Source organism: Argopecten irradians, chromosome 8 (assembly GCF_041381155.1).
Source record: "Argopecten irradians isolate NY chromosome 8, Ai_NY, whole genome shotgun sequence".
In the NCBI taxonomy this organism is placed as follows: Eukaryota; Metazoa; Mollusca; class Bivalvia; order Pectinida; family Pectinidae; genus Argopecten; species Argopecten irradians.
In genome coordinates this window covers 33,033,193-33,105,281 of record NC_091141.1, presented here as the reverse complement: position 1 = coordinate 33,105,281, position 72,089 = coordinate 33,033,193, and the positions used below count along the sequence as shown (strand labels likewise).

The 72,089-nt window shown below is 34.5% G+C and overlaps 4 protein-coding genes across 4 annotated transcripts; all 4 read left to right on the top strand.

The window, feature by feature from the left end:
* The first annotated feature begins 15,070 nt into the window (after positions 1-15,070).
* Positions 15,071-20,715, top strand: LOC138329848 (uncharacterized). Its single transcript, XM_069277136.1, has 7 exons — positions 15,071-15,121; positions 16,128-16,148; positions 16,538-16,766; positions 17,247-17,404; positions 17,675-17,702; positions 19,538-19,727; positions 19,963-20,715. Exons 1-7 carry the CDS (start codon positions 15,071-15,073, stop codon positions 20,300-20,302), a joined length of 1,017 nt encoding a protein of 338 aa, XP_069133237.1. The 3' UTR covers positions 20,303-20,715.
* Positions 20,716-24,995: 4,280 nt separating this feature from the next.
* On the top strand, positions 24,996-31,534 carry LOC138329847 (uncharacterized). Its single transcript, XM_069277135.1, has 3 exons — positions 24,996-25,132; positions 29,675-30,065; positions 30,785-31,534. Exons 2-3 carry the CDS (start codon positions 29,721-29,723, stop codon positions 31,532-31,534), a joined length of 1,095 nt encoding a protein of 364 aa, XP_069133236.1. The 5' UTR covers positions 24,996-25,132; positions 29,675-29,720.
* A 527-nt stretch (positions 31,535-32,061) lies between these two features.
* On the top strand, positions 32,062-34,790 carry LOC138328918 (uncharacterized). Its single transcript, XM_069275631.1, has 2 exons — positions 32,062-32,883; positions 33,308-34,790. Exons 1-2 carry the CDS (start codon positions 32,088-32,090, stop codon positions 33,799-33,801), a joined length of 1,290 nt encoding a protein of 429 aa, XP_069131732.1. The 5' UTR covers positions 32,062-32,087; the 3' UTR covers positions 33,802-34,790.
* A 16,518-nt stretch (positions 34,791-51,308) lies between these two features.
* On the top strand, positions 51,309-55,440 carry LOC138328917 (acid-sensing ion channel 3-like). The gene is made up of 7 exons (XM_069275630.1): positions 51,309-51,867; positions 52,242-52,337; positions 52,738-52,918; positions 53,202-53,261; positions 53,391-53,541; positions 53,784-53,875; positions 54,262-55,440. Exons 1-7 carry the CDS (start codon positions 51,331-51,333, stop codon positions 54,387-54,389), a joined length of 1,245 nt encoding a protein of 414 aa, XP_069131731.1. The 5' UTR covers positions 51,309-51,330; the 3' UTR covers positions 54,390-55,440.
* The last annotated feature ends 16,649 nt before the right edge of the window (positions 55,441-72,089 follow it).

Genomic DNA, 72,089 nt, shown 5'->3' with positions numbered 1-72,089 from the left:
TAGATAATTAATGTAACAACAGAGACATAGATATTTAATGTAACATCAGTGACTTAGATAATTAATGTAACATCAGTAACTTCGATATTTAATGTAACATCAGTGACATAGATATTTAATGTAACATCAGTGATATAGATATTCAATGTAACATCAGTGACATAATGCAGTACTACATACAATGCAGATTGCCGAGTATGAATTTTCAGGTTATTAAGATGAGAACAGCAAAGTTTATTTAGGGTATTCAATTCAGCATAATACCATCATTTCATTTTTACAACAAATGTATCAATTTCTATTAAATATAGTGATATATAATGTATATATGCATCATGAAATTAAAATCAACCTATAGCTTAATTGATGAATTCTTCTCCTAACTGATCATTCTGGGTTGAGGATTAGACCGATCATGTCCAATCTATGCCAAAAAAAATAACGGTTCATAGATCTGTATTATCTGGGTCATCGTGTAGTCTGTTATACATTCATACAGAAACATATATTCAAGAACGTTTGCATTCACTTATATAATAAATGTTCTCATTATTTATCAATTAATCCACACATTTAATTAACTAACATAAAAGGAACTCGGATACATATGAATGTTGTCATTTAATAGTGTCCATTTTTAGCCCATCATCAGATGGTGGGCTATTCAAATCGCTTTTTGTCCGTGGTCCGTCGTCCGCCCGTCCGTCCGTTAACAATTTTTGTTATCTCTATTTCTCAGAAAATACTGAAGGGATCTGTCTCACATTTCATATGTAGGTTCCCCTAGGGCCCTAGTTGTGCATATTGCATTTTGGGACCAATCGGTAAACAAGATGGCCGCCAGGCAGCCATCTTGGATTTTGATAGTTAAAGTTTGTTATCGCTATTTCTCAGAAAGTACTGAAGGGATCTGTCTCACATTTCATATGTAGGTTCCCCTAGAGCCCTAGTTGTGCATATTGCATTTTGGGACCAATCGGTAAACAAGATGGCCGCCAGGCAGCCATCTTGGATTTTGATAGTTAAAGTTTGTTATCGCTATTTCTCAGAAAGTACTGAAGGGATCTGTCTCAAATTTCATATGTAGGTTCCTCTAGGGCTCTAGTTGTGCATAATGCGTTTTTTGATCGATCTGTCAACAAAAGGGCCGCCAGGCTGCCATCTTGGATTTTGATAGTTAAAGATTGTTATCGCTATTTCTCAGAAAGTATTGAATGAATCTGTCTCAAATTTCATATATAGGCTCCCCTAGGGCCCTAGTTGTGCATATTTTGATTTGGGACCGATCAATCAACAAGATGGCCGCCAAAGAGCCATCTTGGATTTTGATAGTTGAAGTTTATTACTGCTGTTTCTCAGAAAGTACTGAAGTGATCTGTCTCAAATTTTATATGTAGTATGTTTGCACAAGTTTGAAAAGCAGAGAAAAGATTCCTCTTTCCATTATCAGACATAGATCATTCTTTGGTGGGCGCCAAGATCCCTCTGGGATCTCTTGTCCATTCAGATTTTTCATATGAAATAATTATTGGAATTCACATGTTTATTAACGTGTTATTACATCTGATTTTAAAGTCAGTATAGAAAAAACGAATTGTGGAAATAAACAAATAAATTACTAAATGTTGTCTCTTGGTTATTGCCTTGAATACATGACGCTGGGTGACTATGTAATGCTGACCGCTCCCCTCATCAGGTACAATAATGTAGTATGCGCTTTCCACGACGTCCGTCAGGGCTGCGCTGACTGGCTTCAATTTAATTCTTTCATTGACTGGATCAATGGCCCCCTCACTGCAAAATTAGAAATATATTTTGTGATAAAAAATTATAATAGAATTACAAAAAAAGTAGTTAATTTATTTTAAATTAGTAGAGAAAAAGAGTCGTCAGATTACTAAATCGTGAACAAATATCAATTTACCTTCATGACTACTTGCGTTATAATTATCTATCGGTTTTAACTTACAGGTGATGTGCCCATTCACAGGATTGAAATCCAAATACAAATATGTTACATAGCGGTATACGGATACAGGAAGAATTATAATTATAACCAAGCCCAACAAGGGATAAGTAGGCTATCCCTTCCGCTTGGTGTTACTGCGGGTAGTTATCGTCTGCCTGTATTGCCTCCATTCGTCACTTTGTGACTAGCACTGCTGCTGGTGACCAAACCACTTTTCTTCTGATCCAACTGGAAGCAACCTCAGCAGCTATCATGGTCAGTTCCCTCCAGATCCGGTCTACTCCAACTATATTTTAACCCCTGATAGGCACATAGCCCTGCATTTTGATTGACCTGGGAAATCTCATCCTCGGAAACCCAGTGTCTAAACTCCACTCCGCTCCGGGATTCGTGTGTAGACCATAGGCTGATTATAGTGTTAACTGACGATGGGGGAACCCCTACATTCGACCTTTATAGGAAGGCACCATGCATATGTCTTCCATCCTTGCTGTTGACATTCCTTCACTAGTCCGCTAGACCTGGTTATATTATAAGGTTTTTTCCCAAATATGTAAGAAAGACTTAAAATAATAAACAGGTTTAGCGAACTATTCCTCTACCCACAATTTAAATTATATCTCCCGATATGACCTCATCTTGTTAAGCTTTTTTAATATCTGGGATTTTGGGTGTCTGGCAACTGTCTCCCTGCAACAGTTAACAAAGCCTCCTTAACTACTAATCAAAAGTTAACCAAATTTGTCATACAGAATTCTTTTCGCACAGGAATTCAATATAACACTAAGAGTTGGGCTGATCTCCCGGAGTTTGAAAACTGAGGCCAAAGAGGTTGATATGGCTGAGTATGTGAAAAATTCTGTAGAATTACAAAACAATTTATGTTACTCATTTATATCGCCTGAATGCCATGTTAAATTTACCATGCTTTGCCAATTGTAACGGGGGAGAGAATGTTACTTTTAGACATTTTACAATCATTTGATGTGAACATTCCGAATTTTTACACCATTCCGATTATTTCAATTGTTCATGTTTATTCGTGTGTGGTAACCTTTTCAAAATCAATTTTGCGTTCATTCATACATACATTTTAATATCAATCTCGAAAAAATATATATCATTTTTGTTTTATTTTCATAATTTTATGAAGTATCGTTAACGAAACAAAAAATCTAATTCATCAATTTTGTTTCTTCTGAATTAGAATTGTAATCGCAATACCAGGAAAGACAAGACAATACTATGTGTATTTGGTGGATTAGAACAGTAGACAATGAATCAAATAAAAGTACTTATAGTGCTTTGTTTACTTAGTAGATACCAGGTGTGTTAATCCCAGTAGTACCTTAATTAGATACCAGGTGTGCTAATTAGTCCAGGTAAGGGATAGCTAGACGTCAAAGGACTGTACTAATTACATATAATAATTGGTGTCAGAGACAGAAAGATAGTATGGTTCCTTACGATTAGTCACATACGGTCGTGTTGACCCCATACCGGTGTGCGTGACCTTCAGTTTCCCTGTAGCCTCCACTAACCCCGAATTCTGTAGCCTAAGACACATGTCACCTCAAATGAATATCACATCCTCAATCATCTTCATGGTACGGCGTCGGCGACTACTACCAAATGACAATTATAGTTTGGTATAGTATAAAGAATGCCCTTCCATAAAACATCTTAAAAGTACTTCTCTCTTGTAAATTTTTCGGTTGATATATGGTTTTTTCTTATATTCTATTGTGTTTTCGATGAAGTTAACATTGTTACCGATTTCTATTGTAAACTTTTCGGTTGATATATTTTTTTCTTCAAATATTCTATAATTGTGCTTTCAAAGAGTTAAACTTGTTACCGATATTTTTGTTGTAAAGTTTTTTTCGTGGAATAAGCAATTTATTAAATTGATATATAGTTAAGATTCCCCTAACTCTTTTTAGGGCATCTGACCCGAAGGGTCAGGGTGACCTATAGTCATCGTGCTTCGTCATGCGCCGTGCCTCGTGCGTAAATTTTGCATTTAAAACGCTACTACTCCTAAACTGCAAAGCAAACATTTTTGTAAAGATTTTTGGTATTCCAAGATGGCCGCTGGCCCACTTCCTGTTTTCAGGTTTCGGTCTTCGATCTCAACAAAAATTGCTGAAAACTTCCTGTTTTTATGTTTAGGTTTCTAATTTCAATGGGAATTGGTAATGTATAAAGGAGTATCAAGGGATGGTGATCAGTGTGATAAAAAAAATGAAAAATTGTCGCTGGGCCAACCTCCTGTTTTCAATTTCTTGTATGCAATTCATTGAATATAAAAGTACCTCAAAATTTCTTTCAAGATGTTCATACATTGTGCAGCTGCATTCTTGATTTGGGGATGATGGGGAGGGGGAGTGAGAGGGTCGTTTGGAGAATATGTATTGGTGTCCATTACAATGAGTACTTGTTCTAGCTTTGAAATCCTACTCCTCTTTGAATTGATTTCATTCATATTTTGTGTAAAACATCGTAGGGGAAGGACTGCCATATTTGATATAAACAAGCTAGGTCCGACCGCTTGGGACAGAGGAGCGGGGCCCAGAAGGGGGAACTTTGATGAAATTTGACTTTAAAAGCCTACTCCTCCTTAACCCTTGAGGGGATTAATGCATCCATTTTGTGTGAAACGTACATCACTGGGGAAGGAAAATGTATTTAATATAAACGAGTTAGGTCCGACCCTTGGGGACAGAGGGGCGGGGCTCAGAAGGGGAAACTTTAAGTGAGGACAAACATGTTTTATAAAGGATAAGGTAAGACCCATGGGGATAGAACGGCGGGGGTCCAAAATGGGAGATTTGCTAAATTTTGGCTTTAAAATCTTATTCTTCCTTCATCCTTGAATGGGTTACAATCATATACCAATGAAGGGCTACCAAGTTTGTTCAACAAATGACCTTTACCTATTTCAGAAACTTACATATTCAACAAAGGAGTTCCTTTTATTGCTTATATTAAATGTTAACCACTACTTTATACTGTGATTTTGTAGTTTTGTGTCATGTGTCAGATGACCGTTAAGGCCCATGGGCCTCTTGTTTTATCATCACTTTTACATGAATTGGTTGATGCATCAGCAAAATAATTTGAATGAGATAAGCTTCCGAAGCTAAAAGGTCTAGAGAATGTGATGAAGTAATTCGGTAGCAGCACGCCCTTTCTTCCGGAGCACATGGGTCGGCAGTAGGTCAATGTTATAGCAATGGGCATTGAACTAACAATTCAAACATACCCTAATTGTCAATGTTTCTCGTCGGAAGCCTTCCTTAGAGAGACAGAGGCTTAACTAAAGGCCAAATGAGAGCAGTTACAAGAAAAACAAGAATGACTTCTAAGAAGAATAGAACAAAACTCATTTGTATTTGCCTGGATATAGCCGCAATCGTTCCTAAATATTACTGCATGTTTTACCGTATGTATAGAAGCCGGTGAAACTTTATTCATCCAAATTCATTCTGTAGGTTTCGCGATATCTCATTGACGATACGCTTAGCGTATGGTTCATTGCATCAAAATTACAAAATTACAGCTACAAAATGTATAAATGATTAATAATCAATTCGTATGTAAATAGAAACAGAGTACAGATGAGCTAATCAAATTTGGCAGGTAAGAACATTAAGAAGCGGTTCTTTATTTAAATGCCAATTCGCACGTGTATATCTACATAAAGTTTATGAGATTGAGCTCGGATTGCTGATTTGTAGTAAAATCCTTTTGACTAGTAGATAAAAATAACATATTGGTTGTTATATTCCAATTGGATTCATAGCATAAATAAGTAAAATCCTTTTGACTCGTAGATAGAAGTAGCAAATTGAATGTAATATTCCAAATATATTCATATCATAAACCGTGCATGGATTACATTTACAAAATATATATAGTTGTTTTCGATTTTTAAATAATGAGTAAGTGATATCGGTGCCTGGAGATCTATCCCAGATTTTAATCCATTATAGGTGAGAAAAAGAGAGACGCTGTGTTAGAATGGGCGAGGCTGATACCTCTTCATTATACTATCAGAGTAGTACGGCTCCTGGAAGGACAAAGGCAGGATCATTTGGAAATGCATATTGGCTTCAACACATTCGGTTAGACATTCAATAACTTTTAGAAATGGTCGCGACTGCACTTATACAAATATATATGGAATTCATTCTTGTTCATAATATTTCCAACAACTCTCTTTTGACTTTTAGTTGAACGTTCGCCTCTTTAAGGAAGACTTTCAGGTGTGTAGTGGGACGACTGGTTAGCTTGTTTTCAATATAAAATGACAAGATGGGGTGTGCTGTTCGGTGTCTTTGGTAAATGTAGCATGTTTACCAAGTGATATATTGCATGCCTATAGATCGCTTGTTTGATTGCATCATGACTAGCCATACGTTATACTATTAATATGTAATTTATATATTTCGACATAATAATAGAAACAAACAATTAAATACACAAATATGGTATAATGAATGATATTTACCTATACAATGATATATATATAAATATTAAGGATATTGTTTTTCAGAAAAGAAAGAGTCTTAGATTTAACCCTTAATCTGTTATAGACACCACTGAGCATTATGGAAATATTATATATGTTCTAACAGTTAAATTTGAACGAGATGAAATTTATCTCATAGATTTTCGCATATTGTGACAAAATGTACAAACAGTTCAACAAATTATGAAAAAAACAGAAAGATATTTGCTATACCATGATGTTACAACGATGTTATAGCAATAACTTCCATTTAGCTCCATTTTAATGCAATCGTCATTTTAATGTATTCGGTCTTACAAAGGGAACTGCTGGTGAAGCAAAGAAAAAGCCTATGGGCCAGCATGTTATCTTTATTTATTATAAGGCTCTTTCATATGTGGATATGAAGGATAGGGATATTCTACCCGAGGGTCACAAAATGTAGTTAAAACCGAGGCGTTTATTTTGAAATAAATTCGAAGAAATCCACGGTTCAAAGTCAATTTTTCATATATAAAAAATTACGTGATATTTTCAACAAAAATTCTGTTGTTTGCATCTTTTATAGTAAAACCAGTCAAGTTTGTGAAAAAAATGTTGAAATTTTACCGAGGAAATAGAAATTTGTTGACGCCGTGACGTCACGAGGCTTTATTGCATGGGTAGCCATGCAATACAGCCTCAGGCGGTATGAGTGTATTGCCCTAGACCAGCCAGTATTACACCCGTAGGTATGAAAGAATAAATGTTATACTATTTTAAGATTAAGAATTAAAACTGGTAGCATTTACTTTGGCATAAATTCACTTTTGTTGTTTGGTTAGTAACAAACCCGTACGGAATATCTTAATTATTTATTTTAAATAAGCGTGGTAATTGATTTGTTGTCCTTTAATAATATGCCCGTGCCATTCTAATTCATTACAATTGTATTGGTTACTTGAATCGTCTACAAGCGATAGAAATGGTATGATTGATTACCTATATCGAGCTGCCCTCTTTCTTCCGTGTTTAATGTTTAGTATACTATTGTATTTGACACTTACTTCACCTCAAATGTATATTATATATATTGTTGTAACCTTTGTCATTTTCAACCAACTAAATTGGTACAGATAAAGTTTTATTAGGTGTGGAAAAATCATGATCAATGTATTTTAATGTACGCTAAAAGCCTAACATATTAGATACGCGGCTTCTAAGAACACGCTTGTTTAATAGGTTCTAACGTCAAAGGCAACAAATGGAATGTGATGTATTTATAAACAGAAAAGTAAATTGCTGAGTGAATTTCGCAAATTCTTGCTGAGTGAATTTCGCATCACTCAGCAATTTTTCTTTGACAGGATAATTTACATTGAAAAAATAATGTGTTTATAATAGCATAAAATCAGAGTACTCTCATCATAAACCTCTTCGCGGTTTAGCTAATAATAATTTTCTCGATTTCGCGGGACATGGCTTTGGAAGGTATATTTATATACATGTACCCTGAAAGCCAGGTAACGATTTAAAACCGTGTAAATTTCATTTTCTCGTTTTCAGTTTAAATCGCGACAAAAATACTTGAGTAAATATCCGGCAATACGATACTCAGATTTTTTAGATTTACATTTGAACATAAATCAACCTTTCTTACCTGCGATTTACTTTCTATTACCATCTATAACATATTTATTCATAAATTTTTCAATCTGCAAATGTTTATCGTTGCGAATTTGTCTTAAAATGAAAATCGCGAAACTTAACATCCGCGAAAGAAAGTTGGTTAACAGTGTAGCGTAATAAAATATCAGAGCTAATCCTTCAGTGAGAAGTTTACGATAGGTATATTTTGGATTACAAAAGATATGTAAATATAGTGATCTTATTCTATTTATACTACTCCGCGGAGATAATTAATTTAGTGGTGTCAGAGTATAACGATGCTCACTGAAGCGTGTGACGTCCAGAATAAAGTGTCATCATAGCGTAATAAACATCCAAAACGCAATCCGCTTTCTTACTGTTTATATGAAATGCGTATCTCATAACTACATAACTCGGTTGATTAAGTTTGTAATCATGGTTTGTAGATCGTACAATAAAATAAGAAAATGTTTAATATACAGGAACGAAATAAAATTTGCCACGCGGAAATATAAATTGTTTTCTAGAACAGCGAATCCCTTTAATGTCACGTCATCGCCAAATAGATAGATTCTTAGCTATGAACCTCACCTACGATAATACATGATGTGGAACTCATACAATATTCGCCAACTTTTCCTTAATTTTACCAATATGTTAAAGGGGATATAAAGTTTTCACCATATGTTACTGCTATCAGTGTCCGTAAAAGTCCTAACATTCATTTGTTTAATTTACTTTAACTTTAGAAAACGTATCGTGTGGCATTCCTTGTGTTTAATGTAAGAATAACATCTGATAAATCTTTGCTTGAGAACAAACATAGTCCACGTATAATTCACGTAAATCAAAACTTTAAAGAAAAACTTCGACAGCAGTTGTGTCATTCTGCTGTATTATGCTGTCGTATTAAATTGTTTAATTACATATGCGGACTTCACTAACATTGCCCAGGTGTACGCTGCATATATAGCCTTGTCAGAACAACCGGTGTATTTAAACATGCACATAGAAGACCTCCTCTGACTAAATTTTCTCTGATACATTTAGTTACATGATTACGTTGTTTAGATAATAGTTAAAGAGAAAGTTGACATTCTACTGAGGAAATACGTCATAGTTGGACACCTAAACCGAAAAACATTTGGCAGATGTCGGTTTATATTTTCAATGATACACACGAGCTTCCTTGTTACACATACATATATGTGGTATGCGTCTTATACAGTGAGCCCTTTTATGCTATTTTTGATGGCATGAGACTTTAACTCTGCTTATGCAAAGTTATGAGCAGTTTTGAAGGTTGTCAATGACAGACGATATAACACGAAGGAAAAAAAATATCACATACTTTAAGGTACACTGCCAAGGTAAACGGAAAACTTCAGAGATAAAGGGAATGCTATAGCTATGGAATACTTATAGAATAATTATTTGATTCTGACTGTTGAGCCAGAGCAACACGGAAAGGAAAAAACGTACAACTAAAGGTAACATATTAAAATAAAAAGAAAGCTCCAAAGAAAAGATAATGTTTTAAAGTAGAGGAAAACTTTTTATTAAAAACAAAGTCTTTGAGAGAAAGGGGTATTTCGTCTTTAATGACGGCGACCGTTCATTAAGATACTGACCAAAGTGTAGTTAAAAGTTACCGACACACGACCCTCAATTTTCTAGGAACATTTTTTTGTGGATACGAAAAAATGAATATCGTTTGTTGTGCATCATTTTACTACAATGAAGCAATATCATGGTTAAGAAGATAACAAATTCTCTATTTTTTTCTCCATTTAAACAAAACATAAATACTATTTAAAATATCTTTCAATGAAATTGATGCATTTCCAAGTATTCATGATAAAATTGCTTGAAAATTTTAATGCATGATCAAAAAGTAGGTCATCACAACCTAGTTTTGAAATTGCCCGGTGTCCTTGTAAGTTGTGAGCTGATATTCAGTCGATTTATGCCGTTATGCCGTTATTCCTAAAGAAAAATGCATTTACGCATGTTTAAATCAAACGTTTGGTACAGAAAATCACAAAATATCCATACATTTGTTCTAATTTTTGTTTTCTTTAAACATTTTTTATATTGCTTTTTTTATCAGGATGTTTTGATACAAAATGTCACCTTATCCTAGTTCTCAAGTTTAGATTGACAACTTTAGTACTGTATATCATTCGTGCATTTCAGTTTCATTCTATTACCTGTCAAAGCTGTTTAGATTGATTTGATTTGAATTGCCAAAATATCGCATAACTTTGATCTAGTGTTCTGCTATGGAAAATGGAAGATTCATGCTAATTTTGTCAACAGTTTAATCACCATCATAAATCAATGGCGGAGGTTTATTATAACGCCCCGTATTATCCTTTGTATTTAGAAACTAGATGCATGAACTTAACAATACCTGACGGAATAAAAAACAAATACAATGATATATTGAAATAATTCGTGCCAGCCTTGCAAGTATCAAGGTAATGTCACAGTTATCCTCGATACTCCAGGGGTTACTATCATTATCGTGATATCCATCTCTGGACTATGTCATAGTGAAAGTGGAGTCGGTTCAGTAGAAAGCATCTGACCAATCACAGGCCTGCAGAGATTTCCTTTGATGATTTTAGAGAAACGACTGCACAATTTCAAACCCATATAGTGTACCGTTATTCGATCCTGTTGATGCACATTAAAGGCCTACAGTACCTCTCTCATCTGTATCATTTTTATGGCATAGGGCAGGAGTGGATATAACGACTGTGATAGTAACCCCTTAATATCAAGTCAAGGGTGTGCCACCATGAGCAATAAAGTAATTCTCATTATTATCATTTCTATAAACATCGCCATTAAATATATCTTGTATTTACTGTTATAACATTACGACAATTACCTTCATTACGTTTTTCATTCCTTTTTTTGTTATAATTACAATACGTGGTCATTATAGTCATTAAACATTTGCATGAGGCTCATGTGCAGTTAGAATCATTGTTCGTCGTGTTTTCATTAATAAAAAATCAATTGTTTCTGTCAAAGTTAAATTATTCATCAAATCCCATAAAATTATTTAATTAAAATGTTTACATCAAATTCTACTTTTAAGCTTCGCCTAAAGATCATGCATTATGCATGCTAGGAAAGGATTATATTAACACAATGCATTATGTATATTACATAATGAAAACGTCGGAATCTTAATAGTAAGATATATGTGTATATCAACTAACCCCAAACTACAGGTGTTGTGTCCAGTGTCAAAACCGAATCACATAATGGTTTATTTATTATATACACTCTGTGTTCTATGAGATAACTAATGAGGAGAAACATAAAAATGTAATGAGGACGATGTATATAAATATGTATTTTTTATCTAAGAGTAAATATTACACTACATCTAGAATAACAATAAACATAGGAATACATACATATTTATTAAGGTCTCGAGACTGTAACAATTAATTATTATATTCGAAACATTTCCTACCACTTAAGACACGAAATCAACATTGTTTAATGCAGGCAACTGATAATAAATTTCAGTATTTGTCGAAATTTTCAGAAAATAAAAACCGAAAGAAGAAACAAAAACCACCTGATTTATGTACAATTGAAACGGGCTTTCTGATTGGTCTATTCCTTTCCATATATTTTCATGATGAGTCATCATTTTATAGTTACCGCCACATGGTAATTGGGTCAATGAAAGATTTTTTAAATGACAGTAAAATATATCCAACTATCTCTCTAAATACTAGTAGCTTCATCTCAAAACTCCATATTAGCAATAAATTTCATTTTTGATATGCAAATTATTTTCAGTTCAGTATTATAGGCGATAAAATGACATAAAAATTCTGATGACCTACTTGAAATAAATATGTGTTTAAAAGCAATGATTTATAAAAATGTCAAAATGAAACGGTCATATGCCTCTTCCGTCATTTCCTTGACTTTACCTCATTTTCTGATTTTATTACCAATTCTTATCTCTAATCGGCCCACTTACCTCGCGCGAAACTTTGTCGATTTAATTTAAAGATTGACTTGAACACGACATCTGCGGTAAATTTCGAGGGCATGCTCATTGGGGATAAAACAATACTTAGAAATGGTCAACATGTTACTTTATATGCAAATGAAGGATTTTCATTATGGCATTTCGGTGATTATGGCCGATACAGCTTGTCATCAATACATTGCGATTTAGTGGCCATGGTATGAAATATAATTGGCGAATTCGAGAGATCAAATATTCGTGAAATGTAAATGATTTAAAGTAGGTAGAAAACAAAACACATATCATACAAAAAAATTATGAAACCCGGAGAAAAATAAATGTCTCAAATAGTACCATTAAATTCAATCTTGATACTATTACTGTCAGTGTAGTTTTATTTGCAAGCGTTTTATTTCGCGACTTACATTTTAAAACATTTTGCGATGTTATAATTTTTTGATTTGCTAACTCTATTGAAGCAAAGTATTATATACATATGAATACACCAAATATTACTAGTGGGGGGGAGTTGCGCTAGAATTGCTTTGCGTAATTCGCGTTAATTCCCTCCTCGCGTAAATATCCATGTTGACAGTATCTTAGCTGCTATATCGCCATTTTTTTGTAAAACATGGCATGCTTTCTGATAATTGTATTAATGCTTATAAATATTTTGAGGCACAAACCATGAACTTTCTTTGGCGCGAATGTTTGTTATGGAATTAGTTCATCTGACTTGTTTTCTTTCCGGGAATAGGGATGAAAGACTTTGAAACAATATCGTATCTGTAGTTTTGTAATTTAAAAAAAAAACCAATACATTTGACTTTCTACCATCGGAAATTGCCTTGTCACAATTCGAAATGGTCCGTGATCTTACATTTTGTTCATGTCAATTAATATCAAACTAACTCAAAATATCCAAAATACAAATTATATCGTTATTAGCAAGGGATTCCGTATGGTATTCCGTCTTTTGATCAATTAAGCGTTTATCATTCGTTTAAACTCTTGTGTTTCATGCCTTAGAGCAAGAAAATAATACACTTCCTTGATTTTCTTATAAATGAAATTCATGAGATATAATCTAAATATGTTGTTTAAAAATCTTGCATAACATGTCATGAAATCAGTCTCACCCATTTGTTCACAAGAGGATGTTACTAAGCCGTCTTCGTTTTATAAAAACTATCATTATCGTTATTTAAACCGATGTAAATATTAGTTTTTAGACAGTTTCATAAAAAATATGACGTCACAATCGCTGAAAGGTGGCGTTGATTAAGCGTTAAACTATCTTCCTATGGAATCTATGGTTTATAAAGATGCCAAGGCTTTGCCGACAATAGCCATTGCGTATTATTAATTATATAGACCACAGATTCCATAGGAAGATAGTTTAACACTTATATTTACATTATAAATTCATTTTGGTGGTCTTTGCATTAATATTGTTTAAGATAGATCATGAAAACCCTTTTATCAACGACGTTTTAATCCACAAGATGGAATAGCCATTTTGACGGTGATCAGTTGACGATACCATGTTAACATTAGTGACGTCATAATGGTCACGCTTGTGATAATAGTCATAATGGTTAACCCTCGTATTGACAACACTCACAAAGCAATACTATCGATATACATTTCTTGTCAAATCAATGAAAAATTATGTCGCTCGTAAAAATTGTTTCACAGCGTCCATTGCGATTTCTTAGACATGATCATTTCTAGTCCATGACTGTGTATGAGTTACATGTTACATCCGTGACTACAGGCATGTATGAAAATCCAAGCTCGTGTAATCAAATTGATCATGCATAAAAACTTTAACAATACACACCAGGTTAGCAAGGGTCGAATTGTCTATCCATTCGATACATGAAATGTAAGGTTTTATAAGGAAACGAATCGCACTTCTTGTGTCTAGTTTCTATATATATTTACATTTTGCACTTACTAGTCTACCATTTTTAAATGAAAGCTTGCATTTATCAAAAACGGTATTATTATCATGCTGACATTTTCGTGTTTTGCTTGACTCATTTTAAACGAAATACATCTGTTTCTTTTAAAACGAACTATCTTGCCAGCTTATAATATATATCACTAACAAAGAAAAATGCATTAAGAATTGCTGGCGCTCCAACTAGTTAACCTTCCATTTGATCCTTGCATAAACGAAATATGAAGCTTTCAAGAACACACAATTTATCTTAAGTTTCATTTAGATATATGATTGTACAAAATAAAAATGCGAAATTAATTAATAAATGCAACACCGTGTGGAGTCAAATATGTACCATATAGCTGTCTTCGCTCTTGAACAAATGACCTATGACCCCTGGAGTTAAATCTGTACCATATAGCTGTCTTTGCTCTTGAACAAATGACCTATGACCCCTGGAGTCAAATCTGTACCATATCGCTGTCTTCGATCTTGAACAAATGACCTATGACCCCTGGAGTCAAATCTGTACCATATAGCTGTCTTCGATCTTGAACAAATGATATATGACCCCTGGAGTCAACCATATAGCTGTCTTCGCTCATGAACAAATGACCTATGACCCCTAGGATTTATTAAAATCATGAATTATATTTAAGCTACTTAAGGATGTATTCTTCACCTAACAGAATACGTCAAACCTTTGGAAAGGTGAAAAGGAAAATTCACGGATTTTACAACATAGAAGGTGAAATTCGATAAGGTCATTTAGGCCAAACTACAAGTCATGCATTAATATCATATAGAAAGTTCAGGTAAGAAAAAGCAAGTAAGTACTAAAAACACAGAGTTGTAAAACCGTTTATTTGATAAAAGGAGTTTTTGCATGGGGATAAAAAAAATTTGAAGCCCTCACGCTTCAAAGCTTGCCAGGTATAGACCCCGTCGAAAATATCGTAACATGAGGCGGCACTATGATAAACTTTCAAGCGTATTCGGGAATACATGACACGTGGTAATTCTAAAAAACCGGACAGTCCGGTCCGGAACTTTACAGTACGGTTTTCCGTACCGACGGCAAATTAACCTGACATTGTCCGACGGACCCGACGTATTTCGCATTGTCTGCATCTGGATTGATATATCGTGTATACGAATGGATTTTTAGGCAAATCTGATTAAAATACAGATCCTTAATTATCACTATCGTTATTTGATAGAGCAAGTGACGTTATATTAAGAAGGATAAGTGACACTTGGTGTTTTGAAGTTCCCAAGGCAGGGCGCTTTTGTGTTTGTGGCAAACTGACCATGGACCAGTATGGTTGCGGACGACTGACTTTCCTTCCTATTGATATTCCGCCGGCGACGAGCCTTTGATCTAGCGTGCCGGGTGCGAGGGTTAACCTCGTCCTTACTTTCTGAATGCGGATGCGTTGTATCATTTCAATGAGCTGTCGTATTTTTTTCTAACAAAAATTCTAAGGATCTATTATCCCTTTCCAAATCCCCCTAAATATTCCGTGCTTTACAAGCAAGTTATAAACAGACGTTGAAATTTAATAAAATTTACAATATGGTGGTTCGTTTGACATCGATCAGAGACCAATTATTTGCGTTGAGAAAAACATTACGTGTTTTTATTTACTTCCGCCGGATTCATTAGGCGTCTCCGCCGTGGTGTTTAGTAAATGCTATTAGTACATAGAATAAAGAACAAACACGAATCCTTCTCACTTATAAATCCTTGACTAATTCTGTGGTGGTGATGTAATTCTAACTGCAGTTAATTGGGCAGTCTACGTCACTAGAGTGACCCTATAGAATAGTGTGCCAAGTTCTAACTTGTTCGTTTACACATGAATCTGCAAGATCACTAATACGAAGGTGAGAGTTCTGAAAAAACTCCTCATTAATTTGGCAAGTAACGTAATCCATCTTGCCCAAAGGTGCAGAAATACGTTCTAACACCTGTGCCAGTATAATTTCGAACTGAAATGGCGTAAGTTCACTAATGACGTAGCACTGTGATTAGAAAATCTATCTCTGTCTTTATTTGAAGCCAAGTCTACGTAATACTAAGGTGAGTAAGTTCTAACTGTCCGCATTACACATTAGGAGTGTATAATGAGTTACTTAGATGTAATTCTTCACCGGTCAATTTTTCATCCAAACATAGTAACCACGGGTCGATCTATCGCCCCGTTCTGCAGAACACAAAAACCATGTTCTAAGCACGCGAAATCCAATATGGCGGACAACAGCCAGATATTGTCTGCTGCCTATTGTTTTTTTTCCTTTTTTGACGATGAAGAGGATGATTTTGATGAAATCGCCACCTCTCTTGCATTCAGGACACGGGAAAGAAACCCGTGTTCCTTTATATGTGGAAAATGTAGTTGCAAACTATAATGAAAATGAATTTCATTCGCATTTTAGAATGTCTCGGAGATGTTTTTTTCTTTTTTGCAGCACTTGATTATCGCAACTGATAAAGTGCCTGTTTATCACGAGCAGGGTCGTGAACCCATATCAATTGAAAAACAAATTTTGATTACAATATGGTATTTGGCAAACAAAGATTCTCACCGGGAAATTGCCGATAGGTTCAACATCACTGGCAGCAGTGTTACAAGGACGAAGGCTCGTGTTGTGAACGCCATCACTAGTTTGATGAATGAATTCATCACCTGGCCTACTGGTAATCATTTTTTCCTATAACACTTACACTTACCTTATTGATGAGTTAAAAAGTCCGCACTTCTCTCACTTTGCATGGCCGCCATAAGCCATAACAGTTTCAGGTTTTGTAGACTGGCAGTAGGCCTAAATCAAAACATGGCGGGTTGAAAGTTCACAGGAGCGATAACTCTTCTGTTTGGTGCATTCGATTGGTAACTTATTTATGTTAAAGAGTGTAGATCTACAAGCTTGACATTTTACTGAAGTTTACTGCGAATATTTTCATTTCTCATTCTATCCACTCAAAATAAATGAAAACATTTCATTTATAAAGAATATTCATCCTTTATTGTAAATCTCAGGTTTACACTGTTACTGAGTCAATTTTATCAACGCTACGTCTACATAAGTAATTATGTTTCAGTATTAAGCGAAACGATTTTGCTACGTCATAAAAATAATTCTCAACCCATCCATTTAACGTTTTATGTTTATCAAGGACCAAGACTACATTTAATACAAGAGAAGTTCCACGAGATAAATGGTTTCCCGGGGGTTGTTGGTGCTATTGATGGAACGCATATATCCATAGCACCGCCAAAAAATCACAAGGCTTCCTATCTGAATAGGAAAAAATACCACTCCTTGGTACTTCAGGTACAACCAAATTTAGTACAATTAGTCAAAATATAGGTGTTGTCAGCTTACCATTATTGAACGTGTATTTTTAATTGAAGTGTAAATTACTAATCTGAAAGCAATTTGTATTCTAACGATGTATAACTTTACATATACATATCTGTATGTATGTGCAAATGTATGTAATTGATACCTTTAATTACGTATACAATGTATGTTGTACACTTCCCGGTTTTAACTGTAAATTATGCTTGAAAAGTCTCCAATGTTGGCTCTTATTCAACATAGATCTATCACCGAGAAATTGACGAAAAGAGTACATGTATTTTCAACGACTATACACGCTAGCATTTCAAGCCAAATATCATTTATTTATGGACCAAGGTATATCCAAGTTGGATCTTATGAGATACATTATATGATACAGTATATATTTAGTTAATATGGCGGGATGGCGAGGGACAGCCATCGTTACACCTGGTACACACCAGAGTATACAGTACATGAGTATCTAACTACAGAATTAATCATGGCGGTAATATTAAAATGAATACCTTAATTGTGTTACGAGGACAATTTTCCTAATGTACGTCAATAAATGCTACATCTGTGGCAAGTTGGCTCGTACAAAATAGCCTCATTATTGGTAACAAGTTTACATACATGAGTGTAATTCTAACTGTGGACAATTATCAGTCGAATTGTTTGTTACGAGGACAGCCATCGTTACACCTGACACACAGTCATTCTAACTGTGGACAGAATCGTCTTTGTCAAGACTCCTTTGTCAAACAAAAAAAAGAACAAATAAAAGTACATATAAAACATGAATAAACTACAGAGACAATGTCGGTCTTGATGTACCCTTCGGTCAATCGCTATATTGCATTGGTTGCGATCGCCGAAGGCTTATGCAATTTATCTAATGAAAAAGCTAATTGAAATTGTGTGCAGCTTAAATAATATCAAAATTATAATTTTAGATATTATTAACATACGTAGGCACTCAGTGTTACAAACGTGTGACGTGTCAAACAGAAACGGTGTCGGCCTCTTTGGTTCAATGACGAAGATACATCACAGGGGGGAACCCTTGATTCTAACGACTGTGGATCTCTGTGCATATGACTTACGCTTCAAATTTTGTTAATATTGTTAAAAGACACGATCTACGGCGGTTATGCAAGAAAAATACCCGTCTATTTTGTGAACAGACAGTACGATTGTCTCGAATTTTTGTACCGTCGCCATGTTGGATATGGATAACTGCAGGATAACTGGACAAACATACAGACAAGAACCGTTGATTTAACTATATATATATATATAATTTATGTCGTATATAGTCCGCTAAACCTGCCTATATTATTAGGCTTTTTAATTTTAATTTTTTTTGCCTAATATATATATTAAAAAAATCCTAATAATATAGGCAGATTTAGCGGACTATGTCGTATATAGTAGTAATACCGTCGGTTAGGAATTCGAACCAGGTCTAGATCTGTAGCTACACCATTGTTTACCTGTATGTTTAATTAGTCAAACATACATTTTATTCATTGCCATAATTGCAACAGAATCGGAAAAGGTTTGTGGTCGTCCGTATTTTAAAGAGGGGATGGGGTGGAGGTTCAGTTTTGGGATTTTCCTTTGATTTTCGGTAGCATATTACAAATACGTGTGTGCCATGGAAAAATAGACTTACCCACGAGTATATTTCGACGGAGAATTGTTGCATTTCAAAATTAAAAAAAAAAACCAGCAGAATTTCAGCCAACCTTTTATGACGACAGACGTTAATGTACTAAGGAACCATTAACATCGAATATAACTATCTAAAGGACGTATATGAGGGTATCACTTATAAATCATTGAACTATCCATATCCGGTTGAATCATTAGCAATTTTAGTGTTGCGATGTCGATAACTGAACCCTAAAAGGTACAATGTATCCGGACTCCATTTAGTTACCCTGTGCGATACCAATGTATCATGTGTGCTTAATGTAGTCGACAATAACAAAGATATGGTTATAAATTCAGAGACATACATGTAGATTGTATAAATCCATGCATTTTGGATAAACATTGGTCCCTGGATAAACGACAACTTGGCATTAACGAGACTAAAACTTGCGTAGAGGTGAATAGTTGATATTGATTGTGAATTTATACAGGCAGTCGTTGACCATCAGATGGGATTCACAGACATATACGTTGGATGGCCGGGATCGGTTCATGATGCGCGGGTGTATGCGAACAGCAAAATTAATTTGAGATCAGCAGAACTGTTTCCAATCCAAGGCCATTTGATTGGAGATGGCGCATACCCGCTATCAAAGTGAGTAAGCTTTTGTGTCATTTTCTGTACATACCGTATTCGACCCAATAAGCGCCCAGTGCACTTAAAAATTGATAAAAATGAAAAGGTGCTAATAAGTCAAAATTATTGCAAATTTATACCGTTTTATGTAGTTTTGGTCCTTATTTATGCCTGGGCAATTGAAATTGAGGCCTCAAAAAGGGGGAGGGGATCATAGAAAATACTTGTAAGGTACTACATGGTTTTTTTTCAGGACCATGCTGACACCATATAGGGATAATGGCCATCTATCTCCCCAGCAGCGAAACTACAACAAAAAACATTCATCAACACGTGTGGTTGTAGAGAGAGCTTTCGGCCTGCTAAAGGTGAAATGGCGACGACTACATCATTTGGAAATGTCTTCAGTAGATAGTATGTGTCAGGTAATTGCTGCAAGCTGTGTCTTACACAACTTCGTCTTGGTAGAGGATGGGCCAGAGGACATTCCCGAGGCTGAAGAAGATGGTGTAGATGACAACAACGGGCTAGCTGATGACGTAAACAGCACGGGTCATAACAAGAGAGATTATATCGCGGGGTTGCTTGTGTAACCAGTTTGTCTGGCAAACAAATAATTATGCAATAGAATAAGTTATTTGAATAACGAACTAGTAATAAACTTCATGGTGGTCATTATAGCCAAGATGATATTTACTCATAAAGCAGTGATGATAAAATGCATTCAAATTATAGAAGTTCTCTTTAATGTTTTGTTTAAAATTCATGTCAAATATTTTTCCAATCAAATGAAATACAGTGTACTATAGTACATGTAATTTTATCATCACTGCCTCATGAATAAGTGACAACTTACATGACACTTCATATATACAGGTGTATACAAAATGTAGTACTGTATACTTGTGGCTTGCCATATCCTACTCTACAAGCCTGTGGAGATAAAATATTTAAACAAATCATGTTGTCATAACATTTACTGTTCTTTTGGCACCATTTTTGAAAAAACGGCTAAAAATCTATTCATAACATCCATTTTTTCTTCATGCTGCTTCTTCTTTCTCTCTCCTCTCTCATTTCGCTCAACATTTCATATGTGCCCTCTCCCTCCTTTCTCTTCAGTCCCTTACTTGTGGGCCTCTCAATTGCCTCACTCACTTTCCCACTCTCATTACTTGTGGGCCTACCTGTCTCATTCTCTCCACACTCACAGTTGACTTTAACCAAATTTTTTGTTTGTTTACTAAAAAGTAAAAAACATTACAAGTAAATTTTTCTGAACATGATACAAACAATACAACAGGGATTTAACATCAGGCAAAGTGTTGGCTGTCATACACTTCCAGTATGACAAAGGCAATAATACTTTGCATAACAATCATAATTTACTAAGAGAATAGGGTACAATTTAGCCATTACAATTGAACAAAATATTTCCGTTTTTGGGAAGAAATTTGATGGCTAGTCATTGTTTATGTATGATTGACATATCAGTGCACTGTCATACTACCGGCTTATCCATATATCATTGTTTCAATTCAAAACTTGAACTAATTGCATATTCTTAATTAAAATGTACCCTTTACTGCACACAAAATAAGTCTATATATTAATTCAATCATAAATTTACCATCTGCTTCAGTTTCTTCCCTCATCTATTCAAAAATGAAACAAGATATGTATACATATGTATATTTAGAATTGAATGTACATGTTTATGCCACTTTTATCACCATCCACAGAAGTATCAGTATAAACATTGTTTAATCATACTGTCAGGTTTTGTTTGTGTTGTTCTTCCATTGTTTATTAGTGACTTGTCTGGGGTTGAAAATTTGAAATAAACAATTGCTAATTTTTAGAATTTATTCATCAATTCATAAATATGAGATTCTACATAATGTTGATCTCATTTAATAGAATCATAACATTTATCCTTGAAAATGATGTAAGCCTATATTGAATAAAGAAAAATGATGAAATAATTCAATTCAATATACTAATAACGTATTGTCAAATAGCTACATTTCTACTTACCTGTTGTATCCTTAGAGGCATTGTTGATTTCTGTATCACCTTCATTCCATAATATAATTGTATACATAATTAAATAAACATTCATCAAATAAGACACTTTTAAAAAAAATGTAATTACTCCAATTAGTGAATTACATCACAAGTGACAATTTCATTATAAATGTATTATTGATTTCAATCATTTTATTTTTCTGCTTATGGTACATGTAATTTTCTCTGTATTTGGATCGTGTGTGTCAGTTCAGTAATGTATATCTTAAAAACTTACATAAAAATTTGTATATATCAAACTTTTTTTAACTTAAGTTGAAATCTTTTCAGCTTAAGGTGGTAGTCTCACATCCCCCAAAATTTTCCTGTAGTTCAATATTTTTCATATTTGTGATTTATGAAGTAAATATGTTGTTATGCATCTTCTGTCAAAGTTTCGAAGAAATTGAACCATCCATTTTTTTCTAAATAAATATTCAAATTTGCCATTTTTGAGTATATTCTGCACATGAAAAAAAAGTATTAGTCTGTACTAAATCCGCTCTGTAAATGAAAATGATTAACAAAATGTTCAACGATATATATATTATTTAATTGACGTGATATATATCAATCCTTTTTTAAAAAAGATGCTTTTCTTCTCGTCATAATTAATTTCTAGTGATCATTTTTGGAGGAAATTAGGTAAATAAGATGCAAGTAAATTACCTAAAACATTCTCACCAAAATGAAAATAAATCAAAATTATGAAGTTCAATTTTTATAGAAAAATAACAGACTAAAAAGTGACAAAGTTGCTTTTAATCAGTCAATTTTCAAGAAAATTGAACCACAATTTGTCAAGACAGAGCATTTTTAGCACCAAAAAAACCTTCATTTTTCATTGAAAAAGACGGGATTCACAATAGAGTTATCTCCCCTATTTATATACTTTTTATACATTCACTGCAGAATTTTCTGTTACAATATAGCCTAGATGTCAATAGTTTTAGTTTTAAAATGATTAACAATGTTTAATCAATATATATTAACCATAAAATAGCAATTTAAGATTGATAGGATTATTTGTGTTGTTATTTTTAAAACTAATAAAATAATTTATTCATAAATTCAAACTTCAGAAAAGGGGGTATTAATCAAATCGCGGTCATTCAAATGCTTTAAGGGCTTGGGGCACTGTCATAACTCAAGCGTCTGTATGAAAAAATCATGATCTGTCTCCCTTACCATGAGACTACTTTCTTAAGTTGAAATCTTTTTAACTTAAGTTGAAATCTTTTCAGCTTAAGCTGAAATCTTTTTAACTTAAGTTAAATAACGTGATAATGCAAAATACTCTTTTTCTAACTTAAGTTGAAAAGATTGTTGCACTATGATAATGCAAAAAGAATTTGTCTTAAGTTAGATTTCTCATTTTTGCATTAACACTTATTTTATCTTAAGTGTAAAAATATATCGATCGCACTTTCATCGAAATTGTGATCATGCTAAAAAGGTGAAGTCAACCGTAAATCGCCTTTGGACTAGTCCAATATACTCATCCAATGAAAACACTCCATACATAACATCCAATCACAGTCGCCGTTTCGAAACTGCTTTGGGTGCGATGACAACTGCGTAACAAAATGGCAGCCCTCGCCCTCAATATTTATATGCCGAGTACCCATTGCACATTGCATTTTTCTGTTAATTGTTAAGTAAAATATTTATTTAGCACATTCTCCTGTTGCTCATCTAAAAAATTGCATTTGTTAAAAAGTCAAATTAGACCAGCTACAATTAATTACAACCAAGCTGAAAAAGTTTTTTAACTTAAGCTGAAAAGTTTTTTTTAACTTAAGTAGAAAAGTTTTTTTAACTTAAGTAGAAAACATTTTTAACTTAAGCTGAAAAGTTTTTTGAACTTAAGTAGAAAAGTTTTTAAACTTAAGCTGAAAAGTTTTTTCAACTTAAGTAGAAAAGTTTTTTTAACTTAAGCTGAAAAGTTTTTTCAACTTAAGTAGAAAAGGTTTTTTTTAACTTAAGTAGAAAAGTTTTTTTACTTAAGCTGAAAAGTTTTTTCAACTTAAGTAGAAAAGTTTTTTAACTTAAGCTGAAAAGTTTTTTTTAACTTAAGCTGAAAAGTTTTTTTAACTTAAGTAGAAAAGTTTTTTAACGTAAGCTTGTTGGGGTTACCTTTAAGTAGTTGATTTGATACCATTCAAATATTAATCTGAATTGCTGATAGCACGTCGTCGGCCATTTTGTTTTATGCAATATGGCTGTTCAAGCTTGTCGGGAACACGTACAAATGGACTAGCCTAACCCATTATAAATATAAGGGGATGTCAGGTAGAATATTGGAAATGCGATTTACTTATCTACAACCAGATTTTTTTAGCTTAAGTTGAATAAGGTTTATTTGCATTATCACTTTTTTCAGCTTAAGTCAAAAAGATTTCAACTTAAGTCAAAAAGATTTTTTTTTTGACTTAAGTGAAAAAAGGTGATAATGCAAAAAAAAAACTTTTTTTAACTTAAGTTGAAATCTTTTTAGCTTAAACTAAAATCTTTTTAACTTAAGCTAAATAACTTTTTAACTTAAGCTATTGGTGTATTAAATATCAAAACGGCTTGCCATAGTCGTGTTGTCGTCTGCTCGATATATAATCAACAATCTATTCTTACTTTAGGCACTTGTGATTCGTTTGACAGCAAATGCACTGAAAGTATTATAAATTTTTATCATAAATTTCTATCTGCGGTCATTTTCGACGAATTTGTTGATAAAACCGTACTTTTCCCCGGATGTAACCTGAGAGGTTCAGTCGTAATCTCTGCCAAACATATACGATTGCCGTAGCTGGATTTAGTAACCGTAAAATACGTTTTCATACATATATGCAGAGTTTTGTTGAAATAGGACTAAGACATCTTACACTAGCGGCCATGTTGGTTCCAACTTGGAACCCTCAAATAAGGCGTGCCAGACGAACCGGTTCGTTCCAGTGGAACATTGCATACCATTTAGCGGAATGTCGGGAACGTTCCGCGTTCCGCTAAATGGAACACGCTGTAATAGTCGCCCCCTTTCAATACGTCTCAGTAAACGTGTATACCGCTTATTGTATGAATTCAAATTGACATCGCTTAATGATAAGTATAGTCTATAGGGGAATCAGCTATCATAGGCGATCATTTGAAATGCTGCCAGATCGATTATATTTATAACGACATTGTACAAGTATCTCAAAGCATTCAAATGCGCTACAGCCCAATATTTTTTTGTCCCTCACCAAACGACACCGGTGACAACTAACAAGAGTACAATGCCATAGTCCGGTCTTTTATAGGGACACAAACAACGTAACGATTACTTAAAACATCTCGTCCTTTATCATTGCAGTTCACAAAAGGTAAGAATTTGATACTGTAATGATCGGGCTATGTGTTTCAAAATGATGTTTTAATTTTGATTTTGCACTGGTTATTTATCCATTAAGGTCTGAGTTGTTAGAAATTCTTCTTCAAGTAAAACACTTGATTTTTTAAAAAAGTGATATGCAGAATGTTTGAAAACGATTGTTCATCATCAATACTCCAGGGGATAATATTACTGTCATTACATAAATCACTGGAAGATTTCATAGGAAAACTGGAGGCTCTTTGGACAACACCAGATGAAACAGGCACAGCACTTCGGGCATATGCTGTCCATCAAAAGAAAGGTACACTGTGGTTGACTGAGTTAACTTTGAAAGTGGACGTCGCTATCTCTGTAATCTTCAAATGAAGTTTTCTGTATACCTATAACTAGTCTTTATCTCCCAATTGGTCTGAAACTGTTTCAGGTTTGCTATGAATTTTCACGATGCTTGCCGATTGATGAAAACAAAATCTTGATCTGACTTTATCGATTTACTGTTTAGGCCACATCAATTTGAAAATAGTTCGTCGGGAATTCCCGCTCCTAAAATTGCTATTTTTAAAAAATAAATAAAAAAAAAACAATCTCGCTCCTGTTTAGCGTGTTCCGGATTTATATATTTTTTTTTATATTATTTTCTCACATTTTGGTCACACAAACCCTTGAGTCGATCGGAAAACGAAAGAAAAACAAAAATTGGTACAGGATGTAAACATGCTTTCGTTGACCCGCTTTCTACAGTTGTAACTTTATAGCCGAAATAAAACCAGATGAAAGATGAAAATTTCTCCCATACTTCACATGGATATCCCGTGGTTGCTATGGAAAAGATATCTCTATCTTACACAGGGGGTGTAAGACAGCTCACACGCGCTAGACAATAACGTGACGTCATCAATACATGCGGCGTAACTGCGGCGCGCATTGTAGATGACGTCATCAATTTTGAAACATAACGACGTTCCAGCGATCATGGCGCGATGAAAAAAGCTGGAAACCAAGTGGAATTTCATCATTTTTTTTCTACTAAGTAGGGGAGAAAAAGAATCAAACATGGGTCAGTGAAGTGGACAGGGATATCTCAACCCTCGTGACAGATTTTGGCCGTCAACCCTCGGCAAGCCTCAGGTTGACCGGCCAAAATCTTTTACTCGGGTTGAGATATCCCTGTCCACTTCACAGACCCATGTAAGATTCGATTATTCTGTTGTGAATGTTTAATCAGGAACAGGGGACGTCCCCTGCAAGGCAACAGAATATTGTGAAGCTTGGTCTTGCAAGGTTGTATCGACATAGCTTTTGACCACATGTGGTGAGTTAAGTATGGCATTTAATGAAACTGAAAAGAACGTGACTATATTGTATATTTTAGGCCTCGAATCTTGTAGAAAATCAACATTTGATGTGATGAACGCACGAAAAACAATTCCACTTCATTCCAAGCCTCTTGGGGATAAACTAAACGGACATTGTTTTCTTGAGTGTTAATTGTTCGTGTTATTTTTCATTAAAAAATAATATCAAAATTGTAGACTAGTGAGGGTGTTATGTATAATATTTTGATATAGTTGTGGTATGGGTTGGTAAAACGTTACTTATATGAGAAATATCATATAAGTATCATCAAACTGATGTTGTTTTCTTTTCTTTTCTCTGTGAAAAACTTCATAATATAAATAAAATATGATTCCGAACACAACGATATTTTGGAAATAATCCAAGGGACGCGGTTATGCGGAAACATTTAAGACGTCTTTAACTATGAACGCTTAGGTCACGCCGAACGAGTTGTATATAACCTTTTGATTTTTTTTAAACAATTCAAACTTCAACATCGAGACTAACTGATTTATAACAATTGTCTAGAATAATCATATAAGCTGGGCAGCTCAAACTTTGTATAACTTTGTATAAACCGACTACAGGTTGCTGATATGGCAATTAAAGGTAAATTCTATACATTTCAGTGTCGAACTTCTACCACACAAGAAAGATACAATCACAACCATGCTGTAACAGTTAGTATTTTACAGGTGTACTAGTGAATCAATGGTTGTATCAGCATTGATCTTTTAAAATATAATGAAACAATTAATCATTGGTATGTAGTTTACAAAATTGTGATAATTACCTTCTTGAGCTTTTTTATTATACACCATGATATATATAAGACATAGACTTTAGGCCACGCCAATGTGAAAAATAGTTCTTCATAAATTTGAAATTAAAAATTGGAGCAAACGTTTTGGTTTAAAAAAAATTATTTCTCATTTTGAATCGGAGCGAGCGGGTTGTAAAATGTTATATTTTGATATATGTAGGATTTGACATGTCCCAATTCATTTTATTTGAGTACTATTTGTTTGGTTCATGTTCTTGAATTGTTTTGCTAGCTTTTAACAGCAATAGAAATTAATATTAAAGTGAGTTTATAATCTTGTCGATTTTGTATGTTCACATCATAAAACATTAACATCGTCAATATTACAAGTTTTAATATAACATCTAAATAGTATGAATTTGAAAAAACATATTTAGGGTGGAGTGGTAATTAATGTTTTATTGCTAAACACCATTAAATAAATTTGATGCAAGTCATGGGAAATTGATGTTGTTTCAGTTAGAAAAAACGGTAGCAACCAAATTAGGCTTCATTATTCTAGAAGTCCATGCATGGACTCAAAATGATTCTGATATTTTCTTCACCATGTTATTCAAATAATAATTGATAGCGATGTTTCTCATATCATAAGTTTCGGTTTACTGAGACAATACCACAACAATATCAAAATATTATGAAAAAGACCCTTCACTAGTCTAAAATTTTGACATTATATTTTAATGAAAAATAACACAAATAATTATCAGAAAAAAATGTCCGATTGATGTATTCGCATAAGGCTTCAAATGAAGTGAATTATAGGCCAATCAGAAAGCCAGAGGAGAATATATTTCGATACAACCTTTAAGTTGGTGGTTTTGAAGAATGCAATGTTAATAATGTTTTGAAAATATGACCGTCAATCACTATCGACTCTACTGTCAACTCTAACAAACATTGCTAGACAAGACCAATCTTCACAACATTCCGTTGCCGTATAGGGGATGCCCCCTGTTCCTGATTTAACATTCACAACAGAGATTGTCATCTTTCATCTTGTTTTACTTCGGCTATAGAGTTACAGTTGTAGAAAGCGGCCAACGAAAGCATGTTTACATCCCGCATCATCTTTGTTTTTCTTTCGTTTTTCGATCGATTCAAGGGTTTGTGTGACCAAAATGCGAGAAAATAATATGAAAATTTGCGATTCGTTCGTCAATATCCGGAACAAGGAAAACAGGAGCAGGATTATTTTATACATGTACATGTATTTTTCTGAAATTAAAATTTTAGGAGCGGTAAGTTCCGACAAACTATTTTTCAAATTGGTTTTGCCTTATGAAATGGGGTAGCAACCATCCTATACACACATAAACTTACTTTTTGTGCACATTAATTTTCGTGGGGGACGTAAACTCCTTAATTTTTGTCAAAAACGAAATCTACGAAAATTTCGACCCCACAAAAAAATAATGATTTCAAAGTACAAAAACAACAAACGGACTAGTGCTTACTATATTTAACTGTAAATAAATGGGTAAGTGAAAACAAAACAATAAATATATTGTTAGTGTCAAACTTACCCTAACTTACCATAAAAAATGTTTATTGTTACATGCCATAAGATACAATTTAATTATATAAAAATACACACTGTACAGTATACTTTTATGTAAATATATACCCTTTTTGTTTCACCGCCGAAAGAACATAAAAGATACCCATCATTTGAACAATAATTGTTGTTTTAATCGTGTATATGTATGTCTAATTAACACAAAAAAATATCTAAAATATTTCAATTTGCTATCGGTCCATGCGCAATCAGTGACGCCATGAAATAGTTTCGTGATGCAATTAATTATTTTTGATATTTTTATCTTGAAGTAAAATTAGAAGCTCAATCTTTTCAATGGTGGTAATGGTGTAAAGTAAGTATCTTCTGTAACTGAAGAAAAATATGAAATCTTCTGTTCCTGGTTTTGATTGAGGAAAAATACTATCGTCAGCGCTGGAGCATTTTTAATCATTGTCTACAAACGTTAGCTAATTTTATCAAAAAAATAAATGATTCGATGTCAGGATTGATATGCAAATGCTTTGATGTCATTGTTGGAAAAGGTGGGAAAGTTCTGTGATGGTCTCTCAACACATAATTATAAGTTTGAGGAGCGATTTCATACTAGGTCAGATTTCATTATTTGAAAGAAGTTAGTATATTGATTGTCGCATATAATCCATTTTATTTGTGCGCTTAAAATGGATACATGAGTTTTGTACCTCTAAAATTTAAATTGACTTATGAAAAGTAATTTCTATTTAATTTGTCGCACATTTCCCTTTTAGTTTGTTTCCTTAGAATGGACACATAATGTTTGTACATCTAAATCTATATTGCTTTATGAAAAGATTGGTTATTTTTTGTGACAGAACGAAGGACAATGGGTCAACTGGTATCTGAACCTTGACATGAACAATGGGGGAACGAATGAGAAAACCACTGGATCTACAATCACAGATTTTCAAAGTCAAACCATCGCGTCGGTGGACAGAAACTGTACAATGGATAAAGGGATGCTTGACCGAGTATAGGTATGATATAAGTCATCAGAAGATATGTTCATTACAAGACTCAATGAACCTAGAGAAAACATTCCAAGATGCCTTGTCTGAATATGAGGTGGAGGTAGTATGTGTGACAACACACGAGGGAGATACTTTAGACTACTTGAAGAGGAAAAGCAGCACGAATACCAATATTGTCGCGTGTATTCATCTGGATGTTGAAAATAAAGATGGCACTTTACGAGTACCAAAACAGGTAGTTTTATAGATTTTTCTCCTAAAACAATAAATATCTTGAATATATAAGCTATTGTTCTGATTATTTAAAAAAAAGTTATAATATCGTTATCACTCGTCTTTATCTATTTCTCATGGGTAAGTGTTAGCTGTTTGACCAAAATGATGATGATGATGTTGTTAATGATGATGATGATGATGATGACACGATATAAGCATAATGCTAAAATGTAGTTATTATGATAAACAAAAACCCAAATAATTGATGATTTCTCTTGATGAAGTCAACTGAATCAAGCTTTCAATGAGAATGATTCGAATACATGTATCATGTGATACCAGGATACCGTTTGTGCGGGACTATTGTTTCTCTTGGTCAGGAAATGGCGTTAAAATGAAATCCAGCGTTAACTTCATTTCAGCAGGAATTTACAAAGAGCTATGTATTTCATCCCCAATGGAGATGCCAGTCCCTCACAAACGTTATCGGGTATCACGGGACCCATTAATGAATTCTACCAAACCCTAGTACATGTAAATGAATAATATATTAAATTGATAAATTCTACTAACACATATGATTAATACTTTCAATTGATGAATTCTTCAAAATAAACCAAACTAATTGGTGAATTGATGAATTATACATATACCAAAATATTTGAAGGTTTCAGTTAAGTAATTTTCTACTAACATCTGAAGAGATCGATGGTGATAATAAACCCTTTTATCTTTCAGAATCGTCGTTTACTTGGAGAGAAGTATCCGTGTGAAACCATCATCAAAATTCAAGAGGCAAACTGTGTAATGGAGCAACATGTCGCAGCGAATTTTTCCGAATTCCAACCTCTCGCAGAAACAAATCAAAGACGTGAAATGATCACCAATTGGTTAAAGAAATACGAAGAAGCTCTCAAAGCAATAATCTCTGAATGCAAAAGCGAAAGCAAAATAAAACAAGTCGTCGGTAATTTGACTGATGATATACTGAATAGCACAACTCAGGTCAATATGGATTTTTCAAAAGAATGTCAAAATGAAAACGTCATGACATTTAAATCTTTATTGCAACGGGAACTTCCAGATAAGGCCTTGTGTGAGAAGGTAATGCAGGTCATCAGCGAAATGATCAGCTATATCCTAGTCAACATAGAGAGGTTTAAACAAGATTTCTTTTTCATTAAAAACAGATATATTCGGGAAATATTTGACAGCATCACCAGGATAATTATCAGGAGATGTCGACATTTTGAAACGGAATGCATTGAAGTAACCAACTGGTTGAGGTCAATTTTTAAAAAGAAGGATGAAGAATTGAAAGAAGCACTTAATCAGTCGTTACAAAGCTTGCACGGGTACTTCAGATGCGCTTTAGAAGAGGAGAGGAACTCAAAATTGTTCAGGATCTTCAATTTACGACTACAAAAACTACCCCACCAAAATATCGTAAGTGAAAGTTTTCAAAACTTTGTGTTCGTATGCAGGTAATTACTCGCAATTTATAAACCAAAACATACATAATGAATTAAATACAATAATAAATAGTATAAATCTTAGAATTCATTACGTTTGTCGATTCGTTTGCTTTGCAATACAGTACAGTACAACAGTTCTAATGTTCCTTTGTTTTCGATGTTACAATATTACACAGGCATACATGTAATGTATTCAGGTAAATTCAGGTCAATATCAGATGCTATTTTTAGGTCAAATTTTGACCTGAAATTGACCTGAAATTCATATGAAATTGACCTAAATTTGACATGAAGAATTTTACAGGTCAATTACAGGTGAAATGGACCTGAAATTGACCCGAATTCATATGAAGATTTGTTCCGGTCAGTTTCAGGTGACCAAATAACCAATTAAAATTAAAAATTCATGTGACTTTGACCTCAGGTAATTTCAGGTCGATTTCAGGTCAAGATTGATCTGAAGATATATTACCTGTGTAATAATGCAGATTCAAAACAAACCAATAGTTTTTTTTTCTTTTTTTTTTATTTCAGCATGCCAATTTACATCCTTTTGCTACGGAGTTATGGATTCTAAAAATGATCAACTTGCATTTGGATTCAGGGCAGAGAGTTTTGATCGTATTCATGTAACAATAAGTCCCTCTCTGAAAGCATCTATTGACGTGAAAACAACCAGAGAGGCAACACAGGAATCCAAAGTTGTGGAGTGTATTGGAAACAGTCTTGACTTGTCACTCGAGGATAGAAAACGTCTCTTTAACGTTATCGACAAATATTCTGAGGAACTGATGGGAAAACATTCCAATTTGAACTGGATGGACGTCAGTCCTGTTCTGTCTCATCAAACCTGGCTAGAAGAAACGCCTTGCATTGTGATATACTGCTCCTGTAAAGGGATACGCCCTCTGGATGAAGAAGTATTCCCGAGAGAATTAGATGGCGTGAAGGTTGATGTTCGTGAAGGATTTTGTTCGCTATTTAGCGTCACAGACCCAAAAGAATACAACGATCCTCTGCGAACCGGGATAAGTATCGGAGGCAAGGAAATGGAAGGATGTGGTTCTCTAGGTACATTTGTACATGAGGCTGAAGACAAAAAGTCTGTGGGATTTCTTACCTGTCAGCACGTGTTTTCATCACCTGAAATCGGAAAAAGTGTCGTCCAACCTTCTCTAGATCACTACAAATCAAATACTGATCCTGAGAAAACAATTTGTGGTAAAATCCGATCCATGTGTATGAAACCGGTGGAATACAACGGAAAAGAGATAAGTGTGGATGTTGCGTATGTGGCTATCGATAAACGTATTCCAAAGGAATTCGAATTTCCTGACATTCCGGAATTCATGATCACAGAACGTAAGTTAAAATTTCCTATGTCATTGTAATTAATTATCATTGACAGTGAACATTAAAGTACAGTAATTTGTATCGCGATGAGCAGTTTTCGGTTATCGCTACTAGTAGTCCGCTAAACCTGCCTATATTTTTTTTGCCTTATATATATTAGGCAAAAAAAATTAAAAGCCTAATAATATAGGCAGGTTTAGCGGACTACGCTACTAACTACTATAGTTATCACTAAACCATTTGAAAGAAAATATTTGTTTTATCGTTTGTGTTTGAACGCGTTTTATAATACCTACATAAATTAATTTACATGGCATTGCAATCCATTAGTTATGCTTTAAGTTCATATTTGATTTCCTTTGTTTGAATAACAAGCCATTGCTGGTTTTCATTACTGTTTTGCTATCTTAAACGACATCATTTCCATTTACAGATTTACAACAGAATCCGCGGATGGGACAACCAATTTTGCATCTGGACAACAATCACATTGGCCTAACAATCTACAAACTTGGTCAGGCTACGGGGCTCACCAAAGGAACGTTGGGTACGGTTCGTGCCTTAGTGAACTTTGGAAAGGATGAAAAATTTAAAAATGTATATCTGGTTTCAAGCACAGACAAAGCTGCTGCTGCTGAACATGGCGACTCTGGCTGTTGCGTGTTTATCGCAAACAAAAATACGCTGTCTGTCATTGGGTTGTTACTTGGTGGCTCTAACTTTTGCAAAAAAACGTTTTTCGTCATTCCGATCGGTGCAGCATTACAAGCGATAGAACCAAAGCTAGAAATACATCAATTTTCGAGTGATGATTGTCCACATGGCGGCGCATGTGCCTCGCCGTCCGATACAGACGTTGGTGCACCCGAAACGGTTCATTATTCACAACTTTCGAAAAGTGTGTCGACCTTTTCCAGTAAGAAGTAGGTGAAAGTCAAGTTCATCAGATCATTGTGATAGACATGCAAGATGATTTCCTCAATCTTTTTTTTCGAACTGATTAATCATTGATGTCTTTTTAACAGTATAAGCCTGTGTGCGCTTGGTTGTCGAGCTTGAGTATAAATCCCGAAGTTGATTTAGTCGGAACGAAATATTATTATTGTGTCCACATGATAATATTGCATATGCGTTGGAACGGAATGTTAGTTTGCATTCAAATGAAATATCATTGCGTTCAAATGAAATGATATTGCGATGGAAAAAAGTACATGTATTATTACGTCCTAAAGACATACACGTGTACATGTATGTAATTCGAATGAAAATGTATTGCGTCTAAACAAGGTATTCCGAACGAATTATCATTCTATCCGCATGAATATTACTGTATTCAAACGAAATATGTTTTATTGGAATCGAAACATTATCATGTTCTAACGAAACATTATCGCGTTCGAACGAAGTATCGTTGCGTCCGAAGGTACCGTCATTGCATCGTAACGAAATGTTCTTGCTTGTAAAAGATGTGTTATTTCGATCTATTAGAAGGTTTACCATGCAGCTAGCGTTATCGTTCCTTGCAACCTAGTCGGCTGCATCATTGGCCAAGAACGATAATTCTTCCTGAAATTGTTTCATGATCCTTCAAGCAGCTAGAGTTGTCGTTTCTTGATTGCATCACCAAGAACGATAATGCAATTTAAATACAATTCATACATGTATACTGAGGATTCTTTATAACATATTTTATGCTAATATGTAAGCATCATTAGTTTTACCCGTACTCAATGTAAAATGATAGAGGCGTAGGTTTACGGGGGTGAAAGGTCATGCGCACTAGTATGATTTTATACAAAAATAGCACACTACCTACACAAGCCAGCCACTCTAACAGGTGACAGATTTGGTATGGAGACAAGTCAAGGTAATCTGTACCTTTTACTTTAAAGCTTCCCACCTCCTCCCAGCATTCTCATTTTATTAGAGATGAAAATTGTCTGGTACATCATTTGATAATATTTTTTTTTTTTGTTATTAATTGTTATATTTAACAACATGATATTTATTTTATACCAATCCATTATCTTACTTTTTGGTGTTATTTTTTATCTTTAAATTAATATTATCTTTATATTTCTTAGTTGGTGGTGTTTTGTACAACCACGTTGGATTTCTTTGTACTTTTGTGTGCATTCATTGTAAAAACTTTGGAAATCATTGTGAAAATGTAAATCATTATTTTTGGGTGTCCAAAAAGTTAATTAGTGATATAAATTACCATAATATACCTTTATAATTAAATTGTATATGTTACACTCATTGTCTTTGGTTAGAGATTATTTTTGCATAGTCTAGATGAATTGAACGTCGCGTATGAACACACCAAGAACGTTATCGCGAGAAATTTGAAAAGCGACAGTCATTAGCCAAACTGTCCATGATATCAATGCGCTTAAACAGAATTTGTTTTATTGAAAAAGTACGTAAAAGCACGATGACTTGTTCCAAGTCAGTACCTCTCTAAGTTATTTATTTAAATAAGTTAAGTTATTTAAATAATTTCATAAGCATTATTTTCAATATCGTTTAGGTTTATGAGGTGTCTATGAAGAATATCCATTCGTTTTTTTTTGTTTGTTTTTTTTTTTGTTTTTTTTGTTTTTTTTTTTTTCTATGAAAACACAAATTACAAATACTTAACGTGCTGTTTCTATGCGATGAAAATTTGGCTTTGAAGACAAAAAAATAAACTTTTAAATGTGAGCAATATTGTGTAAGTCCAGTGGAAGATTCTGGACATATTTGACTATACACAGACTGTTAGCTTTAAACATTGTACATACACTTTTACTATCAATTTATTATTATATTTGATTAAACTAGGATGCTATGAATTGTATTTAAATCATTACTTATAAATCGATTGTTTTAAAATGGTATACGTAGTAAACAGTTTTTATTTATCTACTTTATGAGTTACATAATGTATTTTCACTCTTGTTGGTGCTGACTACTTTATGGATTTATTTCAATTTTGTTTGGTATAATAGAATAATTAATAGATCCCTATGTGTCGCGGTACATCAAGAATTGTCTCCATGCAAAGAAATGATTTCACTCGGGCGCTGTGCTCGAGAATATTACGCATACTTGGGAGACAATTCCCTCCACAGAGGTCCATAATTGTATATTATGTCCGGTCGAAGTACGACTCGTATTATTGTGTCTGATCACATACGACCTCTACACTCCTGTAGTATTTCATAATAAAGCTGGAGGCAACATAACAAAATTTAGTAATTTGGTACATCAAAAGAGCCGTATAACGGTACACTGTGGTTGACTGTGTGGCTTCGAAGTAGGGCGTTGCTCTCTCTGTACTCTTTAAAGAAAGTGATATGTTCATATTTATTCTCCTGAGATGCCTCCAGTTTTACTATGAGATAGTCCATAGGTGTAGATATCGTAAGTGATCGGAACCCCTGGAGTATCGAGGATGGAATTAATATTATTTCGTCCAAACCAGACAATGTTTGCGTTTGGCGAAATGTATTGCGTTCGTATGTGTAGACATGTACTATAAACATTTGTTTATTTTTTTTGTGTTTTTTGTCTTTATCATTACATTAACTTTACTTATCTTAGCTGTTTTACTTTCTATGACATATTCCATGGGTGGAAATAGTAGTGATAGTAACCCCTCGAATATCGTGGATGACTTTACCAAGCGCGAGATTTTCATAATTCAATTTTCCTTGTGGATTCCAACAATTGTTTATCAATTATGAACTTTTGTTGGGGTCGATTTAAATAATGACCTAAGGCATAGCCGAACCTCATTTGTTTAGGATTCTACCAAGGCGGTATGAACCGAATCAAATCCTTAATTTTTATATGTTGTAGTTACTTTTATTAAAGTCGAAAAAAAATTGCTATCATATGTTAATTACAAGAAGAACGATGATCATAGGACGTCACCCTGAAGAACTCAACGTTTGGGTAATGACGTCGACGTCAATGAAGGAGTAACATTGACTCGATGTTTCGAAAAAATGAAACACCAAGTCGATATGCTATATATCGAACCTCACGTGACCATTTATTAGCCAATGAGAAAACTGGAAAATCAGTACATAAATGTATACAATCTTATTATATTGTATCAGATTTAATTTAACAAGGAATGTGAACCGTGATCGAAAAATGAAAAAAAAATGTTTAACTACTTTATACAAGTAGCTGTTTTCATGAATAAAAAAAGAAATATTTTTCACGAATATTGTCTTTGTTGTTTTGTTATGTTTTGTGGTATTGTACCCACATAATGGTATGGCCAAACGACTTAAAACATGTGGCGCAGATTGTTTTGAACAATTTTTAAACTCGCTCGACATTTTCAAACATTTGTTATTATATTATTTCTATTTGTATTTTTTTTTTTGTGTGTGTGTAGTTGTCTCAGAAACACCAGAACCAGGAAAACTTTTTGACACAAAGAAATGTGTTAAAGTGCAATTTTCACTTATATATTGAATTTACATTTGTATATCTATCATTGCTTAGAAAGCAGTTTTCACAGTCAAAATATCTCGAACAGCCAATAAGAAAACAATTTGACGCTTTTAATATAAGTTGTCTTGGCGTCCAAAGATCTGAAAGAAACTGAATGACATTTTTTATGAAACAATTATTTCGAAATTACTGTGACGATAATGCATTGAGATGACTACATGGACAGCATACATTAAATATGCTCCACCGCTGCCAGACGGTATTTTTTTCTCTTTCAAAAACTTTTACCTTGTAATACAAATATATATACGCTCGTGGCATACCAAATTATTTAACGAGTTTAATATGTTTCATAGTACATAGCCACGAGTGTAAGATTCTATTTATCAGATAACTAGTATTTATGAAAATATGGACACAACTTTCAATTTCGTGTCTATATAAGCCTTCGCTATGCTGGATTTAAATCATCAAAATAGGCCGGTAATATCTCTAGTCAATATACAAATATATGATATATAAATAGATATAACAAACCAATCACAACACTTACTTTAATAAGGATGACTTCTACCGTGTTACGTCATATTTTGATAGTTACGTCATTATTACCTGTGACGTCACAATAGTGTTATTACACACGTGTTTTGCGATATTTATGATATGGCCGTATGACATGACTGAAGTTATGTGATAAATTAAAAATATCTTAGACTCCTTTATATCAATATGAAGGATAAAGGGAGATTATATCCGAGGCTGACAAAATGTAGTGATGCCTGAAGTTTGTGATCCCGAAGATATAATATCACTATCCTTCGTATTCACATACAAATCTATAAAATGTACTTATTTCTCATACTTCGACGCTATAGATTGTATTTCAATTTGTCACAATTATGATATCATGTTATATTTTGAAATAAGTTCGAAGAAAAAGTAGTGACTGTAAGGCAATCCTCTTATGACGAGAAAAGACTATCTAAATCCCAATAAGCGAAACATCACAAGCTTAACCGGATACATTTTAAGACAAATCCCGTTTTTGCATATCTTATAGTTAAACCAGACTGGTTTCTGGAAAAATAATACAGAAAAAAAAATCTTGACACAGTGACGTCACAAGGCTGTATTTACCTAAAAAATAGCTTTTTGATTGAAATTGATCGATATACATGTACCCAAGGGTTGTATCTCTATTCGTCCACTTTTTATAATGTGATGATTAGCAGAATGTTGTGCCAAGGATTATAGTCTATTTCGGAGAAGTAAACCTGGATCAAGGATTTATAATTTATTCACATACAATGTACGTCCTTGTCTGGATTTACCTGTGAATTTCACATGTGCTATTAATTCAATAAGGTATCATGTATATAACATGTACATAATACACTGTATGACAATATTGCTTAGCATTCAAATGTTGGAAATGAAACGGTACAAAACAAGCGTTCTTTGTAGTAAAACATAGTAAAACAGGTCACGTGCTTATACTTCATTCATGCCATTGGCCGAAATATGGTATTGCTTTTAATTTATGGGTAACTAGTGATCACATGATTGTCTTTACTTTCAAATTGACTTTGATTTCTCTTACCCGGTATTTAGTATATATATCTTGGTCTTTTGACGGGGATCATAATTTCTTTGTGTTATATTTTTCTGTTTTGAAACCTAAAGCAAGTAAATATAAATTTAGAATTCTGCGAATTTAGCCGGGAGTAGCCGATCTTCGTTGATCCTAGATTAGACGGTTAGACCGATTGAATTTTATAGACAAAACGTGGAAATAGCGCTTTTATAACTCATTTCAGTCGATTATTTATAGTAAAGCAGAACATATGTGCAAGTCAAAATGATATGCATGAAATATTGATAACATTTTGGAGTCTAAATATTTTCAAATAAATCATTTTTTCCGAAAATTGGCAAGCAAACTATCACTATATTTGGAAGTAAACACACAATCACGTGATCACTAGTTACCCATAATGCAATTCTATATTTCGGCCAATGGCATGAATGAGGTATGAGCACGTGACTGGTTTTACTATGTTTTTACTACAAAAATAGATGCAAATATATATTTATGAAATTCAATGTGGTTCCCGGCTTTGGAGGTAAAACCTGGTTCCGGGAGGATGTTTAGCCCTAAGGTTGAACCTGGCCATTAAGACTGTAGTAAAAATGCGTTATCCCTTTACATGTGCATGTATACAATGTATATATGGACAGGGCAAGCTACTCGTGTACTTGTACTGTGACCTTTGTATGCATGGCTCTACACTTCATTCCACGTGAATTTTGCCCTACATGCGTGTCTTTGTTTCCTCTGTCGTGATTGGCTGTCTAGTCTCGGGTATGGGATAAATTTATGGTAGGGAACCGGATTGTGTACTCAGTCTAGGATCTGTCCTTCGGAGAGGACTAAAATCCGGGGTCCGGTGTACGGTCAGTCACGCTATGCACGTTAAAGATCCTCTGTTGGTATGGCTTATTGCAAGTTGCCACAGAGTAGGTAGGTTATATTAATATTTATTATATGACTGCTGCTTTTGCTGTCTTTTGATTGGCCGATACGCTTCTCAGAAGTATTCATCAACTGCGATATCAACCCCGAAATCGGCGGCGAAAAGCACGCGAGGTTACTGGACTCAGTCCAGATACCTCTCGCGAGTCCAGTAACCTGTGTCAAAAATAGGTCGAGGAAAACTCCCTTGAGATGTGACGTCATAATCACTTTTGACGTCGAGTCGTACCCAAATATAGCGTAACGGGAGTTTCCCTCATTCAATGACGTCGGGACAGTCTATTGTGACGTCATTATTATGGCGGACGGCAGCAAGTTTACTGCGATCAACGGTTATCAACAGAAATGAACTGCAAACTTCAATTTATGGAAAACGTTCAAGAATGCCAGACGGGCTGCAGTTGATACAATATTCCGGTTCTACCAGTCTACACCGTTAGCAAGGAGCATTTGGATATTTACCATTAATACTACATATAACTACTTTTGTAAACAGAAAGTTTGCATATACCATCCTGTTTTTGTAGTTAATTCTTTTTGAAGAGACCGGTAAATATATGTAAGTTTCATATAATAAAACAGTTATCGACCTATTTTCAGGTGGATACGGTGAGTTATCAACCCTCGTAAATGATATAACCCTCGGCCTCCGGCCTCGGGATATATCACTTACTCGGGTTGATAACTCACCGTATCCACCTGAAAATAGGTCGATAATTGTATAAGATTAATAGGCAGGGTAATGTAGGCATAGGTATCTCTGTGACAGTCCAAAAATACCCAGGTTATTTATGTATTTACTATTTTTTTAATATTTAATTATATTGTAGTCTAACGCACAGTGTTAATGTTTCTGGTTCAATAAATTAGAACTTTTATTAAATATGGAAATGCAAAATTTTCTCCCTTAATATCCTCATTTATCCTTAATTCTTTTTAAGATATGCGTCAAATGTGTATAGAGCCCGTTTATTAAAAAAACATCACGGTTTTGAAAAAAGGTCCGATTTTCTCGACCGCTGATCATGAGTTCATACCCCTGATACTAAATATAATATATATATATATATGTAGAGTTGGTTAAAAAAATCCGTGCCATGTCCCTGTGGTGTGTCCTTGGTAGTTGTCGCTCATTCAAGACAGGTAGTCACGTGCACATGGCCAGTTGTGTGGAATTTTTATTTTGACAAACATTTAAATGACATCTTAGAGGAGTTGACATGTTTTCTTGCTAAAACAAGTCCCATACGACATTACAGGTAACGACATTGTTCACGTATTAGTATATGATACACTATGTTGTACAGACTGAGCGCACGTGTCTCGATTCACGTACTTTATATAGGGGTCGGTGAGCGCGCCGGAATGTGAAACAAAAATGTCCTTGACAAGGGAATGTCTCATAAACGATTCTTGAAATAAAAGTATACCTAGTTTTAAATCATTTTATTATTTTTTAACTTGCATTGTCAGCTTTAATTTAACGAATAAAAATCGGCAATACGGGATGCCATTTGCATGATGGTAATCGCTAATTAATTAACCAGTTTAACTTGTTAGCTTGCCCTGTCAATATATTTACACTAATATTTACATCCCCCGCTACACTTATATACATGTACATGTAAAGGAATATAACGAATTTTTATAACGGTCTTAATGACCAGGTTCAACCTTAGGGCTAAACATCCTCCCGGGTCGTGGTTTTACCTCCGAAGTCGGGAACCACATTGAATTTCATAAATAATATATTTGCATCTATTTTTGTAGTAAAAACGTAGTAAAACCAGTCACGTGCTCATACCTCATTCATGCCATTGGCCGAAATATAGAATTGCATTATGGGTAACTAGTGATCACGTGATTGTGTGTTTACTTCCAAATATAGTGATAGTTTGCTTGCCAATTTTCGGAAAAATTGATTTATTTGAAAATATTTCAACTCCAAAATGTTAACTTATATTGCATTCATATCATTTTGACTTGCACATTTGTACCGTTTTACTATAAATAATGCACTGAAATGAGTTATAAAAGCGTAATTTCTGCGTTTTATCAATAAATGATATAATGCTAATTGACAAATTCAATCGGGCTAACCGTCTAATCTAGGATCAGCGAAGATCGGCTACTCCCGGCTAAATTCGTACAGTTCTAAATTAATATTTTTACTTGATTTAGGTTTCAGAACAGATAAATATAACACAAAGAAAAACGTCAAAGTAAAACCACTATCATGTGAGCACTAGTTACCCATAAAACAATTCCATATTTCGGCCAATGGCATGAATGAAGTATAAGCACGTGACTTGTTTTACTACGTTTTACTACAAAGAACGCGTGTTTTGTACCGTTATGGTTCTCTCATAGCTATCAAACTCGTCTGACAATATATGTCAATATATAATTGACATATATTGTCAGACGAGTTTAATACCTATGGGATCCCCGTGGATCGTAGTTTCATTTCCAACATTTGAAATTGCTAAGCAATATTATCATATCATTGTTTAATCCAACCAAATGGTTAAGCTTCCGCGTAGGCCACTTAGCTTTTTGGGAAGCTAATATTTGTACATGATACTGTTATGGAATCAGTACTAGCACAGGTAAAATTCTCAAACTTGTAAACCCAGGTTTACTTCTCTGAAATAGACTATAATCTCAGAAACATATGTTTCTGATAAGGCAAAAAAAAATATGTCTATTTAGGGTTACATTGGCAAAAAAAATAGGGTCGGTAGGTCGGCATATTTTTTTTTCTTTTTTAGTGTCTTTCACTCTAAAATAATGGTCGGAACCGGAGTCAGAGATCGAAATCCCGACTTTTAATTGTTGTTTTTTTTTTGTTTGTTTTTTTCGTAGAAAAGCGGAAAACAAAATTAGAGTCGGGGGTCAAAAATTAGGGTCGGTCGGGTAACCCTAAACAGACATATATTTTTTTTTGCCTAATCCTTATCACAGCATTCTTAAAATTATCAGATTGTAAAAAGTGGGCAAACGTTTACGCCATTTTCAATATTGTTTGTAAGGCAATCACTGATTGGTTGACTTCATTCTCGATAGTCCAATTACTATTATTGTCGGTATATCCATCCCTGGACGATTTCATATTAAAACTGAAGGCAACATACAGAGAGACAGGTAATTTCAGCTAAATTTGGTCCTTTGGTCACATCAAAAGAATTGAATAACAGTTTGCATGTGGTTGACTGCTTAGATTTGAAGTCGAGCGTCTCTCTCTCTGCGGTAATCTTCAAAGGAAGTCTCTTCATGCCTCTGATTGGTCAGGTTTTATTTCCTGAGCTGCTCCCAGTTTTACTATGAAATAATATAATGGGTGGATGTAACGTCAGTGACATTAACCCCTGGAGTATCGTGGATGAGTCAATTGGTTCTTTCCTGGATTAATTTTTCTGGGAATGAGATTCATGAGTTGATCTTGAAAAGGAAAGGGAATGCAAGTATTGTATTTCTATTGCAAAAAAAAAATGTTCAATCAACTTCGAAGTTGTTGTTCAATATACATTTGTAAATGATGCAAAAGCAAATGCAGAAAAAACTACTCAGTCTAACTGAGTCAACAGTATGATCGATGCACAAATGTTTTGGCGGGTTTATCGTCGATCCGGTTTGCCTTTTAGACTATCCCTACTTACAAGCGTTGTAAAGATCCAGACGTAGCAAATCTTGTCTGTGTATAAGAAAAGCTTTAGCTACAGATTTTGCTTCCGATGTCAACGAATTTCCGCTGACAGAAGTGAGTTTAAGGAAATATCTATTCATATTTAGCTCATTACACTGTGAAGATATTGCATGTATTTTTTAGTCAAGAATTTTATTGATACTCAGGGTATCACCGTCACCATATCCGCTTAACAATAGCAGCCAGTAACAGAGTAATCGAAGAAGATCATGTAATCAGTGATTTTGTTTTCTGAAAATCTACTCCAATTATACAGTCAATATACTCGATACTGTGTCCTTTCACCATCTTGTGGATACTCCCGTATATGGAGAATAATCCTGCATTTGGGTACAGCAGACGTCTGCTTCTGGTTTGAAAAAAATTACTATAGGGCCTAGTCTACAGGTCCGGTAGCACGCTATATCTGGCTATATAGCTAGATTTGACACTATAGGCAAAGATTACAAATGTTTAAAGTTCATTGAAATACTTGCCTGATAATGGACCCAATGGTTATGTTTTGTATTTCTTATATGTTGATGATTATAAAGGGCAGGTAATGAAAATATTTGTGAGTGAGATGTCAGAAACATTGATTTCCAACTGCTACAGTTGGTAGTAGACTAAAGGTTACACATTGTGCACACGGTGTGAACTACGAGTGGACACGGAGTGCACGAGGTTTAGACTACAGGTAGACACGGAGTGCACGAGGTTTAGACTACAGGTAGACACGGAGTGCACGAGGTTTAGACTACAGGTATACGTAGACACGGAGTGCACAAGATTTAGACTACAGGTAGACACGGAGTGCACTACGTGTGAACACGGTGTCCACTACAGGTGGACATCGTGTCCAGGTAAAATGTCCACTACATCAAGACCACAGACAGACTAGATGATGTGCCACAGAGATATGAGAAAATATGTATTTATTCTGCAGTCTATATGGACTTTGACAGATAGAAATATTTATTGCGATCAGAAACATAATATTTATTGCAACATAAAATTGCCGTTAATTACTGGAAATCATTCGTACTGTAATGTTTATTTGAATAGATACATATAAAGTAAAATGTATCAATATATATTATCATACAATTTAATTTATAAATAAGGACGTTTATTAGAAGTTATAAAAGCAAATTAACTGCGTACGGTAAACCACGGTAAACCACGTACTGGTTATGTCTCATCAATGGATAGTTCAAGTCCGCATTTTCCCAGTAAAAACTATTTTTCTTAGCTAGTGATATGTAGTTTAAAGATGAAATTCTTTTTCGAACGCATAAATTGATGAACCTTGCAGGGAGTAAGATTTTCAGTGTTAGCAAATCGTCGCCCAAGAGATATTTTGATCGGCAAAATATTTTGATTAAAAAGGATATATTGATGGGCATAATTAAAGCAAGGACATCATGATAAACATAAACAAATTAAATTCTTCATAAGATGTTTAACTATGTATGCATTGAATATAGTTTTCTAAACGGCAAGGTGCGCGAAATAGTTTTAATCCTGTCAAATGTATAATACGTATACATTTGCTACATAGAACCTGGCGCGTTGCAAAGCATTGAAAATATGTGAAATCGTCCATAGACGTTAAAAATCGGCATTCGTCCATAGACGTTAAAAATCGGCATTAGAAATTACATTTTATTGTGTCAACCGATTGAGGAACCTGTAAGCACTGGCTTATAGAAAGCAAAAATTTAGTATCAACACTGTTCAAAGTACCGATCGGAAAAATGTAGGTCACATGCCTGATAATAAATTAAACAGACAATCAAAATAAATCCAACTTCTACCCATTTAAACTGTAGATTCATAGTTGTTGATTAGATTCTGAATTTGTCACAATTATTTTAATTCTAGAAACTCTGATAATTTGACAATATCCTATTCTGACCTTCTTTACAATGTGTGATCCATACATGTATACATAGTATATTGTACACTTAAAATATGCCTGCTCGAAAGGTAGACCCCTAGGCTAGGACTGCAGTTGCCATGGTCACTTGGACTTCATACTGTTCCATCAACCACACGGATATGATAATCTAAATTACCTAACATTGGTCAGAGTGGGGCCAGGGGCCTGGGGCCTTCTTTGGGCACCCTTCAATATGTTCAGTCAAGTGTATCACAGACTAACAACACCTGTATACATGAAGTACCTTATCCCAACCCCAGGAGGTCCATTTATAGCATGCTGTACTTAGGCGGCAGCCTCTCTACATATACATTGTACTCATCACACAAATACGAACAGTTATACAACAATGGTAGTCAATAGGGATATGTATTTTAACTGGTAGTGCATTTTAATTTATTTGATAATGAAGCTTTATATATAAAATAATATAAAATAAAAAATAATCAAAATACCAAGTGTATAATTAACTAAAACATTTATTTCAAAATTATTGGAAAATCATATTTCATCCAATATCTTTTCATTAATTTAATTTTTTTTACACTGGCTTTTTACATATATCAGAAACCTGATTATCATGACTATGTATATAAAATACCATATTACAATGTTGAATAAGTACATAATCTAAATTAATTTTGATTATAATATATACATGTATTATTGGTAAATTCAAGGTTGTGACAGACATGCTTGATTTACGCATTGTACAGCTCCCGTCAGCTCCACTTCAAGGCTGTCTGTCATGACAATAATTGAGGTGTATTCAGCATCACTTACTATATGTTTTGCCAGCTAGTTTTTACCTCATCCCAATCTACCCCCCCCCTCCCCCGGGAAATGGTGTACATGTTTACCCAGGCTCTACAACAAACATGTACATGTATCTAATAAGAATGGTACTTTTGTGTTTCAAACTCACAAACCTATATGATTTTTAAAAGGTAAAGTGTATTTGTTTGTCTTAACAAACTTCCATTGAAACAATTCTAAAATCACATATTATATAAAGATACTGCCTCCATTCTCATAAAGCCGTGCAAACACAGAAGGCAACGATTCTGCCCTCTGGCTATATCTATCGATGGTCACCTTGAGGTACCTGTATAGCTGGATACTGTGGCTTACCTGTATGTTTGACAAGTTATAATTATTGGACCATGACGCAATATACGGTCAAGATAACTTGCGGGGTTGGGATCATAAACATATTGTGTTTACCGGTAATTAAGAATCAAAACAAACTGAATTGGGTACTTGTAGGTAGACTATAGATGTAGCTACGTCATAAAGTTTGAAGTGGATTTATTCTGCATGATCTTTTAAAGACGTTCAGTTTTTAATAAAGAATATGTACTTAAGCTATTTTTACGTACAATACTTTTAGAACCTTAAAATAGCAAAGAAAAATATTATAAAAGTGTATATTTTATGAAAGACGATCTACAAGGGTGTCGCTAGAAAACCGATTGATAGGGACCAAATCTTTTTATTTAAAAGCTATGTATTACCCGGTATATGATTGTATTACTAATAGCTTAAATTATAAAAGAACAAGTGTCTCAAAAGCACAATAGGACTGGTTTTTGCCGTAGCTGCAAGATTGTAGCTCAAAAGACTTTTAGACAGAAAATGGTATTTACATATTCTCATTATTTTTATATTCTTTGAGTTCAGAAGCTGTGAAAATTTTTATATTTAATCTGTAAATAACAAATATTTATTTATTTTATGGAAAACGATCTTATTTTAATATCGTCAACAATTCAAGTTTGTGAGAAGAATATACATACATGTAATTGCACATAATCAAACACATAATTTGTTTGTCATAGTTAATCCCCGTGTACATTTGTTACCGCTCATATCGGTATATCATAGGTGCAAAATGCATAGCTCAAATGACGAGACGCGGGAAAGAAAACAACAAAATATACATGTAGGAGAATAGGATAATTAGGGTATATGTATTTTTAAAGGGGAAAAGAGAATTGTACACATAATTATTTTTCAGGTACAATCGGCTGGCGGCCGCTGTAAGGGTAAAGTTTACCCGTGTAAGCCGTGTGCTCGGCCGTCACGGCTCGGCGCGCCCGCTCGATGTAAGCGACGAAATGTGTTAATATAAACGCAGAAACATTGAATATAAACGGAGAAACATTGAATATAAACGCAGAAATAAATAAATACTGGAATTACGTGCAACAAAGTACATCAAATATTACCAGAATATGATATCGGTCGTTTAATGTATATCAAATCAATTCAGCAAACCTGAAAAGCAGATCATTATGTATAACACTTAATCAGCATTTTACAATTAAAGGCAACAGCAAAATATCTTTCAAAACGTCTGTAAATAACAAATATTTATTTATTTTATGGAAAACGATCTTATTTTAATATCGTCAACAATTCAAATTTGTGAGAAGAATATACATACATGTAATTGCACATAATCAAACACATAATTTGTTTGTCATAGTTAATCCCCGTGTATATACACATATTTTACACATAACCTAGACAGTTATTCATTTGTTACCGCTCGTATCGGCTCGTATCGGAACTCTTCCGAAAAAAGGTGCAAAATGCATAGCTCAAATGACGAGACGCGGGAAAGAAAACAACAAAAGATAGGAGAATAGGATAATGAGGATATATGTATTTTTAAAGGGGAAAAGAGAATTGTAAACATAATTATTTTACAGGTACAATCGGCTGGCGGCTGTACGTACTGTAAGTCTCGTTTCACAAGGTAAAGTTTACCTGTGTAAGCCGTGTGCTCGGCCGTCACGGCTCGGCGCGCCCGCTCGATGTAAGCGACGAAATGTGTTAATATTAGCGCAGAAACATTGAATATAAACGCAGAAACACTGAATATAAACGCAGAAACTCTTAATTCTATCGCCGAATCTGTTAATTTCACCGTCGCATCGGAAAAGTTTGGCGATTCCCAACCTCCGACAATGTAGCAATAAATAGCCGTGCACGTAACGAAGTTGGGTAATTGTGACTGATACCCTCTGTTATTCGGCCGTCAGCCGTCACGACCCACGGCGGACAGAAAAATACTTAATTTTACGGCAGAAATACTTAATTTTATTAATCGAATTGGAATTCTGAGGAAAAGTCTTAATATAAAGGGTTAATACTGAATAAAAAAGCACATATGCTAATCCTGCCGAAACTTGTTAAAAATTAAGTATTCTGCCGTTATTCTAACAAGTTTCGGCAAGATTAACACATTTTGGGTTAGGAATAAATTAGAAACCAGCGAACGTGCTACAACCAAGAATGAAAACCGTATAAAATATCAACACCCAATAACGATATTTAATAAGTAGTTTTACACGTATACATTTATCACGTTACCAGATTACGTAGGGCGGACCTAGGGGATAGCTATTGTGTTATACATAATGATAGGTACACTGTACGCAAATATAAACGGTTTACCATCTTTTCATATATATTTAAATACAACTGAAACAAACACAAACTTTTGATATCAGTTAAACAGTCAATCGTTTCATCATCCGTTTGCTTCAGTTTTCTTGTTTATTTTAACCAAAACTATTTTATCCCCAACAATATTTATAATCAAAATTTACAATCTGCATTTTGATTCAAATTCGTCTATGTTTTAACCCGATCTTTTAGATGCTAGCAATATATTTTATCTATTAAATGACTGGCCCTACATGATCTTTGGTTGAGCGCTCGCCGCTGTGAGGAAAAGTTCTGTCCCATAACCGAGACACACCAAAGTCTATAAAAGTGGTAGTTTCTGTTCCTGCTTAGCGCTCAGCATAACGACTGGTTCGTCCACTGTCAGCATAATGTGACTGGATGATGTCTGTTGCTTGGTGTCTTCGGCGGCATGCTTCAGTGATATAGCACTGTAAGAAGGGCAACAGTTTCACTACACAAGAAGACACAAAACGAAAATACCGCAGTCTCCTAAAACACGCACCTCGCACACATACATGGGAGGCCGTCCTTACATAACTCTGGCTCTTAATATGACGTTAACTTAACAAACAAACAAACAAACCTTAGTTGTCTATGGGTCGTAACACTGAAACAAACAAACAAACCTTAGTTGTCTATGGGCCGTAAAACTGAAACAAACGAACAAAAACACGTAGTATTAGCTGTTTACAATATGCGAGTTAAACCTAAAATCAAATTAGTAATCAAATCTGTAGAAAGGGAGACAATTACTCATATTTTTTGGGAATGTACCGAAGTACAAGCTTTTTTAACTGATTTTGAGTGTCTACTGGATATCCTTTACTTACCATTCTCTATCAATAAAGAAACAATGCTTTTTGGACTTTTTAGACAAAATGGTATATACAACAGGATTGATAATGAAATTATCCTTGTGATTAAACAGTATATTTATAGAACTAGATGTTTTCAAAATTCTTTGAATGTAATGAGATTGGTAAACTGCATCAAAGATCTCCATGCTGTACAAAAACATATCGCATACGGAAAAGATCAAGCTTATATAGAGAAATTAAATTTTGAATGGAAAATGTGGATGAAAATAGTAAACCTGGCTTAACCTTGACGGTTTTATTTTTGTTTGTTGTTTTTGTTTTGTTCATATACCAACATCAACTTTTTATTCATGTTATTAACTTTCCCATCACTTAAATATTTTTGTTTTGAAAAAATTATTGATGTGACGCTTATTATTTACAAATAGTTTTAAGATGCACACTATCAAACCCTTTACCCCCCCCCCCCCCTTCCCCTCCTGCTCTCTCTCTCTCTCTTTCTCCGATCACAGTCTCCCTACCGCTCACTCCACTACTTTCTTGCTTTTCCTCTGTCTCCCAGTCATAAAACTCAGTACTATACATTAATATCTCTCCAAATCTTATTTATGAATGTGTGCAGATCAATGAAGTCTTGTTTGATACTTATATATGATACTTCACATTATATATATATGTATAGTATTGATGAAATGCCTTTTGAAAATAAAAAATCAAATTACCTTTGAAATTTTACCTAACGACAGAGAATACCATTATGATTGATACTATTAAAACTTATTTGATTTGAATGTATTTTTTCTGAAAAAGATTATGTATACATTTAGGAATATAAGTCAAATTCCATCACGATTCATTCATTTTATCCCCCAAGAAATATACGTATTTCACAATGATCTAATCGTTATTTCACAGTGATCTCTAAAGAGATATATTGCTTGTAACATGAATTTTTAATGGCTCAAACATATGTTTAAATTAAAAGAATGCCACTCCCTCTGATTGGCTAAATAATTGCATAATGATTTAACGGAAAATCTTTTGAATCAAAATATAAGTTTTGCGTTGAAATATGAATTTAATTTTCAGAGACAAAATTATTATCACTATCTATTAGAATATGGAAATGTATTAATACGACACATTATGACGTTATTAATGACATCATCATTATTTATTGATGATATCTATGATTTTGCATAGTTGCTTGCTAAAAACCATTATTCCAACCACTTGACTACAAAATATTGAATATGAAGTTTGACTTTTTTGTAGCAATTACCGACAGCATAAAGGACACGTAACAAGATAATTATTCACTGTGTCTAAAATCATTATTACTTTATTTCTGCTTGTCTCCACGTTTTGTTCTTATTGAGCAAAAGATCAGAATATGTTTTCTGAAACACCTTGTTTAACCAGAATGTGGCATTGATATTGTTTAGACATCGATATGCGTCAAAAATGCGTCTTTGGTATATTACCGAAACATACGTCTATCATTGTGTATCTTTGTAGGATCATTTGGGTTATTGCATTGCTGTGTATGGGCGTAATGTTGATATACACATCCGTTGACCTGTTCTGCAAGTACGCCCAACACACGACAATGGCAAACATCAAAGTGGAAATGGTCGACGAGTTGCCGCTTCCTGCCATCACTTTCTGTAACTTGTCACCATATAAACGATCTGCTCTCAATCCCGACGCTGTTATGGACCACTACCTTCTTACCATCAGTAGAATGACGGATTTCGTCCCTTCAGTAGACTACAGCCACCCGGCATATAGTGCACTATTGCGACCTCTGCCAGACGGTTGGCTGCATAATGTATCTTTCTCTGTCATGGATTTATTCTACGCTTGCGTCAATACAGCAAATCAAAGAATGGATTGCAATGAAGTCCTAGTCCCTACGATAACTGATATTGGCTTGTGTTATACCTTCAATAGCCACCACCAGAATGGTACTTACAATCCTCTTACGACGAGTATCATTGGAAGTGTCAAGTCCTTTGCCTTCTACATCCGCGTCAACCAGTCCGAGTACGTTTACAGTGATAATTTGGCTGCCGGAATGAAGGTACGATGTATTCTTGGTTAAATTCGCTGATCTGTTTATGAACAGTCAAGAAGATCATTTAAGGACAAACTCTGATGTAGGCAATGTGTTGCGTGGATGTGGCTGCGATATATTGGTGTTGAGAAGCTTTTTTACATATTTATTTCAATGAAGCAAGTCGCAAAGACAATGAACAAGCACACCACATCCGGTCAATGTTTGTCCCTAGTGTAAAGTGATATTAACTACGAAGTGGTATCTTCTACATCGCAAATCAACAAAATCATCTTCAGCTTATTTTTAGTTCCCTTTTTCCAATTTAATTTGTGGTAGAGAATATTAATATTATATCGATTTCATGCTTTCGATTTATGTTTCACTCCCTGCAATGCCAGGTAATTGTCCATGACCCAAAAGAAACACCCGACACAAATAGAGGATTCTTCGCTTCCCCAGGCTTCTCGGTGTATGCATCGCTCTACCTTACCAAGGTAGGTTCGTTGTACATTTTGCATCTCATTCTAATTGGGTAGGAAAACTGGCAAAACAATGCATACGATAGATTAATGGTCGTCAGTATCATTACACAATGGTATTATCATAAAGATATATTGCAGGTGTTATCAAATAAATCAAACTGATTTTGGAATTTTTCGGCATAAAAAAGCTAAATTGTGATCCAGCTGACAGTGCAATTTCAAACGTAAAAAAAATAAATCAAAACGATGATCTACAAATAACCTGACTGATCTTCTTAAACACTAATACATCAGTGGTCCGAAAAACACGCGTTGTAATAGGTTTATAAGGATGTTTTAAAGAAAATTGATTCGTAATACAAATATTGACTGATCCTTTTACTAGAATGTAGTTTTACCCCTTTCTTTCCAGTACAAATATTTTACCGTATCCCTACCCGTCTACGGCGGCCGCTACTGTTTGGACACACAGCACCAGGATTCCAGAAATCCCCTGAACTATCATGATAATTATAGTTTCTACGCCTGTATAAGAGAGTGTAAATATCGATACCTAGTCAAGTTGTGTGGATGTCAGGCTCCCACGGATACAGGCTAGTATGGCATTGTAATCGGCAACCCAGAGAGACACCACGCACAGCTGGCAAATATCGTCTGGCTACTACAACATCACAGTAAAATGATAATACTGTTGCTGCTAAATCTGGCAAACATTTTTGTACAAAGTCCCTCAACACAAGTTTCATTAATGCAAAGTCCATTAATGCTGTTCTAATACTTAATTACATTCACTACATTATAAGCGCGCAGTTAATACCAATAATAATTTATCTCCGTCTGTTAATGCTGCTTTTTATATTGCTGAATGTATTACAGGCCCAGAAAGAACTTGCACATTCCAAGAATATGCCAATTGTTATCGAAACGCCAGCCGAGGTATGTTACATCATGGTACGCCATGTCTAGTTCTGTTGTTTGTTGTGAATTACAGATTCTGATGTTGTTTTTGTTTATCATGTATATTAACTCATTTCGTACGTTAAATTGAACGTCCATTCTCTTCAGGTGAATACATCAACAATATTACATTCCAACAAACATGTAACTGCGACTCACCCTGCGAGTTCAATGTATACGAAACGTCAGCTTCCAATGCCTACTTTCCGTCCCAACTCAACGAGTTATTTCTAATGAATGCAGGTTTCACGAATTTGAGGTATGTGTTATAGGTAATTCAAAATTGATTCCATACGTTTACTTGTAGAAGTTATTAACATTTGAATGAATTGAATATGAAGACAGACCATGATTAAATATTAGTGAACCATTAATGAATATAATAGCCTGAAAAAATACATAATCAAAACTGTTTAAAACGAGTTAAAATATAAAACAAAAATAAGAAGTAATATTGCTTATTCAAGAGGTTGGATAACGCTATTTTATATTAATTAACAGGACCGATTACCTGGAGGTTCGATTTTTCTTCGACACTCTCAGTTTCCTGAACGTCGAATACTTGCCCGAATACAGCATCGAAACCATCATAGGTAATCATTTTACTGGTATATTTGCATGATCGTCAATATATTTCAGGAAAGCGTTAAATACTATAAGCGTACGTATTTTAGTGATGATCATATATAAGTACTGTTTGTGGCAGACTGCTTGACGTTAGGCAGGATATTCAATTATTACGTCCGCCCAAAACCATTACTGTGCTAACTCATTGAAAATCAATTTTGAACAAATACGTTTGTGGTAAACATAACTTCAAAACAGTTAGCAGGAAAATTGACTCCCATATCCTATATCCTTATGAACAATCAACAAAGTATCGAATATGAAATATTGAGCAATGCTCAATACACCAGACATGCTAAGCATACTTGACAATCAATCATTTATCTTAATTTTCTTTTAATATCCATTGTAGCGACTCTTGGAGGCCAGATGGGAATATTTCTTGGTGCCAGTCTGCTGACTCTTTCAGAGCTGGTTGAGTTCGTGTTAATGGCGGGTCTAGTTGCATGCAGAAAATTCATGAAAAGACGTCAGTCGTGATATAGACAATACGCCAAAACGTTATCGTTTATATGTTTGTTCATACCATAGATACATCATAGTCGGTAAACAGCTAGTTTTGAACACAGGACCATTTAATTATTGAATTTTCATGATTGGTTGGTCGATGGGATTTAACAATCTATATTAGCATTTCCGTTTTCTCTTAACTTTTACAATAACTTAGAACTATATTTTTTGTACTCCTGAACTCGACAACATTTTTCGCAAAATTGAAGCCAGCTGTTCAGGGATTCCATAAATTGACTTGTTTGTTTGCTCGATTACATAAACGTCCTATTATTAGCAATGGTAATTGATAACTGATAAATAACCGTGTTTATATGTGTCTGACTGACATCAAATCATATAAAATAATACTTAATAAATACAAGAGGCTCAAGGGCCTTAACGGTCATCTGACTACCTTGGTAATTATCCTATAGGAACTTGTATGTCATGGTAGCTATCTTCGATTAGGCATCAACCAGAGATGTAACAACACTTTAGCGGGACCATGTCAGGATAATTTCATGCAAGTTTCAGCCATATAGTGCCGGTACAACTTGACATGAAGTTCAAAATGTGTTTTCAAGATGGCGGCTATCTTGGATTTCAGATCGACTCGAAAAATAACAACACTTTGTCGGGACAATGTCAGGATCGTGTCATGTAAGTTTCAGCCAAATCGCACTGGTAGAACTTGAGAAGAATTTCAAAATGTGTTTTCAATATGGCGGCTGTGGCGCCATCTTGGATTTCGGATTGACCCGAAAAATAACAACACTTTGTCGGGACCATTTCAGGATCATTTCATGGAAGTTTCAGGTCAATTGCACTGGTAGAACTTGAGAAGAATTTCAAAATGTGAAAAGTTAACTCACGGCGGACGGCGGACGAAACATGACGGGTCAGATGACATAAAAAGACATAGGGCCATGGAATGTTTTCAGTACCCAATTAGTTTGTATTAATATTTTTATCTTTAAATGAAATGTGAAGCGCAAACTTTTCAATGATAATAATGCTGTACATTATGTAACTTTTGTAACTGAAGAAAAATACCGATTGATCTGCTTCTGTTTTTGAAAAAAGACCCAATTTTTGTATTAATATTTTTTATCTTTAAGAAAAATGTGAAGCGCAAACTTTTCAATGATAATAATGCTGTACATTATGTAACTTTTGTAACTGAAGAAAAATACTGATTGATCTGCTTCTGTTTTTGAAAGGGAAAAATACCATCCGTCGGCTGTGAAGCATCTTTAAATCCGGCCTCCTATGTTTGCGGTGTGGTTTGTGTATGAAATGCATGGTGCGTGGTTTGAGAGACTGTGGTATATTCGTGCTGCGTCTCTTGTTTAGTGGAAATTTATAGTGACCATTTTATAGTGCTATATCACTGAAGCATTATGGGGCCGCGGTGGCCGAGTGGTTAAGATGTCCCGACATATTACCACAAGCCCTCGACCTCTGGGATGCGGGTTCGAATCCCATGTGGGGCAGTTGCCAGGTACTGACCGCTGACCGGTGGTTTTTCTCCGGGTACTCCGGCTTTCCTCCACCAACAAACCTGGCACGTCCTTACATGACCCTGGCTGTTAATAGGACGTAAAACTAAACAAACCAAACCAAACTGAAGCATGAAGACACCAGCCATCACATTCCACCCGGTAATATTTTACTGACAACAAGCGGACCGTTAGTCCTCCCACTCCCGTTATGCTGAGCGGCAAGCTGGGACAAACACTACAACTTTTATTTTATATATTATGGTGTGTCTCGGCCAAAACGGAGGTGGTGTCAAGGGGTCCATTATGAAGAAGGCAGTTAGTTATATTCTGGGCAGCAGGTACAATTCTAAAGCCCTATCGGCAGTGTAGACCAATTGACCGGCTGTTACAACAATTCATTTAAGAATTGGTTGTCATATTTTTGACAAGCATTGGTGTGTAACATACATTGGGTGTGCTAGCATAGCTAATGGTGAGCTAGCGTACCATAATAGAATATGCTAGAGATGTTACACACCAATGCATGTCAAAACAAGACGACCAATGCTTATAATTACATTTAAATAGTTATTCCCGTTTGTAAAAAGAAAACATATACTTCAATCCATTCCAAGTGTTCTAATTAGAAAATATTTACATATTGATCAATTTTCAGAATATTTCTTTGGATAAATTAACGTCCTTTTTCAGCCAGCTTCAGGTAAGGACGGTCTCTCATGTATGCGGTTTGTGACGCGTAAGAAGAGAGAGTGTGTATTTTGTGAGACTGGGATATTTTGGTGTTGCGTATTCATGTATATTATATTCTTCAGAGTATCCTCACACTGACGTAAACCTAGTCTTTCCTTGCCCTGCAGGTAGGGCGTTAGAATTGTACCTGCTGCCCCTATTGCATGATCGTAAAAGGCGACTAAATTTAGGATCTTATCTTTTCTTTTCTTCCTAACTGACTTTATCTTTCCTAATGCCTCCCTTGGCACCGCCTCACTTTTGGCCTTGAGTTGAGCGTTCGCCCCTGTGAGGAAGGCTCTGGGTTCTGTCCCCTGGCCGAGACACACCAAAGTCTATAAAAGTGGTAGTTTCTGCTCCTGCTTAGCGCTCAGCACACAGGGAGTGGGACGACTGGTTCGCCCGTTGTCAGTATAATGTGACCGGGTGGAGTGTGTTGCTTGGTGTCTTCGGCGGCATGCTTCAGTGATATAGCACTATAAAAAGGGCAACAGTTCCACTATACAAGAAGACACAACATAAATATACCGCAGTCTCCCAAAACACGCACCTCGCACAACATACACGCAACACACCGCATGCATGGGAGGCCGTCCTTACATGACCATAGCTGTTAATAGGACGTTAATTAATCAAACAAACAAACAAACATTGACCTCTTGAACACTGATAAAGGTATCTGTACACCAGAGCCAAACTGCCAATGTCAATTTAAATATTATGGCTTTATATTAATAATATTTAGGTTAACAATGAATGTCACTTTTTACAACTTACTGGTTCCATTTTGAGATTTACCTGGAATCAAATTAAGTGCTACTTATTTAAAGTGCCATGTAATTATATACACTCTACTTCGGGCTAAGCGTCCTTGTTTGCTGTAGAAGTTTATTGTATAATGTATAAAAAGTTTTCTGCATATTTGGATGTGTATATCATTTCCGGAATAAATTTTATACTTCATAAAAAGCCTCGTGTGTTTTATAATTCAACGTTGGCCTATCTGATTATCTTCCGACTAAACAATGCTTTTCCGGCATGGGTTACTTGAATCGCGGTAATAAGGTTTAGCTGCATAGATACATTTGTAAGTGTAGTTCGTTTGCTAATACTTTTGAATGTGGTTTGAAACTACCATTAACTGACAGTAAATCTTCTATTCAGTCAGCCATCAAACACTTTTCCCTGCTGTAGATTTTCCATGGAATCCACACTTTTTCCATGGAAAACTTCCGTGGAAAATTATGTGGAGTATTGGAATCGCGCACACACCCCCCCACTATCCTTGGATTCACTCTGATATTTCCCAAGCCCTAGGTGTGCATAAATTCCACACTTTCCACGGAAAAAATCCAACGGCATATTTCCATAGATTCCACACTTTCCGCGGAAATATTCCACACTTTCCGCGGGAAATATTCCACACTTTCCACGGAAATACTCCACACTTTTTTTTGAAAGATGTGCTTGAAACATTTCCGCGGAAATGTTCCACATTCCAAGGAAATTTTCCATACCAATTCGGAAATTTTATAGAAAACTATTCCACAAACAGAGCCACAAAGGTATCTGCCTACAAAGAAAATCATTTTCAAAAGACAACACTCATCAAACTTTATAGGCTTTTTTCGTTTTCCTTTCATTTTGCAAAATTGCCACTATGAAATTAATGAAATCAATATTCACAAAATTATTAAAGTTTCAAAAACTGAATGTTCCAAAATTAAATGAAAACTAAATTTTTTTTGTCCTGGATGGCTTCATCAGACTACTGCCAGCCTTGACCGGATTTGTTGCTGGTTACACTGTTTCACAGGTGAAAATCGCTTCTTTACAAGATCTGTATAAAATAGATATCAACGGAAAACAATATTAGTTATCTTCCAATAAACATGTAATACATGTCTCTCTAGTCTAAATTGACATGAAAATATTAGAATAAGAAATTCTTAAAAAATAAGAAAATGTGATGTTAAAATTCAATGTCCCCTTCAAATTCCTATTTCTTATCCTTTGGGTTTCCTCCATATTTTTCTTCTACATTAGCTAAGTATAAAATATCTGGAGTTATTACTTGGATAATCCTGCATAAATTTTCTTCTTACCCATAAATTACAGCAAGTTTCCTCCTGGTCGACTGCTGGTTTTACCGGCTATCCCCACCAGATGTCTTCCCCATGTATTCCTCCTCTTTATAAAGTGTCCTAAAGAGGAGGACTGCTGCCTTTGAAAAGCTGCTCAGATGGGGAATTTTGTATTGTAACTGTGCCTAAGTTAAAAAAGAAAATACAATATATAATAGCTTATCACACTGATACAAGAACACGAGGAAAAGTGAAAATTATTTTCTGCAAAAATAATTTTGTTTTTATAAATTATAGGTAGATTTTCAAGGTAGAATTTTGTTAGCCTGAATAATCCTTGAAAATCTAATCATTAACATACATTCAAATGTCCTCAATTTTTAAAACTGTCATAATTTTTAGTATTTTACTTTGTCAAACATGAATTAATTTCACTTTACAATGGTGAATGCCAGCAATGACTTTGTCCTCACTTGATAACGTTTTCCTGTTGAAACAAGAAAAATTGTAATTCTAGTTATCATGTTTAACAGCAACAAGAGTGTTACAAACCCGTTATTATTTTGTAGCATCTTAACAACGTGGGTACTTTAACACATTACATAACAACCAAATCTCTTGCTTTAATATAATAACTTTTGCTATCATGTGTTTTAAAGTGACTGAATTTTCCATAGACAATCGGTCTAAAGAGAAAGACAATTCCATTGCCCCTGCCATTTTTTCATATACCTGTTATATCATCACATACATGTAGTTTTTAAAATGAAAGGACAGTAAGATTGATTGTAATGCTACTAAGGGTTTTATAATACTAAAGAAACAAAAAAACCAATTGAAACTGCTAAATTCACAGATTTTTCATAATGAACTTGACTATTTATCCTTTTCAGGCATTTCACTAAATATAGATCGAAATCAGAATTTGTCGATGGATGAAGAATAAAAGAATTTTATGTCAAAATTGCATAGCCAATAGGGCCAACATGATAAGATTTTACATAGACCAACCAGATTTTCGATAGCCTCGGGCTACACTGGCTAACTCAAGAATTATTCATTTCTTAAACTGATATTGATGAAAATGTCCTATGTGATTTTTCCACCAATTAGAATAAAAGCAGCTAAGTTTTGAAAACCCAAATGTTTGTGTATTTTGTTAATAGATGATTTATAGTTGAAAAAGCTGGAAAACAATGATTTAAATACACACCTCGGGACGAAGCAGGACACTCGGACGTATCTGAGGGTGTGTTTCTTTCATTTGATGATGCAACAGAGTGAGATTGCTGGTTGTGTGAGTGTTGCGGTTGCTGTTTGTGGTTGTTGTTGCAGTTGCTTTTTGCTCTTTGCTGCAGTTGCTGTTGTGGTTGCTGCTGATGTGACTGTGCCAATTGATGATTGAATCGCACTTCTTGATGAAATCTGTAAAGAATATTGCACATATAAAGCTGTGTAATAAGACTTACTTTTGAATTCATTTAGAATTGATTAAATGGCTTATTGATTTTAACTTGCTCTTTAATTTAGACCACACAATTATATGGATCAATAGCTTTTGAGAGCAGGGGAATATAAATGAAAACTAAACACTGATCATCTCAGGTGATGTTAGGTGTGTATTGATACAAAAACCTATGCAAGATCTTGATTTTAACCCAATGTAGATAAACAAACCTGACTTGTCCAATTCCACAAGCTTGAAACTGTACTTTCCAATGACTGCACCTTATTTTGTAAACTGCATATCTGCAGCTTTCCCCTGGAGCATTCGTTTCTAAGTGCAGCAATTTCTTCTAAAAGTGAGCTGTGTTCTGTTGCACTTGGACCTGCTTAAAATTCAGATATGATTCAATGTCAGTGATTATGTTTGATAATTTAGCAGCCTGTACCATTTGAATTTAGAAAATACTATTTTGGTCTTAATTCTTTATAAAAACACAAATCTGCTCTTACATGACTCTGGCTGATTATTAGGAAGTAAATATATTAAACCAATGAAACACTCAATATTTTATTGGAGTAATACAATGGAATGTGTGGATATTACAATAGAATTTCACTATGACAAAAGCTTTTACATTCAGCCCCAATTATGGACACAGAAGTTTTAAGGTCATCTGTTCCAATGTTATCATAACTACTTTTGTCAAAACTCTTTATTGCCAGACTGCAGATATTGATGAAAGCAGAATTTCAATGTAATAATTTAAGTTCAGATTTAACACCAGTATATTTACAGTAAATTCTGAGATCAACAAGCTTAAATGCCCCAAGCAATGTTTTTGATACCAAGAATAGCTATTCGACAAATCAACTGCAGTTTTCCAAAAGTATTAGAGTTATGAATGAAGAAATGATGTCCAAATCTAAATACCTCCAGTGGGAATTCACCACGTCCAAACTGTCCCGCGTAACAAGGTGGATGTCACTGTTATAAGACCATCGCTTTTCAGGCTGGGCAAGCAAGCTGGCTTCACTAGTCTTGGTCCTATAAATCAGTTCAATATTTTGTAGAAATGAGCAGAATATTCAACTTTAAACATGTAAATTAAATCTAATAGTAATTGCTCATAAATTGTCAGATTGCAGCAAACAGGATTAATATTCAATAAAGAAAAATGAACCACTGTATTCTAAAATTTATTATTTTGTATGTCACTTTATATCTTTTGCATGTCGATAGTGAAAAAAAAAATCAACGAATCAGAAACTTTTGTAAATGTTCAAATTCAAATAAATATTTAAAAAAACCTTAAGTGGGTTCCACTTTTTATTCCACTTTTTCTTAAATGAAACATATATAGACAACCATTAATGTAACATTGTTGCAGAGTAACAACCTTGTGACCTCTTTTCCAAATCTCTCCTTCTAAAAATGGTCATAGAATTTTCCAATTTACTCGTTCGGCAAACAGGATTGAATTAAACTTTACTTTTGCATGAGTCGTTAGGAATTATATTGTATGATTTTTAAGTGGGCTACATGTATATTTGATAAACAATAAATACACATTACGTATTCAGCACTGTTGAAGCCAATTTCCGTTTAACCTTCCAGTTAGAGAGGCAACCAGCTTCCAGTTTATTTTTTGTCACTAGTTCTTTTGAGTTCTACAAGAAATAAAAAAATTGTGATTGATATATGATCAAATCAAGTACAATGGTTCCTTTTATAAAAGTAAAATCAAATTCAAATTAATCACTTGCATATATCTTAATTAATACTTTAAAACCCCCAATAATTCTTGTAGGCTGACACAGATCTGCTGATCAAACTTTAGGATAAGTTGATAGCATAACAAATAATAAATTTCAAATTAATAGCAGGCATATAGTTTAAAATGCTACTTTCCTTTCCCAATTCATGTTTGGGGAATTTACATGAAATATAACATTATTATCACCATGAAACTTGCAGCTACTTACTTCCATTTTGGGCTTTTTCAACGCCGCGTTTCTTGCTCGTTTTTCTCATATACCCGGTTCCACGATGGACGATAGCGGCGAGCCAGATTGACGAAGAAACTTGCTGCAGATTTCAATTCCAATCGGACCTCTACAGTGTTACCGGGTGGGTACCAATTTCCCATAATTAAAGATAGATAATTCATAAACTGTATTTAAATATCACAGTATCTCTCACAATTTATCTACAATATGCTGTAACATTACCACAAAATACAATTAACTCCAGCAGAGATACACGGTGTAAACTATAGACTAATGGTTATCTATGCGCATTTTTATACATAAGTAAATTCGTCAATTCACCAAAAAATACTTGTATTTTGTAACGTCAGTAAATTACTAGGTTTCTGTTGCTATTATTTAATACATACTATTTAGACTGGCAGGCAACCCGGTGTTCCCCATGCCGAGAAACCAATTCTCGCACAGTGCATGTGTTACTTGTATAATCACACCCCAAGTTTTCATATACATTTTTCTTTGTGCGTTAGGGTGGAATCACCATTGGTAGTGACTGTCTACCCAGTAAGATGACTTTCTAACGTAATTTCTGACTGGGTAATGAATCGATACCGCTACAGATTGTTATGGGCGTTTGATGAATCTGGTACATCGGCGAAAACTGGTCGCATGTCAGCCAGTAATGCAGTATATATGTATATAATTATGTTAAAATTTTTGAAATTTATAAATGAAGAATCTAAATCTACAGCCACCAGGCACCTAATTATTAGTAATACAACAATAATATTTCTAAGTTTCAGACTCAGATCGAAAAAAAAAATTATATCAAATGTGCTATTGGTTGCATCAAAACACCCTCCTTGATATCAAATAATGTAAATTATAACAATAAAGTTATGAAATGGCTCCTGGCTATTTACAAACACAGCTTACCTCTAAATCTGAATTGGTGATCTCTCCAGCTAGTTCTGGTCTGTATTTTGACCCAAACTTTTTCACAAGTTCTTGAAAAAGTGGGCTGTCGATCAAGCCCTCAAAATCATCTATTTTGTCTTCACCTTTACTCAAATAAGAAGATGCCTTGTAGTCTACATATATCTGGTATACGTACATGATTTATTTATTATTATTGCATATTACATTCAATACAGATCTAGATGTATCTGCTCTTGCGGGTTTACGGATATTATTTGCGACGTTTATCTGGGAGAGAACCACCTGTATAGGCGTAGAATATAGTCTGTTGTTCGATAAGTTTTCATATTTTTTATGAAATAATTAATAAAATTCGTTGAAATTAAGAAATTAATTTTGCGACGTCATTTGTCTGTGACTTGAGTGTGTGAGAGTAACGTCATATTTCAGAGAAACCCATCCTCGATGTCAATTTTTCTCACAAAATAATAACGCCACAAGTGTCACTAGGCCTATGCAAAACATGGAATTTGATTGAGAAAGAAAACGATTGTCTTAATATTCTGATAAATTATCCAATTTTCTAACAAATTACCAAAGATCTCTTTTACTTAAAAAGACGTACTTTGACCAATAATATTTACCTTCGTATCCTATTTTTCCCAATCACACATCGGTGAAAGCCGGGAAAACCTCTGCATTTTGCCTTGACAATGGCTCCCTCCTTCACGTCTGATGGAGCGACCAAATTTCGGATCCGATATGTCCCTCATTTTGTCAATGGGGAGAACAGAACCTGCAACCTTCTTGTCGTCGATCCATATTCCGATCGCAAATGATGGCATATCCATGGTGCTAAAGCAAATAACGAATCCGCGAAAACAAATAAAAGAAAATGATGAAGTCAGCGAGTCGCAAGAATCCTTCCTCTCGAATTTGAATTTGGTGCTGCAGCCGATCTAGAACGAGGCCGGAAGCGATCGGGATTTCTTGGATTTTTTTCATCAGAAGCAATCGTAAGGAAATAAGAATAAAGAGTTGATGATTTAAAATTAGAATAAATTGATTAATTTTATAAATTCGCCATATTTGACGGCCAATAAACTTTTTTGTTAAAAACAACTTATTTACCGATTCCCAGAATTCACAGCATCATCAACATTCTTCAACAACATGGCGGCGTGCGTGAACATGATTGTAACGTGATCTCGCCTTAGGTTACATCAGTGGAAAAGCGAAACTCGTCTGCTTTATCTTTCCAAGGTGAGAAACATCAGTGATGAAACATGGGAAACGTGTTTTTGAATATACTTTTCTCTCAACTTCTTCAAACAAACATAACTGGGTCATGAAATTGAAAGTAACGTAATTAGCCACGTGTTTTCATCACTGCCACTGGCGAACTCGGACTATTTGTTTCGTTTCGGAATAACCATTTTTCTCATACGAACGTACGGTCTAGAAACTATGTAAACTATGTAATAGACGATAAATTTCAAATATGAATTCATTTTGTCGTAATTCATGCATGATTTTTTAATTTTTCGAAAATGGAGTGTACTCTGATCTCGCGATCGAACCAACAATCTTGAACAGAGACCAGATAAAAATATTTGAACACGACACACGTCGTATTTTTACCGAAATATTTCTATTGTATTCATGCATTTTGACATTTTTCAAATCTTTACTATTTGTATAATTATCATCATGGGCTCGTTTTTTTCCATTTGATCATTGGGGAAATATTTGCAAAAATCCGTAAAATTTGTATAATTTTCTGTCGAATATTTAAGAATATTTTCAAGCTTTCCTTAGATTTTGTCTATGAAGTTAGACCAAATTCAAATCAAAAAAAAAAAATCAAATAAAGGAGGAATATTTCAAACAATTCTGAAGAAAGAGCAAATATTTTACTACTGGTACAAAGGTCTCCTTACACTTAGGTTCTCAAAAGACTAAAAATATTAATTTAAAAACCAAACATCAAATCAAGGAGGTAGTCGAAGCTAATAGATAACATGTGATTATAAATGCGATGAGAAATATGTATACCAGTTAAATGAAAAGCAAGCTTTTGAAGAGATACCCCTAAGTAACCTGGAGCGTACATCCGATAAATTCTAAACTTTTGGTGAACTGCCGTGTGTGCTCAAAACAATTAAAGGCCGGGTCGACGTGCTTCATTGCGTAAGCACTCCAATAGATTTGTATCCAATACAATAACCTTGAATTCAATCAATCATACCATCACATCATAGACATGGTATAATATTCTTTATGCGATTCTCTGATTAGTCCTCCTATTTATACGTAGAATGGAATTTATATATTCTTATAGATGGCCAAGAGACTTATAATTGAGCAAAAGCATTTTTATCATTCCGGGATATTTGGTACAAATATTCGTTCTTTGATGTATTTTTATAGTTACTGGTGCACATGCACTGACAGTGGCATTGAGCAACAACTGATTTCCATAAAAAGTAGTTTTTAAATTTGCATGCAATCATTCAAATATTTGGTAACTATTTTGTTAATTCACTATTTATTTTATCTATTTTTTTTTGTGTGCATTTTTAAAGAAAGTTTTTAATGCAAGACATTCAATGTTATGTTTAGAGACTATGGATGAAGAAGATGTTTCCCAAATGCAAGATAGATGAAAAAAAATGGAAATGCCCAGTTTTGAATTGTTCTAGAGTTTTGAGCAGGAAGCAGACCCTAAAAAATCATCTTGTTTGTCAGCATGATATTCAAGGTAATGCTAAATTTCATTTGAAATCCATCATGGATAGTAATATTTATGGTAATTCACAAATTTAAAATGATGGGATTTTACCCATGTACGTAGGCATCTTAATGAAGCGGAGCACAGTGTGTTTAATTTTGCCCTATTTTATTTGTCTAGTAAATAGTTTCAAACAAAGGGTATTTTGTTGAACTAAAACAAAAAGTGATTATGTGTTGAGTCTCCTTATATTTATTTATTTAGCATCTGAAAGGTGTGAATTATTTTTCTTTGCAGCTGGCAGACCGACAAAGAAATACAAAGTATATGAAACCAATGGTGAAGTTCCCATTCCAAGATCAACATTTTTCTATAAAAAGAAGACTTATTGGTAATTCATTAATAACTATTTTATATACACATATTATACAACTTGTAAACCTGTCTGATATAACTGGACCATGGACAAACCGATTTAATTGTGTGGTATCGGCATTTTTCTTAATAAATTTTAGTATTACTTAAAACCTGTATATTCCAGAACCTGGTTTCTCTGAAAACCAGAGTTATCTTGGCAATCTTACTTTGTTATTATACCTTTCTTTCCAACAACTGTCCAATAAAGTTTCATCACTCAAAGCAATCAAAACAATACACTATCCATTAATGCGGATCATGTACTGATACATATCTTGATGATTAATTCGTTGTATATTATATGGTTTTTAAGATTTAAAGTTGCTATAAATAAAAAACGAGATGGTTAGAGTCAATTTTCCAATTTAATAGGTAAACCAATAAATTATCTTGAAGGAAGCTTCTTTAAAGAGGACTAGAGGCTAAAGAGTAAACTAGAGGCAACGATGCATATTGAATGCATACAGTAATCCTTATCACTAATGCTCTGTTTCAAATCAAGAATGTTTCTCTGCTTTCATGCATCGTATCTTTTCAGTGATTTAAAGCTAAGATTCACAACTCGAAGCAACCATTCCTCACAGCATTTTCTGTCACACATGAGATGAACAATCCTCGATGCATTGCACGATTCAAGACCGCCAAATAACAAGACTGGTCTTTAAAGTGAAGACCGCTTAACACCTTTCCTACTACTGACAGGATGAAGATCATGAGCTACAGAAACTGTACCTAACGAAAACGCTCGTATATCGTTCCCAATCTTCAAAGAGATAAGTGCACAAGCTTGATATACCTACAGAGATAACCCTTTGTGTCAGATCAATGTCACTTCGCTAGATCCTGTCCATCATTCCAGTGCGCTATCCATAAATGACGATTACCACACTAAAAGTCCTCCAAAAATCTCCCACGTGTAAATTAACGAATGTTTGTATACTTCCATGGATGAAGAATTACGAGAGGGTTGAATCTTCTTGAGCCAATCATCAGGAATGAAAGACAAAGACAACATTTCAGGACCACAATGTAAGAGTGTCCACAGAATCAGGTGGGATGATGGTGGTAGCTGATGATGATAGTATTGAAGCAGATAACAATGAAGAATGATCTTGCTCAAAAACATTGAGTCACATAATAAGATTCAAAATGAAGAGACCCGCCCTTATATGTTATAACCAAACTCTCAGTCCCACAAGAGCTCTCTACAAAAATAGAACTTCGCAAGTATCACACACATTCAGAAGATTAGGTCACCATTTCTTTCCGCTTAACGTGTTTAGCAATGTCCAGAGTACAAAATGTGGTCCTGCAACAGATGAATCAAGGAATGTTTATGAAGATTCCATCAGTAGGACGATATGTGCGCCAGAAAACTAGAATTAACTTGTGTAGAATACATCTTTTTTTTTTGAAAGTACCATGCAGAAAAAAAATCCTGTAGGAATTTGATGCAAGCTTATATTGGAGAATATACACCGTTCTAACCTCTACACTTGCATAACGAATTTTAGGCAAAGACACATTAAATTTAACACATGGGGAGGATCAATAAAGAATGAAAAACTGCACAAGACGGCCCGGGCTTGTTGGCTAACGCCATAAAATTTCAGCTTGACACATTACAAACACACGTTGACAATACCTTTTGTTTTTTACAAAGGAAAGTCTTCATATATGGCATAATAAAACGACACCGAATAAGATAGTTCAATTTTCTTGGAAAGATACACTAAACAAGAAAGAAAGGCAGAATCAATTAAGCTGAATTTGGGAATCCAAGAATCAGAGAAAGAATTCTTAAAGCAAGAGTAACAGAGATGATACTAAATCAAAAATCACAACCAAAATCCAATAGTCTGATAAAAAAGTCATGGGTTCCAAAGGAAACAAATGAACAAAGCATGTTCCGAAATCTCATGGTGAGGTAGTACTTATCCGTGATGGAACAAATAGGTTAACTTTCCACACTAGTCATTAATCATTGATTGATAGTGATTTCAACCCAACATACAAAGTAAATTCTAATTTCAATACCGTCCATGATCAGCTGTGCCATATATAACCTAGATTAGATAATAACGGAGGATGCCCTTAATAACCAAATGAGCGAATCAGTAAAAAAAACAAAAAAAAAAATTACATGTCGTCCTATTGGGGGAGTTTGGGCAAGGATTGAGGAAAGCCAAACTTTCACCATCGTTTTAAAAAATGTATGAAAAAAGGCCATATATACTAAAAGTGGTTGACCCTAGATCATAATTTTCCTACATTACGTTTGTGGCGGGTCCCTTGTTCTTTGATTGCAAAACAGGAGAGACCACTGAAAAGTAAACTCAACAGGAGTCATTTGTGAGAGGCTTATGCATAATAGGTTTGCAACCATTGGATCTATTCAAGCTCGTGCATTTTTATGTAACCAATTATGAGGACCCAGCATGAATTACGAATTGAATTAGTGAGAACGAGTTTGCCTGAATTAATGGACATGGTAGCCTTGGTACAAGATGGTACCAAGAGGTAATGGCTTATTGTGCAGAGACTCTCGACATGCAGGAGAGACCAAAGCAACAACCCATAGTTATGCGGCGCACAAGATGTAGGTAGGACAACAGGATCAGTGCAGCAACAGCAACAGGAGATCTAAGCACCCCAGACCTAAAGGTTATTCATGGAACACGATGTGCTTTGGTGTTCAGCCATTCACTTCTTTCAATAGAACAAAGTTCTATTGAGTTATGTGATCTATATGCATGGGACGAGCATCCTTGGGTGTAGACCAAGAAATTTCTTGGCAATACATGTTTTAGAGATCAACATATCAAATTATTCAAAGACCAAGATTTTACTGACATGTGGATAAAAGAAAATCAAAGATGTTGATTCAAGATGTTAAGAGGAACATCGCCCGACCGTACATGATTCAACGTCTACCAATGATACGGTCGTCGAGGTACACATTACCAATTCCACTTGTTGAAGGCAATCGAGAAACTCAAGGGAACTGGCTTTTGTTTCTGTGATATTACCATTCCTTGCGTCTTCAGAATAACTCCAATCCAGATGTTTATTTAACTTCATTTCAGTGCTGTCTTGTCGAAGGCAACTTTCACCTGCTTCTCGACAGCAAGACGTAATCACCCCAGAGGACGTCACAAGATAGATTCTGCTAGAGACTGCTGACCTTGTGCTTAACTGCTGACCTTGTGTTAAAAAAAACAAAAGCAGGAACATGCAAATCCTGTCACTAAAATGCAGAAAACGAAACGTTTACAGATAAATATAGCATCATGACGTAGAATATGCATGGGTATTCAACTCGGCGGTCGAGAAAAAACTGACCTCTTTTTATAAAACCCCCATGATTAAGTATTAATAAATGGGTGTTATATACAACATAGACGGATAAACTTAACATCAAATAGAATATAAATATAAGCATTCCATATGAGTTGGCTATGAGTTGTAACCAAGAATTAACATGGCACAAGTAGTGTGACGAAACTTTTGGCTATCGATGAATGCGAGCCGGGAAATTTTAACGGAAAAAAGCATTTATTGCTGGGACGGGGGACATTTCCCCTGTCGGATCGAAATTGTCCGTCTCCGGCTCCTAATGGGTACACGCGAGTTACAAAAAACCAAGGCCAAAATCACAAAATCGTATCGCTTGAGTTGGGTAAACCATTACCCCATAAACATGTGTTAATGCCACCCCAATCTCCTGTTTGAGGTGTACAAGAACCCGTACTTTTGTAGAACCTCCATTTAAAACATTCGTGTAGCTCACTTACTTTAACCGTCCACCGCCAAGTTTCATTTTTCTCATCGGTAACGCTCTCTCGACTTTACAATATCGTGACTGACCTTATAGCAAATTATTGTAATCGTTGGTCATGTATGGTAAGAAACGCGAGAAGCGTTTCCGAAAAGACAAACACGTTATTAAATTCACTTGGATTTACAATTGTAGCCCTACCGTAGGACATACTGGTTCTTTTTGACAAAGTGACGTTTAAATAATAGAAAAGTACCAAGATAAAGTAACGCCCATTATTTTAAACTAAGTTTAATGCTGAATATGAGTGCAAAATAGTCACCATAATACGCAAATTGATCGGCATAATTCAAACCTTCAAAACGTCATCTTGCAAGGTCGAATCAAACGTGCCACAGTAGAGGACTAAAAAATGTCTTCATTGGAATGTTTCATGATCAAATCGTCAAATTTAGAAATTGGTCATCCATAAATAAAGAGAAATTAAATCATTTTTATTTAACTCACAGACGCAATTGTATTTATCAAATCGCAAGCTGTGTACAGGAAATTCATATTACCAGATGATTCGAGATTCTATGGCCTGATTTAAACACGATATTTTGTGATCGAAAATAACCTGGTTTATTAATAATGTATTCCGCTACTTTTGTTGTGTTTGATTTCGCAAATTCGAAGGACGTCAGAACGCTTGTTTATTCACCGAATCAATCAATCAACACCGAGTGAATAAAGACCTTAAGGTGGACTTTTTTTTTCATACGACATTAAAAAGTATTGATATGTTATCAAAGAAGTAAGAAAAAAAAAATACATTATATTTTGCTGGACACAACTAAAAAAGCAAAAAAAATAAAAAAAATATTCTGGATTTCGGAACAGTTGGTAATCATGAAGATTACCTACTTAACAGTACTTTTTATTGATTATTATATTACTATATTAATGGTAAGTAACAATGTATTAATGTAATTATTTACCTAGGGATAACCTATATACTCAGCCTCGATGCACTTCAGGGTCCTAACCCACGCGTAGTTCTGCGCATAGCATCTACAGTCCCATTAGGCTATCCTCATATTACATATCAAAATGAACAGACACTCAAAATAGACCCAATCAAATCATGGTAATTAACTCTCAACCTTGGAGGGCATGAGCGTTAATTATAACTTTTTCCGAAAAATTGCCTCAGTGTCACTCACTCTTCGTGACCGGAGCGAGTAAAGAGACACATATATCTCTTAATCAGCTGTCTCCCATTTATATTTTACAGGTAAGAAAAATATTTATTTTACAATCTTAAATTGTCTATAATCCGATATTTATATATTGTAAGTATGTTCTAGTTGTTTTTCTTTTGAAACAATCGTTCATATATTGTCTATACTAAATTGATTGTACTTGTTTAGTAGTATTTATCTAGCATTACATTGTATGTGTCTGGTAGGTTCATTTACACATCTATATAGGGTTGATTATTATTTTTAATTAGAAGTAAATGAATGGTAACCATTTTAATAACTCTCCAAAGACACTAACTCCTTCAACAGTTCTCTAATATAGTTATTCATAAATTATTGTTCAAGTATTGTTTTTCCTAGCACAACATGAAAGTGTCATTTGTTTACATTGGCTATTTTCATTGCAGAATGATCTTATTATGTTATTTATTGATAAAAATCAAAATGTGGCTAGAAATTTGAATCACTTATTAAATCCTTTTTTAAGTAACCAATGTTCACTTTTATTAATCCACTCTAAAAACATTTACTGAAACACCCTATTAAGATGAATCCTAACCAGACTTAACAATCTGTTAATTACCTTGTTACTTTAGAATTTTAGTGAATTACCCCCCCCCCCCCCCCCCCCTGTATGTTATTGCCTTGTTACTCTAAAAATCATACAATAATCCAATTTGACATAAAGAGCTTATCCCCCCTTGTTAACTTGTTCAACTTTTCCCTTTAATTTGAAATACTGATAGTAGAAAGAAACTGATTGACAAAGTAGTATAATTTATGACTTTCCACTAAATGTCAATCGATTGGTTACGAATGTAAAAGTTATGAAGGTAATGTTTTGGATTATATA

What these genes read in the sequence shown, in the direction of transcription:
- LOC138329848 (XM_069277136.1), top strand. Translation starts at nt 15,071, where the DNA reads ATGACACGTGGTAATTCTAAAAAACCGGACAGTCCGGTCCGGAACTTT. An exon ending in GTCCGGTCCGGAACTTTACA is followed by an intron (nt 15,122 to 16,127) that starts GTACGGTTTTCC and finishes CTTTATTTGAAG; the next exon opens with CCAAGTCTACGTAATACTAA. An exon ending in GGCGCATACCCGCTATCAAA is followed by an intron (nt 19,728 to 19,962) that starts GTGAGTAAGCTT and finishes GTTTTTTTTCAG; the next exon opens with GACCATGCTGACACCATATA.
- LOC138329847 (XM_069277135.1), top strand. Translation starts at nt 29,721, where the DNA reads ATGGGGGAACGAATGAGAAAACCACTGGATCTACAATCACAGATTTTC. An exon ending in CTTTACGAGTACCAAAACAG is followed by an intron (nt 30,066 to 30,784) that starts GTAGTTTTATAG and finishes TTTATCTTTCAG; the next exon opens with AATCGTCGTTTACTTGGAGA.
- LOC138328918 (XM_069275631.1), top strand. Translation starts at nt 32,088, where the DNA reads ATGGATTCTAAAAATGATCAACTTGCATTTGGATTCAGGGCAGAGAGT. An exon ending in GGAATTCATGATCACAGAAC is followed by an intron (nt 32,884 to 33,307) that starts GTAAGTTAAAAT and finishes TTCCATTTACAG; the next exon opens with ATTTACAACAGAATCCGCGG.
- LOC138328917 (XM_069275630.1), top strand. Translation starts at nt 51,331, where the DNA reads ATGGGCGTAATGTTGATATACACATCCGTTGACCTGTTCTGCAAGTAC. An exon ending in ATTTGGCTGCCGGAATGAAG is followed by an intron (nt 51,868 to 52,241) that starts GTACGATGTATT and finishes CTGCAATGCCAG; the next exon opens with GTAATTGTCCATGACCCAAA. An exon ending in GCAGGTTTCACGAATTTGAG is followed by an intron (nt 53,542 to 53,783) that starts GTATGTGTTATA and finishes ATTAATTAACAG; the next exon opens with GACCGATTACCTGGAGGTTC.